The sequence below is a fragment of the Benincasa hispida genome, chromosome 6 (assembly GCF_027475165.1).
Source record: "Benincasa hispida cultivar pf3 chromosome 6, pf3_genome.v1.1, whole genome shotgun sequence".
Lineage (NCBI taxonomy): Eukaryota > Viridiplantae > Streptophyta > Magnoliopsida > Cucurbitales > Cucurbitaceae > Benincasa > Benincasa hispida.
In genome coordinates this window covers 5,889,502-5,961,590 of record NC_143483.1, presented here as the reverse complement: position 1 = coordinate 5,961,590, position 72,089 = coordinate 5,889,502, and the positions used below count along the sequence as shown (strand labels likewise).

The following is a 72,089-nucleotide window of genomic DNA, read 5'->3' as shown; positions in this document are numbered from 1 at the left end:
CATGGATAAGTCATGGATTGCAAAAGTATATACACGAAATAGTGCATAATCCTACTACTCCCATTACTAGTCTCGTACATAAATTATTTATTTTTTATATAGTACTAGCTTTAATTTAATACAAAAAAATGCATATATCCAAGGAGAGATTGACGTAATTCGAACCCAATGGGCAAGTTTTGTTGGCCGATTTGTGTAAGGATGTAATTCTTGTTTTTTGTCTCAATAGAATGTAAATGCTAGCTTAGAATGAATGCAAATTTATTATTTAAAGATTTAGTATAATATTTTTGTGTTCATGGGGTATTTGGTGTTAAGTATTTATGGAATTAGTACTAATTGATATTTGTGAATGAGAGAAATGATGGCTTGGTGTAAGTATTCTATGAAAGTCGCATTGTTATGCAAATGTTGGTGATTAGTGTGTTTATTTCATATTTTGATGAGTATATGTAATGAATTGGAAATATTGATTATTGTTATGCAAATGTTGGTGATTAGGTGGAAGACAAATATTGATGGCTTGCCATGCAAATTTTTTTATACTTTTTAATATAAAACAATGACATCCTGACCCAACATGAGACATATAATGTCGGTTTTAACTTCTTGACCAAAAAAATGGATTCGGCAACAGAATTTAAAATAAAAGGGACAATAATTGATAGAAACTGACAGATTTTGGGCTTCAATGTCAATTAAGAGGGTTTCATTTGAAAAAAGTTTTCAGTTGCAACCGACATTAAAGGGCTTTAACGTCGGTTGCAACCGACATTGAAGCTCTTTAATGTCGGTTGGAAATTTCATTGAAGACCTTTAATGTCAATTGCAACCGACATTGAAGATTGTGTTATTAAAGCCCTTTAATGTTGGTTTTAGGCAACCGACATTAAAGAGCTTTAATAACATTATCTTTAATGTCGGTTGTCAATCGACATTAAAGTCTAAAATTCTTCTAGTGATTGAAAGCTTTGACACTCAATTTGCTCTTTTCTTTTCAATGTGTACACATGTAAATTCATAATTTGGAAATAGACTTTATGTTTTGTGATATTTCTAGCTTACTCATTTCCTGGATTGGAATGTTAAGTTTCTTAAGTTTCAAGATTTTCTCCTTTATACTGGTCCATATTTGATGATGTTGTTTGGTTATTTTGATGATCTGCCAATTTATCCCCATAAATTCTATTATACAGTGCTCTACATGTCTTAAAATCAACACATATTATTCTTTTAAAGGATACAAGACACTCAGGAAAGTTACTTCAGCATTTCAACATTACAATTCCCTTATGAGTTTGTTCAACGAGTCTCAAAGACAGCAAACGATGTTTAAGAGATTAAAACGTAGTGAAATTAGTGACCCTGATACTAAGTTGGTGAGCCTAAACAAATTTTAAATTTTAATTTGTCCATATGGCACTATTAAGCATCTATCATTTTTATGATTTACATTTTAACCATTAGCATTCCATAAAAATTATAGACTTGATAACTTAATCCATTATTTAGAGAGGAAAAACTTGAGAGCAAAAAGGAGTACTATCAAAGAGTTCAGACTCATTAGAATACAAATCAACAAGTATTTTTAAGCCTTTTTGCTAAGAATTAGTGGGCAATGATTCACTTTAACTAATTTCATATTTAATAGAATATTTTCTTCGGCACATGATGCACTTACATATTAGAATCTCTTACTTATATTGTTCTTGATTGGACAAATTTTAGAACAATGTTCTGTTTAATTAGGATAATCTGACATTAGGGTGTTCAAAAAATTCAATGATCCGAAAAAATCGATCAACTCAACCCAACCTATGTGGTTTGGGTTGAGTTATCAACTCATTTAGATTAGTTGGGTTCAAGTAAATGAAAATTTTATGGGTTGGGTTGGTTTATGGCTATGAAGCATAGATACAAATACGACTACACAATACGGATATGACGATTCGTCAATTTCTAAAAAACTAAGATACGGATATGACACTTTTTTATTTTTTTTAATATATATTTCTAAAAAACGAGGATACTGATATGTTGAAAATACATTTTTTCTTTTAAAAAATCTAGGATATAGATAAATTTAGCACATAAGTTAATAATAATAGCACAAAATAAAATATAAACATTGAAATACAATACAAAAAAAGCAATATCTAAGATATTGAAGTATAATAGTTAATAAAATACAATAGAAAAGTGACTCATATTGCAAAGAAGAAGAAGAAGATTAGAGAGAAGTATGAAGATAAACGAAGAACTTATTGTTAAAGAAATCCAAATGGTTTATATTTTGGTGGACTTTGTGGAGACTCAAATGTGAAGATGGAAATTAGATGATTCTAGTCTATGGTTTGGTCTGTTATTTATTTATTTTTCTTTTAGTTTTGGACTCGAGTAGTGAGCTTTTTAAACAGGTTGCCTGATTTTAGATTAGGAAAGATTAGATGAGTTACTTGTCTTTTTTCTTAAAAAAAAATATGCATAGAAATCGATACGTATCTGGAAAGTATCTGAAAGTATAGATACATCAAATCACGTGTCAGATACGTATATGTGAAGTATCGGTATCCGTGTCTGATACTGATTCTTTGTCTCATATGAAGTATCTATGCTTCATAGGTTCATGGGTTCATTTAATATAACCCAAACCAACTTGAACCAACTCGAATTTATTATTAACTTTAAAATATATTTTTTTATTATATATAACACAATTATTTATACATATATTGATTATAATTTTATTTCATTCCAATATTTATTTATAATTTATTCTTCAACAACTCTTATAATTTTTTTGTACTTTAAAAAGAAAATTTTCACTATATAAATTGAAATTGAGTTGTTAATCTTAATTCAATATATGAAAATAATTAAATAAGATTTTTACATATTTACATTGTGCTTCTTTTTAGAACAAAATTTTAAACAAATGACTTGATTAACCCGAACCAACACAACCCAAATATTTCATGATTGGGTTGGATTGTGTTCATTTTTTAATAAGGATTATTTGGGTTGAAAAATTTACAATTTGAACAATTGGATTGGTCTAAAAAATCTTTCAATCCAATCCAACCTATGAACACCCCTACGGTACATCATCATTATCTTGACTTTTAGTTGACTTATCCAGACTATTGACTTTTGGTGACTCATATCAATCGATATTTGACAAGAGTTAAGGAGCGTTTTGGAATGTTAAGTGAGTATTATCCCTCTTAAACCTCTTTAAACCTCTTATTTCTTCTAAAATATTCGATTTGATAAAGTGTTAGAGTGCTATGATTATCTTACCGTTATGGTATTAAAGTGTGATTAGTTTTTTTTTTTTTTTTTTTTTTTGAAGTTAGTGAATATTTTTGGCTTCTCCCATTATCTAATTTGCAAATCTTGGGAATTTCTTAGACAGTTAACTTTCAAATTTCGAACATTATATGCAAAGTCCAATGAAACCTAACGATAATAAAGACCTTTTTTCCTTGTTTATTGTTGCGAGTCTTAGTTGCATTTTTGAAGCTGGTAGTTGAAACAACACATTGTGATATTATGGTTTTGCAGGCGAAAGAAATTGGCGCATGTCAGTTGATTATTGCAACAGGGCCCTTTTCATTTCTTGTACCAATTTCATTCATTTTTGTTTTGATTTTTCCTTTGTAATAATATACTATTTAAAATTCTAATTTGATAAGTTGGTTGTTTAGCACATTTTTATGCTATTAGGTTATTGACAAAAGTTGCATCCAAATTTAGCTGGTTTTGTAATTGTTGGTCGAGGAGAATTGATACATTTTGTTAGTGTTGCAGTGTTGGTTTGCAGGTGTACTAGCTAATTTTATTCAAGTGATTGAGATATTTGTTAGTTATGTAAAATATGGCTTGAGGAACTATTAGTTATGTTTGGTTGTGATAAAGCAAATTTTAGTTCTAAAACTTGTTTGGGATCGACTACATGTTGGAACTATTAGTTATGTTTGGTTGTTGGTTTGTAGTTGTGCTACGAACTTTATGTAAGTGATTTGATATTTGTGTTGTTTGAGTATTAAATAACATCTTGGTTGGTGTGAATGCAACTTTCATGTTAAAAGCTGGTTTACTGTCAATTATAGGTTCCAAAGGTCCCAATGATCTAGATTTTTTTTTTTTTCAAATTGGTAATTGACGGATAAAAAACGTCAACAAAAATGTATAGCTGACATTCAAAAACCATCAAAAAAATCATATGTTCACAAACAATAAAGTAGTTTTCTTAACATGCAAAAAAACATCAATAAAAAGGTTTTTCTTGACCTTTTTAAAAAATAGTTATAGACAAAAAAAAAAAGTGATTATTACCTAACTTTGACATTTAAATGGTATCAACAAAAGTATTTTTCTTGACCTTTTTTCACATAGTTGTTGGGCAAAAAAAATAATAATCATATGTTCACAAAAACAATAAAGTAGTTTTCTTAACATGCAAAAAAACATCGGTATTAAAAGGTTTTTCTTGACCTTTTTAAAATAACAGTTCATAGACAAAATAAAATAAAGTGATTATTACCATAACTTTGACATATTAAATGGTATCAACAAAAGTATTTTTTCTTGACCTTATTTTCACATAGTTGATACTGGGCAAAAACTGCAAGAAAACATACTAAACAACAGTATTTGATAAACATATATTTATAGATAAATATGTTGATATATAGAGAAGAGGAAGAACGACTAACCCTTGAAGACAATCTTCAATGTTAAGTTGACCCTTTATGAAGGCTCATAACCATGTCACAAACATCCTCGTTCCACGAATATCTCCCTCGAGCTCAATGTACATGAACACCACCACCGGGATTTCCTTGCTATTCTCGGGAAAAGGAACGGGATGGTGGGATTATTCCATTTGTGAAGAATCAAAGGAATGAGTAGAGTGATTGAGAGAGTATCTTTTTGGTAGAGAGAGAATTGTCCTGTAACTTTTTAGAATTCTCGTGAGATGTTTTCTTATCTAGAGAGGATGAATGGAAAAGGAGTTATAACTCCTCTCTCATTATGCGTAGGATAACTCCTAAGGGGGTTATTCGAAATATATATTATTTAATCAATATATTAAATCTAATTTTATATATGGTTAAAGAATATTAATTAATTAAAATTAAATATCACATATTTAATTTAATTTGAATCATATTCAAATAGCATCTCACATATCCTATTATTTTAATATGAATCTTATTCATATTAATTTTAACCTATAGTTTTAATATGAATCTTATTCATATTAATGTAATATATGGATCTTATTCAAATATATATCTCTCGTGTAACTTATATTTTTATTATTAATCTCATTCATATCATAACTTATAGAATCTATATGAATCACATTTATATAACTAATATTTGAATCTTATACAAATCTATATTTCTCAAATATAGCATATAGTATTAATTATAAATCATACTCATAATCAACTATATATTATAATATATACATTATGTTAAGTTGGATCTTATTCAAATATCTATCTCTCTCATATATAATATTAATTCATAAATTATATTTATAATTAACTATATAATGTAGCAATATACATTATATTTATATTAATCACATTAATATAAATCTCATCTCTATATCCTTTAAATAATTTGAACAATGCAAATTATTCCAAAAAAATATTTGTTCTTTGTTTTAATCCTTAGTGAGCTAGTAGGGGAACCTAATGAACCTATAGATTAAAAGCTCCAATGATACGAGATTAATTAATCAAAATCTTTAATTAAATTAATCAACATTCATTAACTACAGTTCACTCCACTGAAGACCTACAAATTACACTCTTCGCACTGTAGATATATTTTTGTGTTCATGGATATAACCAATCAACAATAAGTTGACCCTTTATGAAGGCCCATAACTACAGCTGGGTCAAATTACCGTTTAAAATTAAAATTCTCAACCTACTGTATAACTCAGGTTAAGCATGCTTTATCTTTTTGTGATTTAATCTTATAGAGAAGGAAATGTCATCATTTACTCTTGTTGATGACTAAGATGAAATCACCAATTCTCCTTAGGATGAAAAGCACGAACCCCTCTGTACTTTAAAGTGGCCCAAAAAAAAAAAAAAACACCACCACTTTGGAACCTTCCTATTCTCATTGAGACTATTGGTTTGTGGGAACCAATCTCAAATTTGAAATTCAAAACTACAAGAATTGTGTGATTTTTCTAAAAGAATTTTAGAGAGATTATTTCTCAAGAAATCTTTTTTGTGATCCCTATTTTTTCACCTCTGTAGGTATATCAGGCATGAGAGACTATTTGAGAGAGAGTGGTAAACGTGAGCCACTCCACGTCTTTGATAACTCCCACATACGAGAGTTATTTTTAATTATTATTATTATTTAATTTAACAAATTAAATCAAATAAATAATCATTAATTTAATTAATTAATTAATAATTAATTAATAATTTTATTTAAATCATATTTAAATGAATATCTCTCACATAACCAATAGTTTTAATTCAATCAAATTAGCTAAATCAAGTTTAAATAAATTTAATTAAATAAAATAATTAATATATTGATAAGAGATTGTTCAATAGAACTCCAAATATTAAAATCCATAGTCATAAATAAAATACATGTAGCACCTAAAAAGAAAAAAAAATCCCACAATAGATAATTTGAAAGCATGTTGGGGGAAAAAAAAAAGCAGAGTTAAGATCATCATTTGTCAATTTCACTATGGGCAATGTTCGAGTTTAATGAAAATAAACTAATCTTTTCAGCAAAAAAAAAAAAAAAAAAAAAAAAAAAAAAAAAAAAAAAATCCCAGAATTTTTCCTCTCTCTCTCTCGCCATTGTTTGGTCATTTTTCGAAGAGGTAACACCGAAAATTTTGTTGACATTTTTAAAGGAGTACTGTTGGCTATTCCTAAAAAGGATATTTCTCATTTTAGTTTCTTTGTATATTGATTAGATATGGGTTTAGAGGGAAAAAAACCCTCCAAAGATTTGAACCTATAATTCATAAATAAAAGACCCAACAAAAACAAGATCGTGAAAAACAAAGAGTTAGGATCTTCATTTATCAATTTCACGATGGGGGATGTTTCAAGTTTGATGAAATTAACCCTTATTTTTAGTTAAAAAAACACATAACCAAAATTCCTTTTTTTTTTTTTTTTTTTTCTTTTTAAAACTCTGGCCACTGTTTGGTCATTTTTTAAAGGTTCAATATTGGCCATTTTGTTGGTTTTAAAGAGGTATCATTGGTCATTTCTTTAAAAACTCCCTTTTGTTTTAGTTTTCGTGTATCTTGATCAAATATTGTTCTTAAGATAAAACCTCAAAAAGAAACAAGAAACCCCACCATGATTGATTGAAAGCATGGAAAAAAAAACAAAAAGTTAGGATTATCATTTATCAATTTCACTGTGAAGGATGTTCAAGTTTCATGAAATTGAACCCATGTTTTCAATAAAAAAAAATATTTCAAAGTTTCGTTTGTATTCCGGCCACTGTTTGGTCATTTTTTAGGAGTTGTTCGGTCCAAGGAGTGGACTTTAGAAACCTGAAGTTGTGAAGTTTGAGGAGTTGTGAAATCTGTGTTTAGAATGCAAAGTTGTGTAGTTTGAAGTTATGAAGTCTGTGTTTGGAGTGCAAAGCTGGGTAGTCTAGAGTTATGAAATCTGTGTTTGTGGTGCAGAGTTGTGAAGCTTAGAATTCTGAAGTCTATTTTAGGATTTTATCTATTTTTTGCCTTCTCTTATTCCTTTATGCAAATTTGAAAATATAATAAGCAAAAATTTATTCCATAAATTATAGCATTGTCATTTCTTGATTTATTTCTATTGTTTCAATTTTATAGATTTATTTAAGTATTCATTTTAATTGAAATTAATAACACAAGTTAGATTTATAATACTTCTCTAATATATAGTGGGCCAATAAGGGGCCATTATATTACTAGTTTTAACAAAATATGTTTTATTACTATTTAGTTTCACAAAACAATTGTCTAAAAAAGATCGTTATATCAACAAAAAAAAACTGCTAAAAGTATAAAAATGATGGGACATATAAGTGCTTGCAACCAAAAAGATTAATGAGATATTGATGGGTGATTGAAGATGCCAACAAAAACCAAGTAGAGCATGTGTGTCATTCACTCCTTCCCAATAACTCCATGTAGCGAATAACTTTGAAATCCATTGGGACGGCCAAGAAATTGTGAGTATTTTTCTGGCTTCTAAATATTATACCCACTTCACCCTGTCTCGTGTTGACAACTTGTAACTAAACAAGAATGTTTGCCACTTATTTTCATCGTCCAGACTCAAAAGCATAGTTTGTTTCAAGCCATGATGCAGTCCTTTTAAGTTGGGTTGTTTGCATGTCTATTTTCGTATGAAAGAAATCCAACATTTCAGTATGGTATGACATTTGTTTCCTCTTCCTGCCCATTGAGGATGTTGCTTTTAAGGCGTGTGCACTAGTCAATGTGTTGGGCATTTCATCATCATATGCATTGTTCATGCTATTGACTCTAGGGGAAGCGGGACATAATATTCTTGTAATTCTCCCTTCGTGTCCACATTATCTAGGCTCAAATTAAGAGTCTACATGCCTGCTCCAGTGGCTCTATCTTTTCCAAATACAAGTGTCAGGTAATCCAAATGAGGGAAGGGCTTACTCAACAGTCCCTTTATAGTAGGATGACTCTGCATGACCGAACATATTAAATTAGTATCTACTTCAATGTTAACTTTTATTTCATTTGAATTTGTAACCTCACCTTCACCCAATCATCAAATACTTCCTTCTCCATCTCAACATATTTGAATTCATCGTTCCATCTGATCCCGCTACAATCTGGTCCAAGCATTTCTGAGATTACGTTGTACCATTCTTCAGGTACAACGCTGTACGTGTATATATTCATTTAAATTTGATGTTATGCTACTAGTTTTTGTTATATAGCAACCCATTTATAAGATAGTTAGATCAACATCACATATATTCAATGATTAATATGAAGTTCATGCTAAAACGTTCGAAGTCAAACATAAGTTGATAAGAAATATAACATCACGAGTAAATGCATGTCTTTGCTACTTGAAATAAAAAGAACTAAAATCCTATGTGGATGATTGTTCCCACGCAGCAAACATGCATGCAACTATATGATCATCTCTCATTTGGCTCCATTCGTTAGAAGTTTGAATGAATGATATAGTATCTCCACTATCAGTAGTTGATCCACTGTCAACAATTGAAGTTAGTTCTTCTTCCTTGAATGCCTCCGACCCTATATCCATACTTTTACCCATTTCCTGAGTAATAAGGTTGTGAATTAGACGACATGTTGTTATGGTCTGACATGTGATTTGAATTGGGTACAATGATTTTCCTCTAAGAATGACCCATCTGTCTTTCAACACACTGAATGCCCTTTCGATTACGTTCCTCGCATCTGAATGTTTCATATTAAAAAATTCTCTTGGAGTAGTCAAGGAATTCCTTCTTCCATGCCACTTGGATAGATGATATCACTCTCCTCTATATGGTGCCAAGAGTCCCTCTGCATTTGGGTATTCAACGTCATATAAATAGTAATACCCTGTTCAATGTGATCTGTTTAATGAATGACCTTATGAATACTACATGCTGGAATGCCCGGGGATTGGGCAACCTGAGGGCATTCAGATCTATTTGTGACCTAGTCCGAGTTAAAAATCCATGGTTGCTGTTTCAGAAAAAAAATGTGGTATTGATGTATGCACAAGGTTGAAAAACATAGGTAAATATCCTGGTTGCTTGCTAGTTTGTAGTGTTAGAGCAAAAGGGGATCCTTGACTACTTTGGAAGGACGATATTGATGTAACAATTAAATCTCTCTTCTCATCATATTGATGCAATTATATCTTGGAAAGATTTAAGATGGAGACTTACAGATGTATATGACTATCCAAGATCTGGAAAGAAATCTCTCAAATGGGATTTATTATGTCACGTCCACAATAATTTTGATTTTCCTTGGATTTTTGGAGGTGGCCTTAATGAAACATTATGGAGCAATGAAAAAGAAGGTGGCCCGACTAGAGCAGTTGGTCCAATTGAACAGTTCAGAGAATTTTTGGATGACTGTGGCTTAATGGACTTGGGATATATTGGCTCCTCTTTTACATGGCATAGTGTGAGGAATGGTTCACAACTTAGGAACGACTTGATCGATTTATATGCAATAACTCTTTCTAGAGCATGTTCAATATGAAATCGATCAGACACTTAAATTGGTTATTCTCATATCATAGATCAATTGAATTGACTCTCTCTAATAGACCTCTAGCTCAGAAGAAAAAAAGATGGCAGTTCAAGTTTGAGGAGTTTTGGAGCTCGCACCCTGAATGTAAAGAGAGGATCTCTAAGTCTGATGGTTGGTATGCTCATGGCATTGAATGAGGTCTTGAAAAATATTTATCTCATTGTTCTAAGAACCTTGCAGATTGGGGGAAATCATTAAATTTGGGATTGAAGTCCAAAATCTCTTAATGTAAAAGAATTTTGCAAGCAATGTATGATGACCAACCTGATATTGATTCAATAAGATACACGAAGTTGAATTTGAATTGGAATGTCTCCTTGAACGAGAAAAGATATATTGGAAGCAGAGATCCTGTGAGGAATGGCTAAAATGGGGAGATCAGAACACTAGGTGGTTCCATAAAAAGGCAACTATGCTTAAAATGAAAAATGTGATTTATGGTATTATTGACACCAATGGTGTATGATCTGAAAATGAAAGCAAACTTGAAGCTTCTTTTGTTAGCTATTTTAAGATCTATTTTCCTCTTCTAAGCCAAGTATTTTACAGATGGAAGAAGTTTTAGAAACTGTAAGCCATGTATCTCAAACGAAATGAATGACGTGTTAATGGAAAATGTACTAATGGCCAATTTTACCAAAGAAGAGATTGAAGAGGCGATTAACAAAATGTTTCCTACCAAAGCATCAGGTCTGGATGGTTATTCTTCCATTTTCTACCAGAAGTATTGGGACATAGTGGGTAATAAAACCATTTCAAAATGTTTGGTAATCTTGAATGATTAGAGAAGCATTGCTAAATGGAAACAAACAAATATTATTTTAATTCCCAAAACTTTTAATCCTCAACCAATGGGTGATTACAAACCTATTAGCCTATGTAATGCTGCCAACAAAATAATCTCAAAGACAATTGCTAATAGGCTTAAAGTATTCTTAATGGTGTAATATCTGAATCACAATCTGCTTTCATCCCGGGAAGATTTATTACTGATAACATCATGATTGGGTACGAATGTCTCCATTACATTAAAAATAAGAAGATTGGTAAGAAGAGGATGGTTGCTCTCAAACTGGACTTGAGCAAAGCATACGACCATGCTGAATGATGCTTTCTCGAAGCCATTATGAAAAGATTGGGCTTCCATGAAAGATGGGTGTCTCTTATCCTAAATTTCATTACCTTAAGACAATTTTCCATTAATGTTAATGGGAACCAAAAGGATGCATTATTCCGGAAGGAGGCCTTCCACAAGGTGACCCTATATCCCCTTATCTCTTCCTGTTTGTTACTGACGGTTTGTCTTATATTTTCAAGCATGCTATTGGAAGTGTTGGGATGTATGCCCTAAAGCCTCGTAGTTAATATGTTACTTAAGATAATGGTTAATAATTTTATGCAATAATCCATTAAAGAAAGATTCGATGTTACTTATATAACTTAAACATGTATGTAATTGACATACAGGAAGATCATGTTTGAGTAATAACCTAAATGGTCTATAGTATATGGATAAGGTTGGGTGCTTTATCCTGGTGACACCACAGATACGACTCACTTTGTAATTGTTATAATAGTCGTAAAGTCTTATAAACGATTTGATCCTAATTGTTCATGTGGAGACATGCGAGTGGAGGTATCCTGTACAAAGAGTTGTATAAGATTGGACTACAAAATGATTAGTCTCTCTTTATAACACAGTTGATTGAAGAAATTAATAATTCATAGGATGACTCAACCTTAATCCTGTACAAAAATTGATCTGTATGGGTAAGAGTGGCCATATTCCCTACTCAATAAGCCAACCATTTTTGGATGTCTGAGTAGGGAGCTGGGAACATAGCTTCACAAGATAGAATTCACCTCTTCTTGTCTTTAGGGTAAGTAGATGAATTGCTCCTTTAAGGGTTGTTTCCAGGCCTTGAACAATGAGGCCTCACCCTCTCACTAGCTCGAGAGGGATTACTTTATAGTTGGACTATAAACTGTTTGTTCATTAGAGGGATTAACGGTACTTAATGTTGAGTTTTATGCTCTAAAACTCGTAGATAGTAAATGTAAATAGTTGACTGTCATCGATAAAGAATTATCAATGTTATTTCAATAAGAATTATTGATTGTGTTGTATTAGTTTTGTCTTAATAATCCTAAATTCAATAAACTAACATCCTAGACTTTGTTATGAGTCTTGAACAATATGTGGAGGCATACAGGGATCAATGCTCAAGATACAATCTAAAGGGTCTATAGTATAGGATTAAGATTTGGTACCTTATCCTGCTAACACCATGGATATGGTCCATTTTGTATTTGATACGAATGCAATGATCCAACGCGATTCATGTAGGTGACATGCGAGTGGGGGTATCTTATGCAATGAGTTTGCATAAAACCGGACCACAAAATAGTAATCACTAGATGTATCTTCGTTGACTAGTTAGGTTTCTATTTTAATAAGATGACTTGAACAACTTAGTCTTAATCTTGAGTACATTATAGACTCCTGTTCACGAGGGATTGTCCTTTGATTTGCATGGGTGAGAGTGGCCAATTCACTAACTCAATAAACTTACCTGGGGACAAGATCGAGTGGGGAGCTAGGAACATAATAACACAATATGAATTTCACTCATTCCCAACTTTAGGGTAAGTAGATGAGTGTTCCCTTAAATGATGTCTCCGGGACTTGAACAAAGGCCTCTACCCTCTCACTGGCCCGAGAGGGGTTTCTATTTAATGATTGGACAATAAACATGTTGTTCATTAGAGGAGCACTGTACTTAAGGATATAGAAGTAGCCCAAAGGTAAAACGATAATTTAACCCAGCTGGCGTTACGAACACTTGTGAAGGACTAACTTGCTATTATTGGTTTATTTTTGTGGACATAGAAATATTTCTACAGTGAGAAGAGTGCAGGTTAGGCCTTTAGTAGAGTGTATTCACAGCTAATGAATATTAATTAATGTGGTTAACAAGTTTAGCCAATTAACCTCATATTGTTGGAGCTTCTGATCTATGGGTTTATTAGGTCCCCTTCCTAGCTCGTAAAGGGTATCGAGGTAATTATGTCTTGAATGGAATTTGAAATGTTCAAATTCAATTAGGGAAATAGTATAAGGTTTGGTGATACATTATAATATAAAATTTATTTTTTAATTAAACTTTATAATATAAATTTAATTTTGGATATGATTCAACATTAATTTATGAGAGAAGTAAATATTTGAAGAAGTTCAAATATAAATTTAATATGAATTAGATTTATGTTAAAACTATAGATTAAAATTTAATGTGTAATGCTATAGGCTATGAGAGAAATGCAATTGAATATGATTCAAATGTAGGTTAAATTAAATATGTGATATTTAATTTGAGAATTAAGCTCTCTAGAAATGGTCAACCATACCTCTCTAAAACCGACGAAAAATGACCAATGATACCCAGTTCAAAATTGACCAAATAGTCAAAGTAGCAAAAAAAAAAAAAAAAAAACATCTGTTCACAAGAGATTGTCCTTTGATTTGTATGGGTGAGAGTGGCCAGTTTGTCGACTCAATAAGCCTACCATTTTGGGGACAAGACTGAGTGGGGAGCTAGAAACATAAGAATACAAGATCGAATTCACTTCTTCCCGACTTTAGAGTAAGTAGATGAGTGTTCCCTAAAGTGGTATCTCCAAGACTTGAATAAAGGGTCCCACACTCTCGTTGGCTCAATAGAAGTTTCTGTTTAATGGTTGAACCATAAACAAATTGTACATTAGAGAAGTACTAGTACTAAGGATATAAAGGTAACCCAAGGGTAAAGCGGTAATTTGACCTTGCTGGTGTTACGAACACTCATGAAGAACTAACTTGCTATTATTGATTTATATCCGTGGACATAGAAATATATCTACAGTGAGAAGAGAGCAGGTGTGGATCATTAATGAACAGTTAACAAATATTGATTAATTTGGTTAATGAGTTTAACCAATTAATCTCATATCGTTGAAGCTTCTAATCTTTAGGTCCACCAGGTCCCCTTGTTAGCTCACTAAAGGATATCAATGAGGAATGATTTGAATTGTTCAAATCAATTGAGAAAAATATATATTAATGTGATTAATATATAATTAATTATAGATGTGATCTATAATTCAAATTATGTTAGAGAGGAATATTTGAATGAGATTCAAATATTTAGTTCATGTGAATTAGATTCATGAAGAATTAATTATAATGTTAGAGAGGTAGAAGCATATAAACATCACATATTAATTAATTAATTAACTAAAACTAGATTTAATATATAGTTATTTAATTAATGTGTCAATTAATTAAATAAAGGGTTATTTAATTAATTAGCATCAAGGGTGAAAAGGGAAATACTTGGAGAAGGGATAAACCCTTCTTCATATAAATTCATCCTATTAGCCCATTTAGAGTGAGCATTCTTTTGTGCAAAATTATATTATAGCCTCCAAAATAATTCCTCTCTATAATGTCTCTACCTCTTCCTCTTCCATGTGTTGGAGACCACTCATCTAACTCTTAGAATCCCAGAGAATAACAAGGTTATTCTTGTGGTGGTGTTGATGATCGTTGAGAAGATATTCGTGTGAAGAATAAGAGGAAATTTAAGAAGTTTGGGAATCTATGAAAGTAAGAATCGTTCATCCCTTTTGTTTCTCATTTATAATGCATGCTTAGTATGATGTTTATCTTCTTTTATTCTATTTAAGAATGTTGTAATTTTTTTTCTTTTAAATGGAGAAACCGAATGCAAGGCGATCTCACACTTCGAATGATTCAATCCCTACAAATGCACCCAACTTTAACTATATACTGTAGACCTTTTAGGTCATTACTTGAACACGATCCACTGTCTACCACATATTGTTCAAGTTTCATAAAAACAACCTTGGATCTTAGTTTATTGGATGAAGTTAATGCTAGTTAAAATTCAAATAAAATACTTCTTATTTTATTAAATAAATAATTTTTATTTACAAAATTACAAATTATAACATTAACAGGATTTAGGACACTAAATCCAACAATCTCCCACTTGTCTTAAAGTGAGTTAGGAGTACAGTATTAGATACAATATATAGTACAATACAATAAACCAGGGCATCCTCTATACCCCAAAATCATCAACTTTCCCTAGAAAAGATGACACATATCCCATAGATCTAGACTCTCCAGGTGACTCTAAAAAACTTTAGCCATGAGAGCCTTTCTAAAAGGATCAGCAACATCGTGCTCCGAAGCGATCTTTGTGACAATCACATCTCCCCATTGCACAATCTCCCTAATGAGATGATACTTATGCTCGATGTGTTTTCCTCGTTTGTGGCTTCGAGGCTCCTTGGAGTTTGCCACAATACCAGTATTATCACAATATAGGGTGATGGCCATTGACATGTTTGAAACAACTTTCAAATTTGTCAAAAACTTCCTCAGCCATACAGTTTCTTTAGGCTTCACAAGCAGCTACACAATCTGTCTCCATGGTAGAATCAACAATATGGCCTTTCTTGATGCTACTCCATACTATAGCCCCTCCATTAAGAGTGAACATCGATCCTAATGTAAATTCCCGGAAGCCTTATCAGTCTAAAAATCAGAGTCAGTGTATCCTGTAAGAATCAAATCCTTAGTACCATACACAAGCATATAGTTTCTCGTTCTCTATAGATACTTGAAAATAGTTTTAGCCACCGTCCAATTATTAAATCATGGATTGGATTGATATCTACTGATTATTCCCACAGTATAGCAAATATCTGGCCTAGTACACAATATGGCATACATTAGGCTACCTACTGCAGATGCATGGGGAATCCATCTCATCTTCTCAATTTCTTGAGGTGTCTTAAGATATTGTTCCTTAGACGAAACAATTCCATGCCTGAAAGGTAATAAACCTTTCTTGAAATTCTGCACCGAATACCTGACAAACATTTTGTCAATGTATGATGCTTGAGATAAGGCTAGTGTTTCCTTCTTATGATCCCTAATAATTTGGATCCCTAAAACAAACTGTGCTTCACCTAAATCTTTCAATGTCAGTTAGAAAACCTACATCATTCCCAATGAATAGGATATCCTCCACATATAAAACCAAGAAAGCTACTCAATTGTTGATGATCTTATTATAAACACAAGGTTCATCAACATTATGATTAAAGCCATAAGATTTGAATGAAGTGTCAAATCTTATCTTCCAAGATTGAGATGTTTGTTTCAACCCATAAATAGATCGATTAAGCTTGCAAACTTTTTGCTCTTGACCCTGTTCAATGAATCCTTCTGGTTAATTCATGTAAATGGTCTCATCAAAACTACCATTCAAAAAGGCAGTCTTGACGTCCATTTTCCATATTTTATAGTCATAATATGTGGTGATGGACAAGAAAATTATGATATATTTGAGCATGGCAACATGTGAGAAAGTTTTTTCATAGTTAACTCCCTCAACCTGGGTATAACCCTTTGCCACTAATCCAGCCTTAAAGATTTGCAACTTACCATTTATACCTCTCTTTCTTTTGTAGATCCATTTGCGACCTATAGGTTTTACTCCTTTAAATCAGTCTATAAGTGACCAGACGAAATTGAAGTACATATAGACTCCATTTCCTTATTCATGATTTTAATCCATTCATCTTTGTTCGTATCAACCATGACCTACTTGTAGGTCAATGGATCCTCAAAGTCATCATCTAGTATGATGAATTGAATTTCTGTTAAATCCAAATAACGAGTAGGTTGGGTTGTAACCCTCCTACTACGTCGGGGCTCCCTCAACTGTTGAAGAGGATGCGTATGGTTAGATGAAGCAACATCAACAAATCACGTTGAAGTGCTTGGTTCTTCAGCAACCCTTGGTGAAGATTCAATAGATTCTTTGGAGAGCTCATTTAATACGATTTTACTTCTTAGTTTATGATCTCTAATGTGGTCTTCCTCCAAGAAAGTAGCATTTATCGCTACAAATACTTTATTCTCTTTTGGATCATAAAAGAGACCACCTTTTGTTTCTTTTGAGTAGCCTACAAAAAGGCACAACTTTGAATGTGGTTCCAGTTTCTTTGGGTTAGTCACTAGCACATGGGCTGGACACCCCAAATTCTGAGATGTTGTAAACTACTTTTACGACCTCTTCATAGCTTAAAAGGTGTTTCAGAAACATTTTTCGATGGAACTTGGTTTAAGAGATAGGTTGTAGTCTCCATTGCATAACCTCATAACGAGTTAGGTAGAGAGGCATAACCCATCATTGACCGAACCATATCTAACAAGGTTTTGTTTCTCTTTTTAGATACACCATTTTGTTAAGATGTACCTGGTGCTGAAAGTTGTAATGTGATTCCATGTTCCATCAAATAGTTTTGGAATCTCATATTTATATACTCTTCACCTCGATCAGGTCGAAGTGTTTTGACCTTTTTACCTAATAAATTCTCAACTTCAACCTTGTACTCCTTGAATTTATCAAGTGTATCAGACTTGTGTTACCTTATGTAAACATACCCATATTTGAATAATCATTTATAAATGTTATGAAGTATTCAAACCTCCCATTTCCTTAACATTCATCGGATCACAATAGTTTGAATGTACACGTTCCAAGGGTTCCTTGGCTCTGGGACCTTTTCCAATAAAAGACCGTTTTGTCATTTTATCTTCTAGACAAAATTCACATTCAGGCAAAAAAATTTCTCCTAACTCTTTTAGAAATCCATTCTTGATCAATCTCTCAATCCTATTGAGATTTATGTGACCTAGTCTTAAATGCCAAAGATGGGCATTTTTTTTTAGAAATTTTAATTCTTTTGTTTTGTGTGGTTACATCGTTGAAGATTCAACATTATGGAGCATTTTAGATGCTAATGGTCTTAACACATATAAGTTGTTTTTGTTTATTGCTGAACAAATGTTAATACCGTTCTTTGAGACAAATGCTTTATTGCAAATAAATGATATATTATAATTATTTTCCAATAAATAACATAAAGATATCAAATTCCTCTTGAAATGTGGAACAAAATAAACATTGTCTAACAACATGAATTTGGAATAAAAAAAAAAATTCAAACATCTAACTACAATCTCTAAGACTACCTACCCCATTCCAACTTGCAGAGTCATGTCTCCAGCCTTCACCTGTTGTCAGGAACTAGTTTCCTGTAATAAAGTAAGTGGCTTCTGAATCAAGTATATAGGTAGAATTTTCATGTTCCACTAAACAAGTTTCTAGAACAAATAAATCGTATTTACCTTCCTTTTCCTTCTTCTTTTTGGCCAAGTACTTTGGGAAGTTACGTTTCCAGTACCTATCCTGATTGCAATGAAAACAGGTTCCCTTTACAACCTTGACCATTTTGCATTTTTGGGCAGCAGCAGGTGGGGCAATTTATTCTTTCCCTTACCACCTTTATTCTTCTTTCACTTATTAGACACAAAAGAAGAAGGCACGAACTTAGTTCCAGAGGTAGAACCTCTGGGGAAATTTTTCAAGGAACTGGCAAAATTTGCCTCTCTGTGTTGTCCTTCGACTTTCATCGATGATTCGTAAGTCTACAACTCATTGAGAATGGTGGTAAGATTGTATTCTATTTTTTTTCATGACAACATTGTTGCAGAATTGAAGGTAACTCCATGACAACATTGTTACAGAACTGAAGGTAACTTTTCGAAAAAGTTTCTAGAATAAAGCTTATCTAGCTGAACTCATCCATGACAGCCCCATTCATTTTAGCCACATTGAAGTGGACCATCATATTAAGGACATGCTTCCAAACAGACGATCCCTCGTTCATTCGAGCGTTGAAGATATACTTAAAAGCATCATGCTTAAGATGTGAGGCTGGTTGCTTAAACATCCCATGCAATGACTCCTTGATCTCATGTGCAGTGATCATAGACTCATGCTTTTTGGCCAAGACTTTAGTTAAACTTGTCTAAATATAGAACCTGACCTTATTGTTGACCTTAGTCCATCTGTCATAGGCTTCACGAATGTTTCGTGAAGTAGCGGGTCCAGAAACTGGAGGACATTCCTCCGTTAGGACGAATTTAAGGTCGTTGATGACCAAGACGATATTAATCGTATTTTTTCAGGTTGCATAGTTTTCCTTGGTTAATAAATCGACACTAAGGAAAGAAATAACGAGCTAGTCATGATTTAGAAGATATTGATTCAAAAAAAAATTTCTATATTAAATATGTAAGCAAAAACTCATTTAATTCAATCAATTTAGCAAAATTCTAAATGAACCCTAAAACCATTTAATTTTGTAACGATACTTCAGTGATTCAGATTAAATTCCACCTCGAGGTGTACAATTATTCCTTCATTGAATTGGGACATTCTCAATTAAATATTACATCAATATATACATTATAACACTTATAATATATATTAAATGCATACCACATGCTTATCCTGTGGTGGGGTTTTATAAAAAACTATATGGCATACTTTATGCATACATAATGAAACAATATCAGACATCACATGCATAATACTTAAACAACACTAAAGTGGACCAGTTTTGGCATTAAAAGCTAACAAACAACTAATTTATTACATAAAACAGCAAGCAGATCCCTCGAATCGACTTCAAACTATTTAAACCAACCTGAACCGGCCAAAAACTACTTGAACTGGCTCAGAAACTCCAAATACCAGGAGATCGGTCCAGACCATCTGGATCGACTGGTCAACGTGCAAGGCGAAGGATCGACAATATTCTAGTTACATAAAAAAAAAAAAAAAAAGGAATAAGCATGCATAAAAGGTTAGAAATTACATCCTTTGTAGAATCCCCCACAATCTTCCTCTCCCGAGCTTGATCATACCATCAACGGTAAATTCTCTCTATTCTTCGGTTGAAGAACACGGTGGTGGGACTGTTTTGTTAGTGAAAAAGTGGAGAGTAAAGAGATTTTGGTGGAAGAGTCAAGTGAAAAGTCAAAGAAGCATTAGTTTTTTTACATTTGAAAAACTAAACTATTTAAAGACAAAATTCATACAAAATCCTATTTTTCATGTCTTCCACCTCAAAATCCACTAACATGTAATCTTTAGGTGTCAAGCATTTGGAAGTGCCACTTCAAAGTCCACTTAGTTAGTGGAAAAATCCAACAATTAGATTTTTCCACTAACTAATTTTAATATACATAAAATAATCTTTATGAAAAATATTTTCATAATTTATAAAATATTTAAAAATAAATTTAATATCACATATTAAATTATCTTTGACACCTAACTTTGATTAATCACATTAATAAAGTTTAAAAAACACTTTCATGATAACGTTCAAGAATACTCTAAAAAATAATAAATAAATAAATTATTTAATTGTAAATTATATCTCATATAAAATACATTTTTTCCTTAAGCCCGAATTTGAACATTTCAAATTCTCACTTCTCCTAGTTCTTCAATTTTTTCTGTAGTGAGCTAGCAAGGAGACTCGATGGACCTACAGATCATGGACTCCCACGATCCGAGACTAACCGGTCAAACTCTTTAACCTAGTTAATCAACATTCTTTAACTAACAGAATTGTCCACTATAGTCTGTAGTTCCATTCCCCTCACTGTAGATATTCATTTGATATAACCATGATAAGTAAGTCAAACCTTCACAGGTTGTTCGTAATAACGGTTGGGTCAAAAGTTGTTTTACCCCCGAGATTACACCTTGCTCCTAAAGTTCCATTGATCCTCTAATGAACAATTGGTTTGTGATCTAATCACTAAATTGCGTCCTTCCCGGACCAGTGAGAGAATGGGGTCCCTTGTTCAAGATCTAGAGTAAGCACTTAAGGGAACAACCTCTCTACTATCCCTAAAAGCCGGTAAGAGTGAATTCCGTCTTGCACCCTATGTCCCCAACTATCTATTCGGTCTTACCCCTGAAATGGGAGGCTTATTGAGCTAATGCTATTGAGCCAACCCTCACCTATGCAAATTTAAGAATAATCCTTAATAAACAGGAGTTCATAGTTAGCTCAGGATTAAGGTCGAGTTACCTTGGTCATCGCTTTAAAATAGTCAGTCTTAAACAGTAAACAACGTTATAAAGTAAGAGTGACTTAATTCTTGGTCCGATCTTATGCAAACTCATTTCATAGGATGCCCCCGCTCCTCATGTCAATATATAAACGAATTAGGATCACTTTCTTTGTAGCACTTTACAACAAATTGTAACAACCACAGAGTGGGCCACATTCGATAGTGTTACCAGAATAAGGTACCCAAACTTATTCGTATACTATAGACCATTTTGGCTATTTACTAAACTTGATCCACTCTTATGTCTCCACATAAAGTTCATGTATTCATATAATAGCCATAGATCTTTAGTTTATTGGATTTAAACTTTACAAGTACAATTCACATATTCAATAACAGTTTTATTGAATAAACATCAATAACATCTTTATTGATAATAGAATATGTTTAACATGACAAACTGTAAGTTTTAGGACATACAACCCAACACAATGGACACAGAAATATATTTCTAGTGCAAAGAGTGCAGTTGTAGGTCTTTAGTGGAGTGACCGACAGTTAGTGGATGTTGAGTAATTTAATTAAAGAATTTTAATTAATTATTCAAGTAACATTGGAGCTTTAATCTACAGGTTCATAAGGTTCCCTCTGTAACTCAACAGGGATTATTGAGAATTAATTTTTTATTAATTTGAATTGTTCAAATTATTTGAGGGATTAATTATATATGATTTAATTAATTTAAATGAATTATATGTGATATAATTACTATTGATGTATTTGATACATTATAATATAAAGTTTATTTTGAGAGAAATTATTTGAATATGATTCAAAATACTAATTATATGGATTTGATTCATATAATATAATTTAATATAAATTTGATTTATATTAAATACCATGATTAGAGAATTTAAACTATAGATTATATTGTATTTGATACAATATAAAAATTATAGGTTATGTGTTATATTTGATATAATAAGTTAGCTATTATATATATTTTATTTATTAAATTAATTTAACTTAATTTTAAAGTAAAGGGAACTTCCCTCCCTTTAATACTCTCAGTAAAAAATCGTGGTAGTAGGGGAGTTGTCTTTTTTGAATCTTCATCTTTTTCACAGAAGTTCTGTGAGATTTTCCTAGAAGTACTCTCCCAAGCAAAAACTCTCTCCCACTCTAAAATATTCTCCCGCTTCCAAAAAAATCAGAGAAGCCTACAAATCTCTCTGTAATTCTCATCCCTAAGGAGAATATAAGAGGCTCTCTTGTGGTGATGTCCAAAGTTGGATTTACTATTTTTTGTTCGTGTTTCTATACGAAGAGTTCGTGACTAATTGGGAGGAAATTTGTGAAGACTTTTTTTTGCTTCAAGGGTTAATAAACCTTTACCCTATTCCTTCTCTAATCTTTTACTTTATATGTCGTAAATTCTGTGTAATGCATAATGAGATCTTGGTAATTTACTTTTTCTATGAAATTGAAAATTGGGAATGCTCCCATTTCCACATTGAACCTCATGGTTCCTTTAGCAAGTACTTTTCTAAGGGAGGGTGTATCTAAGACACTACGAGACCGAGCATGGATCTCAAGGTGTGAATTTTTAGGGAGAACGTGGGTGGAAAAAATTGACATATCAAATATATCTCTTTTTCCTCCCACTAAGTGTTTTAGAACCTAGGATTTATTAACTTAGATAATTTTGGCTAATTAATTTAAGTAAGTCATAATTAATTTGCTCAATATAACGTTTATATTGAATAGCGGAACAATATATAATTAGATTTATTAAACGTTTTAAAATTGAACTATTTATTGCATACTTATAAAAATTTTGCTAATTCATGTTCCAAGTCAGTTCCTAGGTAGGGGTACTTCGTTTTCGTAAGCTTAAAAACCCCAGCCTAGATAGAAGTGTCCTTAGATAAAGGTCCCATATAGACAATTATTTATAAAATTAATCTTTTATTAGTCAAATTAATCTTTTTAAAAGAAAAAAAATAAAAGATTAACCTATTTCTAATCTTATTAGTGTTGGTTTTGACAATCAACAAGCGGAAGCAATTAGGATCCTAAGCACTCTAATTCCATTAATTTTAGAAATCAAACATGCATGTTCATAACAAAATAATAGGGTTTCTCAAATAACCTTTGTAGAATCCTCCTTCAAGCTTTGATCTGGCTGAAATCTTCACTCCAATGTTTGAAGACCACCACTTGATCTTCACTACTATTCTCTTGAAGAAGATTGGGTGGTGGAACCCAAAATGAGGTTGAATCTTGAAGGGAATTAGTAGAATTTTTCAGTCTTTCATCAATGACTAGAGAGAACTCCTTCTCTCCTCAATTCTCACGTGCATCCCCTGTCTCAACCAAAAAAGAATTTGATTTTGATCAATTCAGCATGCCGCTCCTTTGCATCAAGGCTTGACACTAAATCAACCATGTTTGAGTGGAATTGTGAGTGTTAAGATGAATGAAGAAAGTAAAAAAAAATTCACTCAACTTAACTTAAATTCATTTTTAATGGAATAATTCAATTTCTTGAATTTTCTAAATTTAAATTTCAAAATGAATTTATAATTTTAAATAATATTAATTCTAAAATTAATATTAAATAAAATTCATCAATCCTAAAATTAATTTTAGATAATTAATTAAAAATTTTAATTAATTGATTTAATATTAAATATTAAATAATACAAATTCCAAAACATGAATGTCTATTCATGTATAATATTTAAATCATATTTAAATATCTTTATATATTCCAATTTCATTTAATTCGATAATTAAATGTATAATTATATCTTATATAATTAATAATTTCCATAATTTTAATTTGAACGTTTAAAATACATTCATCACACTACTCTAAAGTTTAGTCCATTTGTGAGCTAGTAGGAGGACCTAATGGGCCTACAAATCATGAGCTTTAACGATCTGAGATTAATTGGCTAAATTCTTTTAACCAAACTAATCAACATTCGTTAACTACCGGGTCACTCCACTAAAGTCCAGTAGTTGCACTCTCTTCACTGTAAATATATTTTTGTTCCCTTGATTTAACCATGATCACTAAGTCGATCATTCGCAGGTTGTTGTTATTAGCTGGTTTAAAATTACCATTTTACCCCTATAATGCATCTTGTTCCTTAAGTCTCCTTGATCCACTAATGAACAATTGGTTTATGGTCCCACCAATAAACTGAGTTCCTCTCAATCATAGTGAGGGTGGGGCCTCTTTGTTCAAGACTAGGAGTTAATACTTAAGAGAACAACCTATCTACTAATTCTGAAATGGGTAGGAGTGGATTCCATCTTGCAGAACCATGTCCCCAGCTATCTACCCGGTCTTATCCCTAAAATGGGAGGTTTATTGAGCGACGCTATTGAGCCACTCTTACCTATGCAGATTAAAGGATAATTCTGAATAAACATGAGTTCATAGTTAGCTCAGGATTAAGATTGAGTTACCTTAGGTCATTAGATTGAAATAGTCAGTCTTAATAGTAAACGGTCGTTATAAAGAAAAATGATTATTTCGTGGTCCGATCTTATGCAAACATATTTTGCATAGGATGCTCCCACTCGCATGTCTTTACATGAACATTTTAGGATCACATCATTTGTATATAATACAAAGTAGGCTGTATCCATAATGTCCCCACGTTAAGGTACCCAACTCTATCCTTATACTTATAAACCGTTTTGACTATACAATCAAACCCGATCCTCCTTTATGTCTCCACATAAGGTTCAAGTATTCATACTATAGCCAGGGGTTCGTTAGTTTATTGGATCTAGGTTTTACAAGTGCAATTTTACATCTTCAATAACAACTTTATTGAATAAATCTCAATAACATCTTTATTATAAATAGAATATGTTTAATTTTACAAACTGCGAGTTTTAAGACATACAACTCAACAATCTCCCAATTGAACTAAAACTTCAATAGGTTTATATATACAAATATATACAATGTTGAGTATGAAAAAATACATATAATAAACAAGGGAATCATATACCCATTAATTCTCCCATTTGCCCTAGATTTATTTTTCTCGTAGTCTTAGTCCGACTAGGTGACCCTCGAACACTTTAGCCGTGAGGGCATTTGTAAATGGATCAGTTAAACTGTCTTCTGAGGCTATTTGTGTGACTATCACATCTCTTCGATGTACTATCTCCCTGATGATATGGTACATGCGCTTGATGTGCTTTTTGTACTTTATGGCATCTCGGTTCTTTGGAATTTGCAACTGCTCTACTATTATCACAATAGAGGGTGATTGGCAAATGCATATTTGGAACCACTTCCAAATCAGTCAGTTGCTTCACATACAGCTACATACTTCATTTCCATGGTGGAGTAAGCAATACAACTTTGCTTATACTCCTTCATACTATAGCTCCTCTATTTAGAGTGAATATTGATCCCGAAGTTGATTTCCTAAAATCTACATCGATCTGAAAATGAGAATTAGTGTATCTTGTAAGGATCAAATCCTTAGCATCATACACGAGCATATAGTACCCCATTCTTCGAGGTTACTTGAGGATGTTCTTAACGGTAATCCAATGTTCATATCCAGGATTGGATTGATATTTGCTGACTATTCCAACTGTGTAGCATATGTCTGGGAGTGTATACAATATGACATACATCAAACTTCCAACTATTGATGCATAAGGAATTTGTTTTATAACCTCAACATCTTAAGGTTCCTTAGGATAAGTGAATTTCATGTCTGAAAGATAACAAATCTCTCTTGAAATTTTTCATTTTATATCTATATAACATTCTGTCTATATAAGATGCCTGAGATAACACTAGTGTTCTATTCTTGCGATTTTGAACTATTTGGATTCCAAGAATATAGTGTGCATTTCCCAAATTCTTCATTTGGAATAGCAACACCAGTCATTTATTAATGCCAGTCAGGAATTTTACTTCGTTTTCAATGAGTAGAATATCATCAACATATAATATCAGAAAAGCTACAATCTTGTTGACAATCTTCTTGTAAACGCAAGGTTCGTCAATGTTCTATTCAAATGCATGAGATTTGATGCAGTATCAAATATTATATTCCAGGATCGAGATGCTTGTTTCAACCCATAAATAGATCTTTTAAGCTTACAAACCCTACTATTGACCCTACTCTATAAACTCCTCTAGTTGAAACATATAGATACTCTCTTCAAGATAGCCATTTAGAAAGTTTATCTTGACATCCATTTGTCATATTTTGTAATCATAAAAGGCAGAAAAGGTAAGAGTATTCTAATTGACTTAATTATGACAACTGGAGAAAAGGTTTCTTTATAGTCCACCCCCTCTCTTTGGGTAAACCCATTTGCCACGAGTCTAGCTTTATACGTTTGTACTTACCAGCTTGGTCTTGTTTTCTCTTATAGATCCATTTGCAACCAATAGGTTTTACTCTATCTGGTTGATCTACAAGTTCCCAAACTGAATTAAAGTACATAGACTCCATTTCGAGGTCCATGGTTTTTATCCATTGGTCTCAATTCACATCTTCCATTACCTGTTTAAAGGCCAATGGATCCTCTAAGCTATCATCAAGAATGATGACCTGAGTTTCTATCAAACTCATATAACGGTTAGGCTGTTGAACAACCCTCCCACTATATCAAGGCACTCTCAACTGTTGAGAAGGATATGAAAGATTAGTTTCATCAACAACTCTTGATGAAGGACCATCCTGATCAACAACCTTTGTTGATTTAACTGTAGTTTCTTTGGTCTTTCACTCAATACTAGCTTGCTACAAGGTTGATGATTCTTTATGTGGCCCTCCTCTAAGAATGTACCATTTGTCGATACAAATACTTTATCATCTTGAGGAACATAAAATAAAGCATCTTTTGTCTCTTTAGGGTATCTTACAAATAGGCATACTTTTGAACGATGTTCCAATTTCTTCGGGTTCTGTACCAGTACATGTGTTGGACATCCTCAAATTCTAAAGTGACATAAACTACCTTACGTCCTCTCTATAACTCGTAAGGTATTTATGAAACACTTCTTGAAGGAACAATGTTCAAAATATACACAGCAGTCTCTATTGCATATCCCCAAAATGAATTAAGCAACTAGGCATAACTCATCATCGAACAAACCATATCCAACAGGGTTCTATTTCTCTTTTCCACTACACTATTCTATTGATGTGTATTAAGTGCTATGAGTTAAGACCAAATTCCATGTTCTATCAAATAGTCCTAGAATTTAAATCCATACACTCGCCACCTCAATCTAATCGAAGTGTTTTAATCCTTTTACCTAATTGATTTTCAACTTCTGGCTTATATTCCTTGAACTTTTCAAGGGTTTCAGGCTTATAATGCATCAAGTAAATATAGCCATATCTAGAATAATCATCAATAAAACTGATGAAATATTCATACCCTGCTCTTATTTTAACATTCATCGGACTACAGAGATATAAATGTATGAGCTCCAAGGGATCTTTGGCTCTAAGACCTTTTCCCATAAAAGATCTTTTGGTCATTTTACCCTCAAGACAAGACTCACAGGGTGGTAAAGAGTTGTCTTCTAACTTGTTTAGGAGTCTCTTAACTAATCTCCCAATCCTATTGAGCTTAATGTGGCCAAGTCTTAAGTTAGGAGTCTCTTAACTAATCTCCCAATCCTATTGAGCTTAATGTGGCCAAGTCTTAAGTACCAAAGATAGGCATTAGAAAAAAAAAAAATCGTGTTTAATTTTGAATTTCAGCTGTTTTAATCATCTCTATATTCAAAACAAATTTTACCTCAATTGGTTTTAACACATACAAGTTATTTTCTAGTTTTGCAGAACATATTTTAACACATTGTGAAATAATGAACACTTCATTAACTTCAAAAGAGACTTTATATTTTTGTTCTAACAAACATGAGATAGATATTAAATTCCTCCTCATGGTAGGAATATAATAAACATTTTCAAATAAAATGAATTTATCTTCAATACATAACTTCATATCTCCCACTACTTTAGTTGAGACAACTTCTCCAGTTCTAACCTTAAAAATTGTCTTACCTTCTGCAAGCTGCATCTAGGAACTAGATTCCTGAGTGAAATCGCAAATATGATTAGTGGTACCTGAATCTAATATCTAGGTTAGTCTATCATTTTTCACTAAACATGTTTCAATGACAAGTAAATCATATTTACTTTGTTGTGCTTTCTTAGTTTCTTTATCTATGGCATTCGTGTTTATTACTTTTAACATATCTAGAACATGTTCATTAACAAAGGTTCTATCCTTTATGTCATAGTTATAAACTTTTTCGAGATTATCATTCCCGACAGATTGTCCAAACAACGTCTGTAATGATTCCATGATTTCTTTAGCGGAAACCATGTTCTCGAATTTCTTAGCTAATATATCGGATATATTTGCCAAGATGTGGATTCGGGCTTTTTCATTTGCCTTAATCCATCTGTCATATGCATTCAAAACCTTTTGATTGTCAGATGAGCTGGGAAATGGAGGACATTCCTTTATCAAAACAAGCATCAAACCACCAACTGTCAATATTTATATTTGGTTTCCATGTTAAAAAATTAAAACCGTTAAACTTATCAGAAATGAGTAATTTGAAAGAATTCAACATGCTGAAAATATAAACAAATTCTAATTAATAAATTTCTTTTTAAATCCAATCAAATTTTAGTAAAAGTAATAATGTACCCAAATTTCATTATTTATTTGTAACGATACTTTAGTGAGTCATAATAGATCCTACCGAGGGCAGTCAAATACTTCATTAAAGCAAGACATTCTTGACTAAATACTATCTCCAGAATAACTCTTTATTCCTATAGACATTTAGTTACTATTTTTGGTCAATAACTTACTAATATTTAGTAACTCTTGTAAGTGTAACTCCATTTTTAGATCTCAGAGGTCAGCCCCAACGATGCTTCCAAATTGAAGAGTCAAGGTTGGGAATGGACCTAAAAGATCCTATCCATTTCTAAAGTTTGAGTTGTTTTGAATCCCATGTTACAACCCTCCGATGAGATAGCCATCGTAAAGATGACTAGCTTAAGTCGTCTAAAAACGACAAGCAGACGCAACATAGGAATCTCATGGTCCAAACTAATGGAAGAGACCGCAGGAGAAGTTGACACATATCCTTCATCCACTTACTATGAATTACTTCCTCTATTCACCTTGTTATTAACTCATGCAAACACTCTCCGAATGAAGGTCACTCCCGGGTGAGTTTGTAACCATAATTTTATAAGATAGCAATCTATTTTAACTATTTAAAACAAGTTGTTATTTGTTAACCCTAGGTGAGCATGCATCTTATCTTCATTATAGATTCTAAATGTCTAATTCATTTTTATAACACTTCATAAAAAAAATAGACATGCTTCCAATCCACATTCATCAGGCCACACAATTTAATATAACACTTTATATTAAAAACATGAAACCCCAGCACATGCATACTATATATTATAACCATTTATAACATACTTTCAATACATGCTACATGCTTCCTATAGTAGAATTTTAAATCTATGTGTTATACTATATGCACATATAAGATTTATTTAATTATAACATACATTCAAAATGCATAAATAATTAAATGCACACTGATATGGACTAGTTTTGGCATCCTAGGCAAGCAAACAACCTAAAATATTCAATAATAATAATAAAAAAAAACTTCTTTTAACTGCCACTGGGTTGCTCGAATCGACTCCAAATCACCTAAACCGGACCTCCAAGGCTTGAAATTGGGCTGAACTGGTCCAAACCCTGCTGAACTAGACCTGAAGAAGTCAAATCGGCCCAATCAAACCGCTTGGACCGCCAGTTAGTGCGTGTACGTTCTGGATTGACTGATGAACAGTGTTACAACGCTTTAAAAATAATGTTACAATGCTATGAGGCTTTTCTTCTTTTTGCTGGGTTGTCTGAAGAATAGTGTTACAACGCTTTAAGAACAACGTTGCAACGTTGCGAGGCAGAAGCCTCTCCTGCTGCAACCAGCTGCTGAGTTTGCTTCAAAACATTTTCAATTGCAACCTAATTGTAACTCTATTGACTCTAATAAAATTACAAACAATTAAACACACATTAAGACCCATAAAAAAAGAGTCAATTACAATAATTACTACAAAATTGAAGAGGAATCTAATGCCAAAACTGAAAAATATCCATATCAGCATCATTTCATACAACTTATGAAAAACACCCACCAAGCTAAAATTAACATAAATTGAGTGCTTGAACCATACTTTGATACCAATTGTTGGTGTTGACAATTAACAAGCAGAAGCAATTAGGATCTTTAGCACCTTAATTCCATTAATTTTAGAAATCAAACATGCATGTTCATAACAAAATAATAGGGTTTTTGAAATTACCTTTGTAGAATCCTCCTTCAAGCTTTGAATCTGGCTGAAATCTTCAACCCAATGCTTGAAAACCACCACTTGATCTTTCTTACTCTTCTCTAGAACCTTAGATTGGATGGTGGAACCCAAAATGAGGTTGAATCTTGAAGGGAATTAGTAGAATTTTTCAATCTTTTGTCAATGACTAGAGAGAACTCCTTCTCTCCTCAATTCACACATGCATCCTTTGTCTCAACCAAAAAAGAATTTGATTTTGATCAAATTCAGCATGCCACTCCTTTGCATCAAGGCTTGACACTAAATCAACCATGTTTGAGTGGTGTTGTGAGTGTTAAGTTGAATGGAGAAAGTAAGAAAAATCCACTCAAATTCAATTTCTTGAATTTCCTAAATTTAAATTTCGAAATGAATTTCTAATTTTAAATAATATTAATTCTAAAATTAATATTAGATAAAATTCATCAATCTTAAAATTAATTTTAAATAATTAATTAATTTAATATCAAATCTTAAATAATACCAATTCCAAAACATGAATCTCTATTCATGTATAATATTTAAATCATATTTAAATATCTTTTTATATTCCAAATTTGTTTAATTCGATAATTAAACGTATAATTATATCTTATATAACTAATAATTCCCGTAATTCCAATTTGAACGTTTCAAATTCCCTCATCACACTATTCTAAGGTTTAGTCCATTTGTGAGCTAATGGGAGGGACCTAATGAACCTACAAATCACGAGCTTCAATGATCTGTGATTAATTGGCTAAACTCTTTTAATCAAATTAATCAACATTCGTTAAATACTGAGTCACTCCATTTAAGCCTAGTAACTGCATTCACCACACTGTAGATATATTTCTGTCCACTTGACTTAACATGATTAGTAAGTCGATCCTTCACAAGTTGTTTGTATTATCAGATGGGTCAAAATTATCATTTCACCCCTGTAATACACTTGCTCCTTAAGTCTCCACTAATCCACTAATGAACAACTGGTTTATGGTCCCACCAATAAAATAAGTCCCTCTCAGTCATAGAGAAGGCAAGGCCCCTTTGTTCAAGACTAGAAGTCAGTACTTGAGGGAATAACTTTATTTGCTAACCTTGAAATGAGTAGGAGTGAATTCCATCTTGTAGGACAATGTCCCCAACTATCTACCTGATCCTATATCTAAAATGGGAGGCTTATTGAGCGGCGTTGTTGAGTCACTCTCACTTATGCAGATTAAAGAATAATCCCGAATAAATGGGAGTTCATAGTTACCTCAGGATTAAGATTGAGTTACCTTAGGTCATTAGATTAAAATAGTCAATTTTAACAATAAATAATCGTTATAATGAAAAGTGACTATTTCATGGTCTGTTCTTAGCAAAACATCTTTTGCTTAGGATGCCCCACTCGCATGTCTCCACATGAATGATTTCGGGATCACATCATTTGTATCTAATACAAAGCAGACTGCATCCATAGTATCCCCATGATAAGGTACACAACCCTATCCTTATTCTTATAGACCGTTTTGGCTATATACTCAAACTTGATCCTCCTTTATGTCTCTACATAAGGTTCAAGTATTCATACTATAGCCAGAGGTTCGTTAGTCTATTGGATTTAATTTTTACAAGTGTAATTTTACATATTCAATAACAACTTTATTGAATAAATCTCAATAATATTTTTATTGTAAATAAAATATGTTTAACTTTATAAATTGTGAATTTCAGAACATACAACCCAACAATTAGAAAAATTCTAACATAGGTCTATGTGAAATTAATTTTAAACTATTTAAAATTAATTTAACCTATGTTTGCATGCAACTCTAGATTATAGATTTTAATATCTAATTCATTAACCATATAACTCTTATAAACTAATGAATTTTAAAGCCTATAACATGCATACTAATTACATTAAAAGAATATTACAATTATATTGTCTAAGTAATGTCATATTGCATGCATCTCCTTTTTCATTAATAATAATATAACACTTATATTAAACGATTAATGATCTATATAGTAAGCATGCTTTTAATCATACATTAAAAGAAATAATATAACATTTATATTACATAAACATGTATACTATATGATATACATCAAGCATGAGCATACTTTGCAATAACCTAAACTTTAAATATAACATTTATATTTAAATATGATGCATGATTATGCTTAACCTATGGTGGAATTTTAAATCTATATGGTATACAATATGCAACATATATATTATAGAATTTAAACATACATCACAGCACATTAAACTATATAAAAGACATTAATGGACTGATATTTGGTACCCTAATAAAATAATTAAATTAATATAATCGAATTATATTAATTTAATTATTAACAAATAAAATACAACAAAAGTAGATGAAAAGCAGAAGCTTGGACTCGAACGAGTGACCTTCAGCTCGCGCGTGCGTCAACCTCGAATGGACGTAGCATCGCGATGCTAGGGCACAAAGTTGCGATGCTACAAAAATTTTCTGTCTTTCGCCTTGCGCCATAGCGTCGCGACGCTAGAGCAGAACATTGCAACGCTATAAAAAAATAGCACGTTCTCCTTGCGTCACAGCGTCATGATTCTAGGGTTGTAGTGTCACGATGCTACAGTACAAAAAGCTCGATTCTGCATCAATTAATCCTCTGAAATCCAGTGTTCTTCATAGCAACAATAACCACGAATGATAAGGACTTGAATTACACACTCGATTGCTTAAAATTAAATTCTCAAAAAACATACGAGCCCTTACAATTGATCGAATCAACAAGCAAATGAATCTAAATGCCAAATATCGGAAACATCCATTAAGCCAAAACTCATACGAATTACAACATTCATCACATGAATTCAATACATAAAATACCCACAAAAAATCAAAATTGATATCTCGAAAGCAAAACAAAGACAAAGCCATTGTCTCTGATACTAATTGAAGGGATTGAATCCCAAAGTGAAAGTGATTGATCGTACTGTCTTTGAATTGAGATTGAGAAAAACAAAATTAATTTTTACAAAAACAAAAATAAGACAAGCATATCGATTTTTCAATCCAGAAGAATCAAAGATGAAAAATATTACCTTTGAAGAACCAGAAAATCTTCAAACAATTCCTTCAAAGGTCACGATCAATACTACTATAGAAACTAATAATTATTCCACCAATGTGAACACGACTAATCGGAGTCCTCTATTCTTAGGACACAAGGAAAAGAAGTGTGGGCTTTAAGAAAATGTTGGTAGAGAGAATTTTCTTTGAATTTTTGTGAGAGTGAGAGAGAGTACAAGTGCAGGGAGATTTTCTTTTCTATATTGTGTGTTGTGTTTTACGCAGAGGAGGAATAAGAGGGCGAGGAGAAGGGAGTTACGTTAACTCCCACTCTCCCCACATTTGCTAAAATAACTCCCCTATGGGGAGTTATTTATTTATTTATTTATATTATATGAATATAAAAAATAATATTAACATAATGTTTATAATATGGTTAACTAACCATTAATAACCATGTTACATGCATTTATAATCATATTATAATGCAACCTCCTCTTTTAAACTATAGGTTTGATATGAATCAAATTCATATTAAATATTAATCTATAGAATAAAATCTATTTAAAATATTTGAATCTTATTCAAATATTTCTTTCACATATTATATAGTTTTAATTATAAATCATATTTATAATTAATTATATTTTATAATGCATCAACATACATCATATATCATATTAATCATATCAATATAAGTAATTACTTAAATTCCCATAAATAATCTGAACAATTTAAATTATTCCAAAAACAATTATTCTTTGTTTCTATCCTTAGTGAGCGAACAATGAGACCTATTGAACCTACAAATTAGAAGCTCTAATGGTATGAGATTAACCAACTAAATTCTTTAATTGGACTAATCAACATTCATTAACTGTCAGTTGCCCCACTAAAGGCCGACAATTGCACTGTTCGCACTGTAGATATATTTTTGTGTCCATTGAATATAACCAATCAACAGTAAGTTGATCATTCACAAATTACTCGTAACTACAGCTTGGTCAAAATTATCGTTTTACCCATGTAATTACATCTAACTTCTTAAATGTCATTAATTCCTCTAATGAACAAACAAGTTATAGTCCAACTATAAACTAACCCCTCTCGGGCCAATGAGAGGGTAAGACCTCATTGTTTAAGACCTGAAATCAGCTATTAAGGGAGCAATTTATCTACTTTCCCTTTCTATGGGAAGAAGTGAATTTCATCTTGTATAGTTGTGTTCCTAGCTCCTTACTCAGACAAATTCCAAAATGGTAGGCATATTAAGTCGGTGAAACAGGTCATTCTCACCCATATAAATCAAAGGTTTGTTCTCATTGACAAAAGTTCACAACCCATTCAGGATTAAAGTCAAGTTACCTATGGTCATCCTTGTGAAAAGTTAGTTTTTTTTCAAGTAACGGTGTTATATTAAGAAACCAATCATTTCATGTTCTAATCTTACATAAACTCTTTATATTGGATACCTCCTCTCACATGTCTCCACATGAACAATATGGATCATATTGTTTGTAATACTTACAACTCATGTAACAATTACAAAGTGGGTTGTATCCGTAGTATCGCTAAGTTAAGACACCCAACTTTAACCATATACTGTAGACCTTTTAGGTCATTACTTGAATACGATCCACTCATTGTCTACCATATACTGTTTAAGTTTCATAAAATGACCTTGGATCTTAGTTTATTGGATTGAGTTAATGCTATATAAAAGTCAAATAAAATACTTCTTCTTTTATTAAATAAATAATTTGTATCAATTTATAAATTACAAAATAAATGAGATTTAGGACACTAAATCCAACAACTTATAGTTGCACTCTTATGCACTATAGGAAAAGTTACGTCTATGGATATAATCATTACAAGCAAATCGATAATTCACAAGTCGTTTGTAATTACAGTTAGATCAAATATCCGTTTTACCCTTGTAATTACCCATTTCTCCTTAAGTACCACTGATCCTCTAATTAAGAATTTGTTTATGGTTCGACCGTGAACTAAGTCTCTTTCGAGCCAATTGTGAAGCCCTTTATTCAAGTCCCGAAATCAACACTTAAGGGAACTACTCATTTACTTTCCGTATATGAGAAAAAGTGAATTTCATCTTGTGAAATTACGTTTTTAGCTCCCTATTTATTCAACTCTCCAAAATGGTAGACATATTGAATCGACTACTCGAACCACTCTCACTTATACAAATCAAAGGACGAGCCCTCACAGGCAGGAGTTCATAACTCACTTAGAATTAAGATTGAGTTGCATATGCTCATCTTGTGAACTATTAATCTCTTTAATTAACAAATTTATAAAGATAAATTAAATATTTAGCAGTCCAATCTAATACAAACTCTTTGTATATGATATCTCCACTCACATATCACCACTCACATATCACCACATGAACAATTTAGATCTAACCATTATAGTAAGAGAATTAGGAATCTTCCACAATTATTGTTACATTTACTAATTGACCCTAAACGGTAAAGGTAAAAGTAATGATAAGAAAACAATGCAAAATAAACAATCTCAATTATAATCAGATTACATTTGGAAAATGTATAAGTAAACATGATCAAAAGCAATTCAATTATGTATTAAATAGAAACCATTACGATTAATCCATCAATGGAATCTCGTTGTCATTCCACTAATTTTGATTAAGAATTGATAAATGTGACCTAATTCCAATTTATTTTATCAAACACAAAAATGATTGTGCTCTTCCTGAATATTCTTTTAAGAAAAATATTTAGATACATTTTGATTATTATTATTATTTTTATTTTTGGTGGAATGCATCAAAACCATTGCTCTTCCAAAATGAATCATAAATGAACCCTTGTTGCGTTGGGTCAAGAACCACAGAAAGCAAAAACCCTCTGGCAGGGGTGGTAGTGGCACATTTCGTATGACCGCAATTTTAAACCCTTTAGCCTCCTTCTCCTTCTACGGTTTCTCCATTTCCATCAAAAACCCACAAACGCCATTCCCCACCTCCCACTTTCCCGCCCTCTGTTTCTCTCTGTTTCTCTCTCTGTGAAAGGGTTTTTGCTCATTGAGATGCCCTCAAGAACTAGTGATGCAGAAGCTGTTGCGATTAAACCCTTCGTCTTCTTCCTCAGCCCCCATTCTCTGTACTGCGGTTAAACCCTTTTCCTTTCTGCCTTCCAAGACCACCCCCTTTACCCCTAACCCATCCCACCCTCTTCTAATGTCTTCTGCTAGAGCGTTTCACAGCGCCGGCGGTGGCTCCGCCTTCTCCTCGCCTTCTCGTTCGAGTAAGCCCTCTTCTACTGCCGTCCTTTCCCGCTTTGCTGCGGTTAATTCGTCGAGAAATTGCTACTTGTGCCGAGGCACAATTGATGCTCCTGCCGCATTGCGAGCCTGGGTTGTGTTCAAGGATAATCGAAATGGGTTGCGGCCGGCGTGGCTCCACACGGATTCTGATGGGTTGTTTTCGTCTTCTTCTGGTGAGGGGTCGAATAGCTCGAGAGTGAGTGTGGCTGGTGATAATGGCGGAGATGGAGATGGATTTGTCTGTGATAATGACGAAGAAGGAAAGAAGGTTTTAGAGGAAAAGGGGTCGAAGTCGAGTAGGAGGCAGAAGGGTTTGGCTGGTGGAGGCGTGTTAGTTGGTAATCCTGATTTGTTGACTATTCCAGGAGTTGGTCCAAGGAATTTGAAGAAGCTGGTACAGAAGGGGATTGCTGGAGTGGCTGAGCTCAAGCAGTTGTACAAAGATAAGGTGAAAAAGTTTGGCCACTTGGGCTTCTAAATACTACGTTATGAATATGGTCTTCGTGTTTTTCTGTGCCTGATGTTAATTTCTGACAGTTTCATGTAATGATAGAAGCATTGAAACAATGGCGGTTTATTGTGTTTCCTTTTGAAGATGAATTAGGTTGAGTTTGGTATGACTTTTGAAAGAGTGAAAGTGTTTTTAGTTGATTAAAGTACTACTCTTTAAAGTGTTTTGTGTAAGCGTGCTTATTTAGAGGCTAGTGATTGCTATTGTAACAGTTTCTTATATATCTATAATGAATTAACAGTTCCGTATATTACAAAAATTAAATTTCTCAAAAACCAGGATTGTTCGGCTGATTAACATGTACTTAGAGAACAATAGTTGTATAGCTCGAAGAACATGATTAAAGCTTTCATGAAAAGGACTCTCTGCCTTTTTGCAGTTCTTTGGTGATTCTAGCCCGAAGATGGTTGAGTTCTTACAGAGTTCTGTTGGAATTATCCACAGAAATCATGCTGAAAGTATAACCAGTTATATAAAAGACAGTGTAGATAAAGAGTTGACTGAGGACAGTTCAAACTCAGATGCAAAGTCATCTCAGAAGAAACGGATTACATTCTGTGTCGAGGGAAATATTAGTGTTGGAAAGACAACATTCCTTCAGAGAATAGCTAACGAAACTCTTGAGCTACGTGACCTGGTTGAAGTGGTTCCAGAACCTATTGACAAGTGGCAGGATATAGGACCTGACCACTTCAATATACTAGATGCTTTTTATGCCGAGCCTCAGAGATATGCATATACATTCCAGAATTATGTGTTTGTCACAAGGGTTATGCAGGAGAGAGAGTCATCTGGTGGAATCAAGCCGCTCAGGTTGATGGAAAGGAGTGTTTTCAGCGACAGAATGGTAAGAAATATAATCTTGCTTTTTCCTTCTTTTCTCATAATACAATCATTTATTGTACCGTGGTTTCATGATTTTTCATTAATACTGAGTTTTCAATTTGTTCTAGAGTAGTTTTTTTGTTACATTAATGATTGGCATTGATGAACAAATTACCCTGCATTTTCTTCCTTTTTCCTTACTTGACTGACCATTTGAGAGAACACAACCTCACTTTAATTTAAAGCATGACACTTTTGTTTCATTGACACTATTGAAGGTGTTTGTGAGAGCTGTTCATGAAGCAAATTGGATGAATGAGATGGAGATCAGCATCTATGACTCATGGTTTGATCCAGTTGTGTCAACCTTGCCCGGGCTTATTCCTGACGGTTTCATCTATCTTAGAGCAAGCCCTGATACTTGTCACCAAAGAATGAAGTTACGTAAGAGAGCTGAAGAAGGTGGAGTCAGTTTAGAGTATCTCCGTGACTTGCATGAGAAGCATGAAAGCTGGCTTTTCCCTTTCCAAAGTGGTAACCATGGGGTTCTATCTGTCAGTAAGCTACCATTACATCTAGACAGTTCTTTACACCCCGATATCAGGGACCGTGTCTTTTTCTTGGAGGGTGACCATATGCATAGAAGTATTCAGAAGGTAATCTGCTACAACAATGCACACTATTTTACTATTTCAAAACTTAGATCCAGGGGAAAGGAGCCTATGTTTTTCTCTTTGTTCCACTTTAACTTTTCATCCTATTTGTGGTGAGCAGGTGCCTGCCTTGGTTCTTGATTGTGAACCAAACATTGATTTCAGCAAAGACGTTGAAGCTAAGAGACAGTAAGTTGCGCTTTGTGTTGTTTATGATAATTAACCCCAAAAATTAAACTTATAAACAGTTTTCTGGTACTAATGTCGATGTTGAGCTGTATATGTTTGTTCCATTTGATTGTTATTTGCTTTATGTGTGGCTTGTTAAAGGTATGCTCGTCAAGTTGCCGAGTTCTTCGCATTTGTAAAGAAGAAGAATGAAGCTTCTTCATCAACTGCTGGCCAAGACAGTGCAAATGGTTCCCAATCACAAGTAATGCTGCCAAATAAAGGATTATGGGTACCCGGTGGGAATCATTTCCCAAAATCAGCTCTAAAATCATTGGATTTCAGGCGGGCAATGTCTTTCATGTCTGGTTAGAGATCAGAACTCTCGATGGTGTTTTTTCCCAGATTCATCTCAACAGCCTACTTGTTCTATCTGTTGATTGTGGATCAATGTGTAAAAAGGCTTGCTGCTTTTAGGGCTTAGGAATGTAGGGAAAGTTTCCTGGTGTTGTTAGTGTTGGATGCTTTTGTAGGTTGTAAAACCCTCTCACTGTTAAAATGTTTGTCTAGTCATCTTTGTATGAGTTGGTGGTATCTCCAAGCATCACCCATTTTGTTGCCTTTTTTGTAGCCTGTTGGAGTTGGCAAGGTGATGGGAGTAGGCCTTGAACTTTACTATCCTACTTGTAGTGCTCCTACATATTAAATTGTTTCTTGGGTTGGAGTTTTATAAGTATTCTGACTATAATAGTCTTTATGATCAGGCGCTCACTTTTGCAAGTTCTTTGGATATTAATTGAGCTACAAAGTCTAAACTCACCAAGAACGTGATTGTAACTCATGCTTGGATTGTACATCCCTTAAATTTGAGGTGTCCATTTTTGGTGCAATGAGGAGTTTAAGTGAAGAATAGAGGTACTAATCATGTCTGCGTTTGTGACCAGAGATTTAGGTTCAATCACTTGGGGTCCCATCTGTTCTAAAAGCAAGCAAGCTAATGCCAATTGGCAACAGGCTGGTGCAGCTATAAACTAAAAGGTGATTGCGGTCGGTTCAAACCGACGCTGAACCAAACCCATTAATCTACTTTTGTGTAAACCTTAATTAAAATTTATTATTTAGACAAAATATTTCTTAAAAATATGTCTTCAAATAATAATAAATTTTATTTTAAGAACAAAAAATAAAAATTGTCTCCTAGCATGGTTGGTTTGAGTCATTCCTGAGCTCGACAAAATAGTTTGCTTGATTCCGGTCGGACAAACTTTGTAAGGGAGTGAAGATCGTTGGGATAGAATTATGAAAGTAACAATTTATAGCTTATGAATTTTAGTAACAATATAATTCATATATTTTCAATTTTGTAACAATTTATGATTTTTAGTATCTAACAATATGTAATTACTGTCTTTGTAGTTTATAAACATTTTTAGTTCCTAATCGGTTTATTGATCTACATATATAAGAAATTTAATTAAATCTTTACAATGTCTTTTGTGATAGGGATTTGTTAACAATTTTTAAAATTAAAAAAAAATCTAATTGTTGTTTTGGCATATTCTTTTAATTGTTTTAAGGCCTCGAATGAAGTTTTTGAAGATGCTATTTCTCCTTTTCATAGACGAAGGAATTTCTGGGCAATTGGAGGGTTTGGCCCTTAATGCTATTTACGTTTGTCTTTAAAAAAATTAAATTATTACAAATTAAAATTTATGGACTAAACTGGAATCACATCCATACCTAGAAAGTAATGGCACTAAATTCTTTTATCCAAGTTCAATGACAAACTGTATTATAACCTTTAAAATATCATATCATTTATAGTTTTCATTATCTTTCTTTAATCACAATTATTCTTCATTCAAGCCAATGTCCCTTTACTTATTTATTTAATTTCAATAGTGATAGGTTTGGGAAGGCTCCAAATGGATGTTCAGAGCTGATGTTGACTGAGATTTTGGAAGTGATTACCAACCGCAATTTTTAAATTAGATGGCATTAGAAACATTAATAGCTATAGATATTTGTTGAACTTGTTTCAAAGTGAATTGTAACGAGTAGAAAAAATATATATTATAATATTTGTACATCTAGGAATAAATTTTAGATTTTTTTAGGCTAATCTTTTACATTTATAGATATAGTAAAATTGTAAATTTTGATTACTGTTTTTTTTTTTTTTTTTTAACTATACCAATTTCATCATCATTGTTGTATGAACAAAATATCTAATATATTTTATATTTTGTATACTAAACATATATCACTAATATATGATATATTTTATATGTTGTACATAAATCGTATATCAATAGTTACTATATAAAATATACTTACTATTATATATCCGATGACATATAAATATTAATTCAAAATTCATTTCAAATATAATATTGATCTATCAATAGTAGTCTATACTTGAAATTGTATTTTTGAATAAGTATTGATCTACTATTGAAAACCAACATTATACTTTGTATGGATTTTGAATAGCAGTCTATACTTGGAGTTATATTTTGATATATTTAATATAACTAATATATTTTATATTTTGTAGATCAAGTGCATATTAGTCAAACTAATATACAAAATATAAATTATATCAGATATATTACTAATATAAATATTCGCATAGACAGACATTTTATGAGTGAACCACATTAGACTTCAACTTTTGGTTATTATTTTTTTTACCCAAAAAACCTTTTGATTTATTACTACTTAAAATTCGACAATACACAATCAATATGAGCATAGCACAAATAGCATGAAATGTGTCTTCAGCCAATAAGTTGTAAGTTCAATTTCTACTTCACATATCGTTGATTTTTAAAAAAAGAAAAAATTAATTGTTAATGTTGATGCTGAAAATTTGATCAACTAATGGATTTATATTTTAGGAAAAAATGGTCGAAATGCTCTGCATGACAAAGAAAATTGAACATCGATGTTGGTCATTTAAATAGATTAATAATGCATAACTGACGCTTGGGCTCATAATTGTCCTCTTAAATTCTCAAAAAATTGTAGGAAATGGCCAAAAATACAGTAGAAAATAGGTCAATACTTTATGTCTTCATGTTGCACAGATCTATTGAAAATAATTATTAAAAGTGGTAAATGTAATTGTGCATAGTGGAAAACTGTGGAAATCTCCACATCTATCTTGAAGCAAGCAGGGACGAAAGAGTGTGGAAGATAACTTTGAAACCAAATAAACCACCAATATGGAAGATTGGAAAGGAATGCAATTATCAATTGCAAGAATATGAAAACTTGAAATATTTTTGTGAGTCAGTATGTAGCTATTAGCATTCGTTAGGAGCCATATTCATTGGTTTCTTCTACGGATTGACCAAGTTCATGGAATTCACTGTTATTGTCCAGTCCCACTTCAGATACGCGTTTTTGAATGTCTCTTCAAGATAGGGTGGACTCAGAACGAATGACCAAATCATCAAATTTAGATCCATTCATGCCCCACCAATTCACAAGGAATGTTTTTCTCTTCAGACTAATTCTTTTGCCAACTAAAATTGATGGGTTTGTTAAAATTGTTAGGGCAAATCGAAAAGGGCAAATAGATAATTGAAGGAAGATTCACGACTTTTGCAGGTAACGACACCACACCCACTTTTCTTCTATTTGATGTGTTCTATAGGAATAACTTGCAATTTTTAATCATTGTATGTTTTATATACATACTGTCTTTTTGAATATATAGGAGGCTACTTTTAACGTGTATAACGTATTTATAAATAATGTGTATTCTCTTTTGTTTTTAGTTTTTGCCTATCATTTTCAAGATGGCTCACATGGAGAAAATTATTTTCAATATACATAACATATTTGTGAAAAAAATATCGTGTATTTTTTTTTATTTTACTACCCATCTACCATATTTAAGGAATGTTAGTCATTGTGTGTTTTATATACACTCTATTTGCATAGAAATATCATGTACTTATGATGTTTATAATTGTCAAACAATATTTGAAACGTGTTTGTAATTTTTTAGATTTTATCAAAGATAAACTCGTTTTTTTTTAAAAAATATAATAATAATAAATATTGTATTCTATTCTTTATCAATAAAATTTTAGACAATTTTGTGTTTTTATTTGATAGTTGGTTTAAATTATTAGATTTTGTCTTAAACGGTCAGATTTATTTTAAATGATTAGATTTGTATTTTGAATACACCATAATCTTAGAGAGTATTTTTGTAAATTATTAAATTTGAAGTAACATGAGAATTAGTCATTCGACTATTTTCACAAAGAAAAACAGTTCGATATTTTTCAAAAATTCCCATTTTATTTTGATCATTTATCCATTTAACCCATAAATCTACCCATAACTTTAATAAACCTAAAATTAAACACGATTGTAAAAATTGACATGAGAAAAATCTCAAGTTTAAGCCCCATTTGTTTTGTGGTTTTGGGTTATTGAATTTGTGCTTGTTTTGTGGCCATTCTTTAACATGGTTAAAATTTGAAAAAACCGTGAGAGGAAGAAAAAATAAAAGGAAGAAGGAAAAAGGATATCAGTTTATACCTCCAAAATTTAGCTGTATCTATTAAAATTCTAAATTAATAATTATATCAATTAAACTCCGAACTTCTACAAATATATCATTTGTATCTTTTATTATTATGTTTGGATAAATATCATGTGAGACTTATAATTTTATCAGTTTTATTAAAAAAAAATTTGAACTCCTAATTAACATTGCTTTTAACAATTATATATGCATCAATTTTAGTCGTTTATTTTATTAATTGACATTGGAAGAAATCTACCCCTCTAATAAAAATTATTAAATTAATAATTTTCAAATTAATCTTAATTTAAAAGTCTAATTGAAATAGTTATAAATCTCATGGCATATTTTTCAAACAAAAACTTCGATCAAAATTAATACTGTTTAAATTAATATAATTATATGAAAAAAGATACAAATCTCGAAATTTAGAGTTTGTAGCACAATTGTTTCCACGGCAACCGCCAAAATCGAAGAAAATTGATTGAAAAAGCTGCATGCTTTAAAAAGTAGACAAGTATCATTTATTATCCTGAATCTGCTGTGTATTGATTTAACTATGTAAACAAAGCCAACCCAACTCTTCTTCCATTCCATTACCATCCATTTTAATTCTCCCTTCAAGTTTTCAACTGCAAAGTTGCTGTTTTCAGGGTCTTCCCCATTTCTCAAGCTCTTTTCGAAATTATCCTGATTCCCAAATCAAATCTTGCTATTTGTTACACGTCTGCCATTATTATTCCTTCTTCCACCGAGTAATAAGATCCTGAGGCGATTTGTAAACATGGGTTGTTGTTGTTGTTTTCATTTCACACGGATTCAGCTTTAAAAGTCTTTGCAAATTCGATTTTGAAACCTCAACTCGGCACGACCCTTTTCTTTTTCCCTTCTTTTTTGTTTCCTTTCTTATTCAACAACTCTCCCTTTTCTTCTTTTCATTCTTTTCACCCACTCCCCCTAACTAAACTCTTGACAAAAAATCTCATGGTGAAACAAATCCCCCGCAAGGGGGCGGACATAACCCCCAATTTCTCGCCTTAGACTTCGTTTTTCTTTGGATTCCTCCTGATTTCTTTTGGTCTTGAGTCCAAAAACTTTGTGGGTTTTGTTTGGAATTAGGTTCTGAATAATGGGTAATAGCCTAATTTGCAAGTCAAAGAAGGATGTCAAAGAGATTGGATCTAGAAGCAAGAGAATGGGTCGGTCTCAGAGGAAGTTGCAGAGTGAGGAAGAGTATTTGCAGAAGCAAGCTCTTTCCTTAGCTCTTCAACAGCTTCAATTATCTCAGAGGTTTGATGGATCCACTTCGAAAAGAATTGGGTCGACAAGCTCTCGAAGACGCAATCTATCCGATCCATTCTCTAATGGGAAGCAGGTGGGACTTCATTTTGTTTGTTTCTTTCTTTATACTTTGGATTACATGTTTTGTGGATGATTGAATCTTTCAAGAAAAGTGGCTTATCATGATTAAGCTCTGTTTAATTTCATGGTCGATTGCCTTTTAGGAATTTTTCATATTTTATAATCTTTGCGAGTCTACTTTTCAGTTTTAAATAGTTTATTTTCCCCTTGTGGTTGACCTTTTCAGGCTATCATTACTATGTTCTTTTTATCAGTATTGGAGAATGAATGATCTTTGCTGCTTAATTATAGATGTCAGAAAGCAACTTTTAGGAAATTAATCTACCATGTGATGCAAATTATGAGAAGTCTACTAAATCCATGAATAGGAAGTAAAAGATTGTTGCAATGTAATCACTAATCAGCAGGATCTTAATGAGTTTTAGACCTCGTGAGCTATGGTTTTCATGGCCATATAATGTAATAATGACATTGATGCTTGCTTTGAAGACTTGCCGTTTATCGGTCAAGCAAGTTTATCATCGTTTGAATGATTTTGTGACCAAGATCTATTACACAAAGTTTACGGAGATTTATGTTGTCTTCCTCTCAGGGTCAGGGCAAGAGAGATTCAAAGTTGTGTGGAGCAGATGTGACTTCTGGTGAAGTAAATCTGCAGGTGAGGCTTATTTCTTTTTCGTTCTTTGATTATTTTTTGTTGTGGTTTTGCTGAAGTTGAATGTTTTTACATAATATGTTTCATTTTTCTTTTTCAATTTTACTTCTTGCTACGTCAATCACCAAGGAAAAAGATACTCTTGTGTAAGAATGGGGAAGTTCTTGCTTCAAATCTTCTGTGATTTTCATTCTCTTAGAATTGCCCTAAGTTGTACATTAGTGTATTACTCAATTTCTGTTTAGCTAGATCTTGACTAGGGGTTAATATTTATTATTTTTGCACCTGCCAAAAAAATTATGGTGAATTTGGTACGCTTTTGGAACTGGTAAAAAATGCTTTTAGCTACAAACTTTTTATAATGTTTGGTTATAAAGTCAAAAAGTAATATTTTAATATTAAAAAACACTTAAAGGAGCTTAAATGTGCTTATAAAAGCATTTCATTGGTGTTTCTGAAAAAGTGCTTATAGAAAAGTAAGCACTATTCTCAAAAGTTATCCCGAACTTTTAAAGTTAATCTCATATGACATTTTAACTAGTGTTTTTTTTAAGTGAAGCACATTTTGATATGCACCTTGAAAAAACAGTCTAGATTTTTTTCTATGTACTTCCAATTAGGCAACTAAATGCAATACAACAATTATGTGCTCTTTAGTATCTGAAAACACTTTTTACCATCTTGAAACTCATGCCTAACCCGTGCCTAATGTCCAATTGGAGACATTTTGCAATGATGAATGCTGGTTAGTTGTAATAATTAACCTTCAAATTTGTTAGTGCCCGAACTCATTAACAAAAACTTTGGAGAAAAAAAAGGAAAAGTAAGAGAAACAAACAGTTGCTAGCCTACCTGTTATCAGATTCTGTACCCTTAACACTAATCATCTCACTGTTTCATGCAGAAAGAAACATGACGGTTTGTTTCTTCAGTAAGACTGTCTAATGAGGCATAGATGTCTATTAAATTTTGGAGATGTATAATGTTAAATTTAGCTATCTTTCATACCACGAGTGGGGTTTTCATTGATGGAGTTATCATATCATTTTGCAGGCACCAGATTTTCTGGAAAATCTGAAAGAGAAAAAATTTGTTTTAATTCATGGTGAAGGATTTGGAGCTTGGTGCTGGTACAAAACAATTTCTCTACTGGAGGAAGTCGGATTGTCTCCTATAGCCATTGATCTCAAAGGTTCTGGTATTGATCTAACAGATACAAACAGGGTGAATACCATAGCAGAGTATTCAAAGCCATTGACTGATTATCTACAAGATCTTCCTGATGATGAAAAGGTTGGATAATATATATGGAGTTGTTTGTTTGAGAGCTTAGTTTAAAGATTTTCCTTCCAAAAGTTGTTTTTCTTAACTTGTTCTTAAGGGTGGTCTGGTTTTAAAGACAATCAACTTCTTCTAGTTGAAAATTTTCAGTGCCATTTAAGGAAACTTCAATTGCTTTTTGGTTGTGTATATGTTAACAATAGTTGGTATTTTGAAGGTTGTTCTAGTTGGCCACAGTAGTGGAGGTGCTTGTCTTTCTTATGCATTGGAACATTTCTCAAATAAAATATCGAAAGCAATTTACGTCTGTGCGACGATGGTAGCTACTGGCCAGAGACCTTTTGATGTATTCATGGAAGAGGTATATAGTTAGCTATAGAAAATCGCTTATCTTGGCATCTTAAGAACTTTCTGTTCTTCATGTTGATGATGTAAACTAAGCGAGCAGTTTCTATGGCTTAATATCAGACTATGTGCATCTTGAACAATATATAACATTTTGTAATATGATATGAGATATTTACACACAAATGAGCTTCCATTTTATGCATACATGGAATTGGTTGTCTAAATTTGTTTTTCTATATTCCCCATGGATAATTGTTTTGCAGCTTGGATCTGGAGAGATTTTTATGAAAGATTCGAAATTTTTGATCTATGGGAATGGAAAAGATAAACCGCCTACAGGATTCATGTTTGAGAAAGAGCAAATCAAAGGGTTGTACTTCAATCAATCTCCTACCAAGGTATTTTCTGACCTTTCCTGAATAATTGCTTGCAATGGTCTTTTTTTTTTCTCTTCTTTTCTAAAATTATTTTCCTTTTAGAGTTTTCTAAACCATTTGAAAGAACTGTGACTAGGGGGCTTTGAAGGTTATTATCCCATTCATAACTTTGGGAAGATATTCTGTGTTCAATGTTGAAAATGAATGTGAAACACGACTGTATGGTTTTTCTTTCCGTGTGGTATATCGATATTGTAGATCAATATTTATGAATTCCGCTCAACTAGTGGTTTATTTTTAGTGAAGTATCTAAGTTCGGTAATGATCATGAACTCCAAGTTTGGTTTAGAATCCTTTCCTGTATATGTTCGTAGTTTATTTTTTTGAGTACTAGGAAGCAAGCTTTTGCATAGAAAGCTTGTTGAAGTTGTTCATTTTTGATTAGTTTCTGAGTGTGTTTATACATGAAGATGTGATGTGAGTGAGCTGAACGCTAAAATGGTTGGTGGCAATGCAGGATGTTGCTTTGGCAATGGTTTCAATGAGACCCTTCCCACTGGGTCCAGTCATGGAGAAACTCTCATTATCCCCAGAAAACTATGGAACCGGTCGCCGATTCTTCATTCAAACGCTCGATGATCATGCACTCTCACCCGATGTTCAAGAGAAGTTGGTCAGGGAAAACCCACCTGAAAGAGTTTTCAAGATAAAAGGCAGTGACCACTGTCCGTTTTTCTCTAAGCCACAATCACTCCACAAGATCCTCCTGGAAATTGCTCAAATACCATAAACTAGGCTCACTCTCAATCTGGCTCATAGAAAGAACAAAAAGATTTTTTTTTTTTTTAAATTTCATTTTTAAGTTATTTATAGCAGAACAAAAAAAAAAAAAAAAAAAAAAAAAAAAAAAAAATCTTGGATTCAGATAACCCATTTTCTGGTGTTAGAATTTTAAGCAATATAAAATGAAAACCAAAATCTTTCTTATAGAAATATAATGTTGAAATAAAATGAGAAGTAAAAATATGATCACAGGAAATAATAAAATCATGGATTTGTGATCCAACTATAGCAATGAATAATCTTTTAATGGCAATTCCAAAAAAGCACACTTTATATCAAAAAAATGGATTTGAAAAAATAATTGGATAAGTAAAGGGCGTCGGGCAGTGTGATTAGAATAATCTGAATTTGTTTATGATTTTTATAATATACGTATTGTACTTTATTTCATTAGAAAAATCGAGCATAATCAATTAGATTGAGTTGTAACTTTTGATATTAAATTTTATCTTGAGTAGAGCATAATCAATTAGACTCAGTATGATAATCAACCAGACTCAATACAATATAAGATGTCTAAAAGGCCAAAAAAAAGTTGATAATTTGACTCTTTCATATATATCTTTATTCTTAATAAGTTAACTTTCGATATTATATTTTATCTTGAGTAGAACATAATCAACTAGACTCAATACGATAATCAATCAGACTCAATACAATATAAAATGTTTAAAAGACCAAAAAAAGGTTATGCTGAGTTGATAATTCTACTCTTTCATATATATCTGTTTATTCTTATTAAGTTAATTTTCGATATTAGATTACATTTTATCTTGAGTACAATTAAAGGACGGGAGATTGAACCTCTGATCTACAAAGTACTACTATTAAGTCAAACTCAATCTGACCTCAAAACATGAGAATGGACAGTTAAATGCAACTGTGCAACTAAAGCAACAAAAAAGTCATTTGGTTCATGAATCTATGACGTATGAAGGAAAAGCCTTGGAATCAAATGAATAAAGTTCATCAGATCAAATGGTACAACCATAATCTGGAATTTTAACACACAGGAAAAATAATTAAGACTGATATATTAGACGATAGAAACACATCATAATCCATCACATTTTTCATATACGACATGAAATAGTATAACTTTGATGTTTCTGATTCACTGCCCCACGCATAGAATCAAGTACAATTGTGTACCAACCACGCCCAGTGAGATTATGGTAAGTAGAGCACTACTAGGTACTTCCTACATTCAACTTCTAAGGGAAAAAAAACTTGGCACATGACCAAAACATCAAGCAATGGGAAAATTGGAATCTCCCTCTTGGCTTTGATCTCCTGTCACTCGAGCCATGTATGTATGTACCGGCACGTTCCTCCAGGTGAAGCAGTCACACTTGGTATGTTTGGGCAAAAAATCAGATCATACCAAACCAAAATCCACAACCATATTTGGTCTTCAACCAAAGAAACTTCGATTTCGTAAAACCAAAAATCCATAGAACGCACATTCGGTCTTCAACCAGAGAACCTTGTGTTTTGTAACCACCTGTATACGACAAAACAATTGCAAATCTTGCAATCCAGTTCACGAAACCTATTACTGTTACCAACTGCTTCCAGGGCATATCTCCATTTTACATGATGCCTTCTGAGGATGTGCATTAGTCCTCAGAATGGAGATAATCCCCCTGGAAGTTTGAGGAACCATAGTCCTGTCTGGATGCCATTATCTGTTAGATAACATAGATATTGTCATGATCCAATGAAAACAAATATATGTCCTTATCAAAATAATAAACGAAAGACCTAAAGACATTAAAAAAAAACAATATTCAGGCAATATACGGTAGAATTATGACTCTAACAGCAGATATGTGCCGACTTCAAGGAGAATGCATGGCAACAGTGAGGAAGGAGATGTGAGGAATTTCATTGAAGCTGTCATTTATTATCCCCATTTCAGTTCACATTTTGGAACCCCTATGATGACAGTCTCAATGATAGCTTATGCGGCCTGGATATTATAGCAGTAGAGCAGTACATCTTTCAGCCAAATAATAATATTAGTAATGATAAGTAATAACCTTCATAGCCAGAAACAATAATAAGCTCACCCCTTCTGATAAATTTTTGAACCTTGTCTGTGTCCGTCCGTGTTATTTCTTAATGTAAATGCACACCGACATCATTTAACAAATTACAGTACATGTTATCTGTTGGTTAATTGGAAGACCTTTCTGCATTAACTTGGGGGTTCACTCTTTCTCATAAATATTTCATCACAAATTCACATCCATCAAATATTTTGCGTCCTATTTCCTATAAAATAGTAATAAAATGAAATAAAATAATGAACTTCATAGCAACTAAAACATACACGAAGACATTACCATAAACAACTAACAAGCTGATTAACATGCCAAATTATCGAGTGCTAAGAGGAACAAACTATCATGAGTTGCATGCCAAATTATATATCAACAAATGTTAGCATAATGGATTTAAACATGTGCTATATTTACTGCAAACCAGATTCTTTAGTTAATTTTGACCTTCATCAGTCAGTTGGACGTCTTTAGAGACAAAAACCTCTTAAGATAGTCTTGCTCTTTTATCTTAAAGGAGAAAACACATTGCTAATTTGTAAAAGGACTCACATGATTTAAATATGCTAAGAACCTGAAGATGACTTCTGAACCCATACTTGTTTCTGCGTAGGCATGAAAGAAAATAAGTTTTTGAAAAGAAGTGATCTTGTAACACAAGAAAGACAACCACTAGCTTGGATGCAGAGGCATACCTCATGACCACCAGCAACACCTCTTTTGGATGGCTTCCCTTCATTTGGGTTCAAAGACCCATCATCCTTCATAACATGGGCAGCCCCCCGACGTCCAACATGTCTAACTGAACCTAAAAAGAGCACATGTTTTAGATTAACTAAAACTAGAAAGTACTTATAAATTTTCCTAAAATGGGTGGACAACGTAAGAAAAGTTTGTGAGAAAGTACAACCATTCTCCACTGAACTGTTACGCCCACTCACAGTGGTTGTAACATCCCCTGTCCTGCTTCCATGAACATCTTCTTTCATTTCCCCACGGTACGCTGTAAGCACACAAGGATATATAGGGTTATAATTTCATATGTGAAACATAAAGTATCAATATAAATTACTCAGCTTATCAAGCAGAATGATTTGACACAATGATCAAGGTTCGATACTTCGATAATATGATTGTATTTGTATATATAACGAAGTAGTCTCTTTATCTCCAAAGGAATATAATAGTAGTACCTTCAACTGAGTCAGAAAGCAAGTGACTAGATTGTGAAACAGAGGATTCCTCAAGTTGTGAGACTGAGGCATCTGAACGACTGCGTGGCGCCCAGACCCCACGATCAGGTCTATCTTTGTTTCTTATTCGTTTTTCTTGCTTCTCATTACCACTACCCAGGCCATGAAGTTCCTTTTTACTAAACTTACCATCTGGAGCCCTTTTTCCATCCCCTTCTGAGCCAGATGGATTCGGTTCATTACTGGACATATCATTAGACCCAGATCGAGCATTAATGGGACGAGGTGGTCGCTTCCCATTGTCTGAGTTCAGGATCTGAATTTTTGGATGAGACTGAGCTACTGATGAATTCTGTCCGTGACGTGCTTCATTATTTAAAAGGATGCTTCTGATCATGCTTCCACTAGCCTCACGCCTCTGATTATGTTTTGATGCACTTGCAGGAGAAGTCTCAGAAGATGTAGCACTCTGCAACTGTAACATGCCATCAGAAACCTGGAAAGGTATCATTATCCATGAAATAGATAAGTGTAAAATACGAGGCAAAAGAATGGAATTTGTGCCCTCCCAGAATTAGCCTTGAGTGAGAGTGGAGATCATTCACGGAAGTTCATAATTCTAAATAAAGAGAGTAATGAAAGTTGTAATTGCATAAGTAGTCAGAGAACCAAAGAAACATACATGAGAGATATCTCGCTCTTTCCCCTTGAGAAGCAGAATTTTTTTCTTTCCAAAGTCAGCTGTAACATATGAAACAGAGCTTTCAGATTCTAGACTGCATGTTCATTATAAACATGTAGAACATATTGATAAATTAAAAGAAATAAGTGTGTAGCAAGTCCAGTGTAGCGAATGAACATAATTCAAAATTTCAGACAACATGCAATATCAACTGGACAACCTTGTTTATTTCTTCCTTTTCCTGAAAAACATAATTTGATAAAACAAAGCAAAGGTTCCCCTTCCCATCTCTCAAATATATCACTTTCAAGGGTTTAAGGTAATAATGCATATGTTAAAATACAGGTCCAAATATTACAGTCCTGCAATCTGCACATCACAATATGGCAAAATCCCAGAAAGAAACAATAAGATCATTATTAATAAAGAGAAAAATGAAAATTTCAAGAACATTACTACAGGGCTCAGGGTAATTTGAAATGGGAGAAATGTAAAGTAGATAAAAGAACTCTTCCAAAAAGAAAAAAGGAAAAATATAAAAAAAAGTCCAATCATAATAAGCATGCATTGGAAAAAATTATTTGAAAATTGCAAGTAGGCAGCGGAGTAGGGCATGAAGTGTTCAGATTTTAAATCAAATAGGCTAACGTTCCCCTGCTCCTCAATGACTATTAACACTGAATTGCCAATAGAGTTTAAATCAGACTCATTCTCAACCATCTAACAATAAAATATCGGATCAATAACTTTAGAACAAAACAAAAATGACAATTTTAAATGATGTCCTTGACCACAAAGGAATATCAATAGACATACCTGTAACAACATCCGAAATTCCAATTCCACTTGAAGTAGCTGACTGATCCTCTCGCCTGGGCACCAAAATGAAATTTGACTTGTCTCTGCGGTTTGTGTTCTTCACACTGTCCTTTAAAATATACTGCATGTATAACAGAAAATATAACTAAAATCTTCAGACAAAATATAGAGAGACAAATTGTTCAAAAAAAAGGATAGCAAGAAGTAAGTATGAAATCTAGGGGGCAAAAAACTAAATCATCAATTCCAACATTCATGGTACATGATCTTGAGGTGGTCCTGTATGATACAGTTTATACCACAGTCAGGAAAAACTTAGACAAACACATACTATCCAAGAAGTTAGAAACTTTAGGTTGGTTTGCGCAGAGCCAACACCATCCATATCATTACTTTCAACTTCCCCTCACTGTAAAGGATAGAACTTCCAGGAATGTCAAGTTTTTTGAGTGGCAGGACTCGGAGTAAGGACTTGCATTAGGGAGTTAACACTACAGATTATATACAGAGGCAATCTTCCTTTGCGTTTGGGCTGTACAAATGCATTCATAACAGGGAAGCATTTGAGGATTTAGATCACATCCTTTAAAGATGGCAGTTTGCTACCTTGATTTCCAACTTTTGTTGAGGCCTTTGGAGTTTTTTTAGGTTTGTAATAGAAATTGTGGTCTTCTGTTATCAAGATTTTAAAATATTTCACTAGATTCTTTTTGTTTTATGGAATATTTGATTAGAGAGTAATGGGAGAATCTTTAAGGATGTTGAGAGGTCTTGGGAGGAGGTTGGGTCCCTTGCTGGTTTAACGCCTCTCTTTAGGCATATGTAATTAAGGACTTGTCATTATCCTTAAGGAATTTTCCTTCATTTAGTTAGTTAGAAAGATTCTGCAACACCATCCCTAGATCTAAGACAAGCCAACAAAGCTTATTTTCCCGAAAACAATAGGGGGGAAATAGTGAAGACACTAGCGAGTAACAAACACACACTTCGGACTTTAGAACGCAAGAAAAAAATAAACATTGAGAGTAGCACATGCCTTCTTCTTCTCCATCCCTCGCTTCATGGAATTCAACTCAGGCTTTCTAGAGGATGCTGCCCCACCTCTTTTGACCTTCCGAGGTACTGAAGATCCCTATTGAACCAAAATACTTAGCATGAGATAAATGAGAAAATGAAATTTTAGAAATTGGAAGAGTAAAAATCTTCAAGACCACATAGATAACCATCCTAAGAGTCTTTGGATTCATATAATGCATGGAATTAACCCATATGACATGAAAACAAACTGAAATCATTACACAAGCAACAGATAAATTCAAACGACGAAATGTCACCTTAATCTTGAAGTGAATTTATTAATATTAATCTCTACATGGGCAGAACCAATACCTTGTGAAGTAGAAAAAATAAAGAAAAATTAACTGGTTCCAACCTTCATTTTAGTAAACAAGTAGTTCCACTTTCTCTGTATTTTTAAAATATAGCACACAGGCCCATGTATTAGAATACAGCAAGCTCACCTGTGTTCCACTTTCAACTGCTCGTTTCTGGCGAACAAACTCCATGAGAGGGGTAACAATTGGAGCTTCTTTTGCAGCACCTGTAAACAAAAGTAGAAACATAAAACTTCAAGAATTATCCGAATTAGGAGTGAATAGTATCTCTATGGCAGTTCATCGAAAAGATACAGAATGACTATTCCGCAACTTATTGGCACTCTATTTTGCATCATAAACATATTTGGCGCTCTTCCAATGACTTTATGAATGCAAGTAATGTCAATAAGCCAGACAGTGAACATAATAACAAACCAGATTGCTCTGCTTCTTTCCTTTCCAACTGTATTTCAGCACTTGGAAGATGCTCGGCAGGTTTAGCAATGAGTTTGAGGAACTCCAAATAATCTGGATCTGCTTTCATCGAGAAAAGAAAATTTACACAACACAATAAGCAATACAAAACAAGAACAAACACTTATTCCATCTTCTCACTACTTGATCATTACCTTTGTATATTGTCCCCTCACGACCATCCTTTTTGGTAGATGATCTGGGAACACGCTGTGAAGGTGCATATTCAACCACAGCCTTATACTGAGCACCTGTAATCATTTGACTAGAATAAGAGACTCTAAAGATGTGGAATGAAAATGATCCGAACATTAAACATTCTCTCAATCTCGAAGGTTATGTGTAGTCAATTGGAAAATGCACATCAGAAAACATGAAAGGGAGTAATCTGTATTAAGCATTGGTGTCACTCATAAAATCGTTATCTCCCACATCTCAGAATTCTCAGAAAGGGGTTGCGCTTCAGTGAACCACCCACCAAATCCATAAGAAACGAGAAGCTACAGAAAGGTTCAACACAGGAAAAAAAGAAAAAGCTTTCGGCTTTACCCTTCTCATTAACGAAAATATGGCCATCAAAGAACTCCGCAAACTCAAAAACATCTTCAGGTCTGGTAAAGTCTATGTAGGCTCGAGCGTATCTCTGGTCCTTCTGACTGCAAAATTATTTCAGAAGAAACCTCTGAATGAGTAAAAAACCTTCAGTATCGTGAGCTGTAGTCCATAGAAACCAAGAGAAAAGATAAAACAGGAAGCATACAACTGAGGAGGCGATTGTAAACAGATAAACACAAAGCCTAGAAGGATTGCTTGAATTAGTTTGGCCGAGATGACGATCATAGACAACAATTGGGCATGAAATTGGAGGGGTGTGGGTGTCCTACAGCATTCAATCTAATCTCTAATCACACCAAACCCCTCAATAAGGCGCGCAAGGGGGAAGAAAGAGCATAAAGCACAAAAACGCACAATACGAGAAATACCCAGTTCGCGAATTAGGCTTATTGAACATCCAGATTTCTGAAAATTGAAGACGAGAGACATAATAACAACATAAAAGTGAAAAACCCAGTTCGGAAAAGTAATTTGTGGTGAATAGAGAAAAGTGAAGAGAGAACTTAAAAAGAGAAAAAGGGTGGAAGGGAAGAAACCTGGTCTTTCCGGGACGATAGTAAGACCAATTGAAGCGACCACCGAATCGATCATGAATATGGTGGAAGAGATCTGAGTGAGGAAGAGAAGGGGGCAAGTGCCTAATCACTACTTTGGTCCTCTCCAACGGGTCCTTCATCTGAAAAACCCCTGCACTGCGAACACAAATTCAGAATTCCCTTCCGGCTTTTGGTTTCTAAATTCTCAACAAGTCAAGGGAGAAGATGTTTTTGGGAAGTTTGGGAATTGGGGTTACTAACGCTAACGACGAGAGTTCGGAGAAGGTGAAACCAACGAAAGCTTCCCAACTCTTTTGGGCTCCTTCCACTCTTACCAGGCCCACTAAAAACTCCCCCTTCGCCCCAACTAAAGGCCCAAACTTTTTCTTTCCCCGTTCTTCTTCTAACTTTTGGAAATCTAAAATGGCGGCTCTTTATCTGTTTCGTGGGCAGAGATGTTCAAAGGACGGGCTGAGGCTAGGAATGGCGGCTCTTTATCTGTTTCCTGTTTATACTATCTAAAAGGTGGAGAAATTATTTATTTCCATTTTTATCCCTTCTAGCTGATGATTATAGGAATATACTAGGTAATTTGCATAATAAATATTAAATATATTATTTATTTAGTTTATTTATTTTAAAATAATATCAAATTTTTAATTATTATTATTTTTTTTTGTAATTACCCTTGATTTAAAAGCACAAATCTTGATTTTTATTCACCTTTATTTCAAAATGATAGCATTGTCATGATAAACAAAATAAAATTTTGTTTCAATTTTAATTTTTCTTACAAGATTGTCTAAGATCAAATCAAATTAAAATTCGAATCTAGTCACTGAATATCTAGCAGCTCTTCAACCCATTTGGGCTAAGCTTACTCAAGCTAAAATTAGTAAAGATCATCTTTGTCTTTTTAAGGTTTTACCGGCTTTGCACAGAATATGAACCATGTCAAGGGTATGCGATTGTCTGCAACGTGTCAAGGGTTCATTGAATCTTCATCAAAGTTTTCCTATCAGCCACCAATGCAACTTGTGATGTGACACCCACCACCCATGTCATGTCATGCCTCAACACTTGTAGCTTATGCGATCATCAGACTACTAAAGGATATTCTGCACAGAAGTAGTAAAATTAGACTGAAATGTAAATATGTTATGTTTAAAAGTATGCGATCGCATGATTCACTTTTTGTATAGATTTATTGGTAAAAATTATCTAAATTTCATGCCTTTGCCTTATTATTTTAAATGAACGAGATAAAATAATTTGTATTTCTACAAGTTATCACACCCCAAATTTAAAATAATGCTTGTCCTTAAGCATATACTTAAGACTTCTTATGATTTTGATTGCCTCACGAATTACCTAGACCTCTCAGATTGCCTCACCCAGTTTGCTAGACTAGATTTTTTTTAGTTTTGTTTCTTTTTCCTATAAATTTACTTATAGCCTTGAGAATCTGCAAGCTTATTCTTAAAAAATCCTTTACTCATTTCTAAGACTATCTCATATTTCTAAAAATGAAGATTTGGAACAAGATAAAAAGATTTTCTCCTTGCTACTTCTTGTTGTGATTTTGCTCTGATCCAAGCATTTAATCTTTATTTTGGCTTGCTCCCATGGGTGTCATGCGGACATCCAACTATGAGCTAATCGCTTTTTTTAGACTAAACTCGTGTCGTCTTTTTTAGGCAGTGGAGTTGCGATTACTTATTCTTTGCGTTGATCACGATTCTTGTCTTCATTTTGGCTTTGCCCCCACGGGTGTCATGCAGACATCCAACTACGGCCAAGTTCCAATCTCAACAACTCTTTTTTTTTTTTTTTTTTTAATAAAAAAGTACTTAAGGAGATTAAATATTTTTGAAAAGCTTTAAGTTTTCAAACCTTGTCCTCCCCCAAATTTAGAAGGTATCAAGGTTCTTAGAAAGAAATATGCGATGGTGTTAGAAAGTTATTGAAAAAGACGTTTGTTGAAAAGATTGCATGCTTGCTAAATCTTAGAAGTAACTTTAAAGGAAAAATAATCTTAAAACTTAATACTAATCTAGTCTAGACATTAGTGTTAAGGCATAATTTCATCATTGGGGTCATTAGTGGCAAATGAGGCAATAGAAAAAAAAAGCGATAAAAAGTATGCATAAGATATAAACAAAAAGGAAAGACACAAAAGATAGATAAACTTTTCAATAAATTTATATAATGCGACGAACTGATACAAAAAGAGAGAGACAACATAAAAAACAAAAGGGAGATAAGGAAAGACACCGCCCTAAATTCAAGTTTCTCCCGCATCACTGTTGTGATCTCGCGGTGGATTCTCGGGAAAATGCAATGGATCTTGAAGATGCGAGGGAATTGGTAGCACCAGAACTAGGCGAGCAATGACGTTATGAAATAATTCAACCATATAGTGGAACTGATCGTGCTGACTTTGCGTCATTCGTCATATGAAGTCATACATTGTGTTTCGCTGGTTCTGAACAAATTCTCTCAATTTGTTTTGCTGACGCATCAACTCATTCATCTACGTTTGGAGCGACTGTTGGTGTCGCGTCAATTCGTTAAGACCTTTTAAAATAGATTCACAGAGGTCATCGTGGAAGAATTTGAACCATTTAGCCTTAGGATCAATGCGTTTGGAGTCATTTACTTACTCTTGCTGCGCGTCTTCAGGCTGACGCTCACTTTTCTCACCAGTGCCAGATTCAACGCCTGTTTCAATCCTAGGCACTGGAAGGCTTGGGTCATCAGAAGTGAAGTGTGGAGGGCTTTTGGAGGGCAATGGAAGGCTTGGTGGTCTAGATGCGAGGGGAAGGATAGGAAGTGGCTTATTCTCAGGAGTTGGTGGCACTGGTTTTTCAAGCGTTGGAGGGCAAAGGTTGAGGTCAACGTTAACCTCGACAGATTTAGGGTTTTGCTGAGGTGGAGAATTTCTTAATTGGGGAGAGGGAATCATTTGTTCTTCAACTTCTGGGGCGATTTTTACTTTTCGTTTCTTGCATCAGGATGTCTCTGGGGTAGTATAAGTTTTCGGCTGTCACTTTGCTTGTTGCTTAGGTTGGATGTCTCGAGCAGGCAAACTCATTAGGCAGTGAATAGAGTATTTGTCAATGTGCTCTTTACCGCCACATCTTCCTCTTCTTCAAACCATCCTTGAGCCACGCATAGCTCAGTAATAAGCGAAGGGAAGAAGAGTTGCTCCCTTGGTCTAGAGAATGAAGCCCAAATCTGATATGTGATCAGGTGACCAACGTTGATGGGGATTAGCTGCATGATGCAGAAGATTGCCATAACCCATTCTCTAGAGATTGAGTGGTCATGCGTTGTGGGGAGCAGCTTCCTCTTGATGAAGTATAACCACACGTTAGCTTCTGGTGTCAAGTTGTACAGTGATAGTGTTTTTACCCCTTTAGATGAGACGATCCACTTCGTCTCAGGTAGCGCCACTACCTTCAGCGCCTCTTTCTGCTCTTTGGATGTTGGGTTGTCAATTATTTTGTTTCCCTCGACGTTAGGGATGTCTTCCAAGTTGTACAGATGATTAATTTTTCTAACGCTAAATCCAATCGTTGCTTTCCCAACATTAGCATTATATTGCCCAGAATGCGGTTTCCCCTCGTAAAAAGCGGTCACTACAGATAGCTTGACCATTTTGGCTCTAATGCAAAAATCCTTCCACCCCAACGCATTGATTTTTTCAGTGATGAATGATAGTAGAGGTGAGCTTTCTGGAATGAATCCCATCTCGATCAGAATTGGTGGCTGCTTCTTCGGGGCTCTTTCCTCCTCTACCATGGGCACTTTGCCCTTTTCCTCCTTTTTTGCCACTGCTTGCTTTTGTTCTTATTTTTTACTTGGGGCGCCACTTACTGCTCCTTTCTTTTTTTCTTCCTTCTTTTGTTTTTCCGTATCCTTTTTCTTCACATCCACCTTCCCTGCCTTTGCTCTATGTGAATCGCATTTAGCGTGATGAACTTTCTCCTTTCTAATTCTCTTATCTTCTTCGCTTTCTTCCTGAAATTCCTTTTCAAATTCTATCGCAGTGCGTTCTGTGCTACCCATTGATTTTTCAGGTTGTGATGGAACATTAATGCGATCAAACTCCTCATCGCGAATCTCGCAACAGAGTTCTGTCGCTACGATTAGACCTTCTGCCTTCTTCCTAATTTCACTAAGGCCTTCCCTTACTCTTTCGGCCTTTCTCTAGAACTCCTTCGCCAACGCCTCCGCAGTAGAGGTAGAAACACCTACTTCATTGCTTCTTTTCCATTTCTTCTCTCAAAGGGCTCTTCCATTTCAACTACTTCGATGCCGCCTTGTGTCTTCTTAGCCACCACATTGACTGACTCGAGCGGCGACGGCTCAACCTCGACTTGCTGACCGCCTGGTTGATTGACCATGCCTTCGTCCAAGTATTCAAAAGGGTTTAGATTTTTTAGAATTTCTCCATAGACTTCTCTCTTATCTTATGCCTTGCCTCACTTATGGTGGAGGCAGATGGTTGACGGTGATTATAGGGCGATGAGGATTGGGATGTTGCTGTGGCTAATGGGATGAGTATGGGGTTGAATGGTGAAGGTGATGCCACCGTGGGTGGTGGAATGTAAGTCGGTGTGGCAACGACCAAGAACGAGATTGGGTTGAAGGAAACAGAAGGGGACACCATTTCGTAGGAGAAAGTGGGGGTAGTTGATCGGGTTGAAGAAGGGTATTTTGGCCTGCCATTTGGATCGTGGATGGAGTAGGAATGATCAGATAAAGGGTCGGAGGGATCTTTAAGTTCACGGGGAGGCTTTTGGAATATAGAGGGCTTAGGGTTTTAGGTTCGTGTAAAAAAGAAGGGTGTTCAAAGAGGGAGGGGGGGTTTAAATAGGCGAAGGGTGAAGAGGAAACGTATGGCTGCCTCGTGATTCAAGGCAATGATAGCACCATACACATTAATGGTGGATTGATAGAATGTCTGGTAGCACGTCTTTTCACCGTCCTATGGTGAGATGACGTATCGTTCTTGGAGATGCGTTAGGATATAATTTCACTGCATCTCCAAGACTCATCACATCACTCATCGCATTAAGAAACCTCATTTTCCCCTTTTTCTAAGGTTCTTTTCTCTCTCTCTCTCTCTCTTTGTTTTTTTAGCAACCAATGATAACCAAAAATAGATAAATAAAGAAAGCAGCAATAATTAAGCAATAAGAATAAAGGATAAAAAAAGAAATGAAAATAAAGGATACCAAAAAGGATACGATATATCCCTTGAAGGATATTTCTTTATTGCGTAGAGACTTTCTTCTATCGAATCATTTGGGCTTTCCTAGGTCTATGGAGGTCTTTTCGCGATTGAGATCCCCTCCATAGTAAGGTTTAATGCATTTTCCATTAACTTTGAAAGCGTTGGCTCTGTCCTCACTGACCAATTCCACCGCTCCATGCGGACAAACTTCCTTGATGATGAATGGTTCTGACCAATGTGATTTCAGCTTGCCTGGAAAAAGACGTAATCTAGAATTAAACAAGAGAAATTTTTGGCCAATTTCAAATTTTTCTTACAAATGCGTTGATCATGCCAACGCTTTGTTCGCTCCTTGTAGATTTTGGCGTTTTCTTATGCTTGTAGTCTCCACTCATCCAATTCCAATAATTGCAGCTTCCTCGCTTCTCATACAGCTTTCAAGTCAAAATTGAGCTTTTTTTGTAGCCCAAAATGCTCTATGTTCAAGCTCTAATGGTAAGTGGCATGCCTTGCCAAAGACGAGAATGTATGGGGACATCCCTATGGGAGTTTTATATGCGGTGCGATACGCCCATGAGCCCAATCTTTTTTTGTCAGATTAACCATTTTCTCCAATACTATCTTGATTTCCCTATTTGATACCTCTGTTTGACCATTGGTTTGGGGGTGGTATGCTATTTCTATTTTATGGTGCACGTTATATTTGACTAGAATCTTGCTAACGATGCAATTGATAAAATGTGTACCTTCATCGCTTATAATGGCACGTGGGGTGCCAAAGCGAGAGAAGATATTTTTCTGCAAACATTTCGATACTGTGATCGCATTGTTTGAGGCACAAAAAATCGCCTCTACCCATTTTGATACATAGTCAACAACTAGTAGGATGTAGTTATGGCCATTAGACAGTGGAAACGACCCCATGAAATTGATTCCCCAGACGTCAAATAGTTCCACCTCTAAGATGACATTCATTGCCATTTTGTTTTTTTTTTTTTTTCAGAAATGTTCTCGGTGCGTTGGTACTTGTCGCATTTTATGACATAGTCGCGCACATCCTTGAATAAGGTAGGCCAATAGTATCCACTTGCAAGACCTTCGCAGCTGACACTTCTAAAGTGTCCACTATAAGGCGATTCATGGCATTGATAGAGGATGCGATGAAATGTTGTCTTAGGAATACATTGTCTCAGGATATGGTCAGGTCCCCTTTTATATAGGTTGGGCTCATCCCAATAATAGAATTTACAATCATGCATGAGCCTTTTCTTTTGTTGAGAGGTATAGTCTTTTGGGAATTAATTGCATACAAGAAATTTTCAACAATTGATTGCATACCAAGGCAAGTATTCATCAATTTTCAACAACAGTTCATTAGGGAATGAAGCGTTCACAAAAGGTTTTACTCGGTCATTTTCATGATGTTCAAGCCTTGACAAATGATCAGCGACCCTGTTCTTTGTCCCTTTTTGAAGGAAATCGAACATGAGGATTTCCATGAGAAGTAGAATGATCTTTTCAAATTTCAATCGTATATGGACATTACAATTACAATCACAAACGGAAATATACGGTTATGCATTAAACATAAATTACAACATGCTTTTCTAAAAGATCCAGGGAAGGAATGAACAAACCTTTGAATACTCATCTTCAAGTTCCTTGATCATAAACGCTTGATCACAGCAATACAGCAACACATGAACGTTCATCTAATACGAACGCTACACTGCACAATCACAACACACTCGAAGTAAGCGATTGCCAAGGTCATGAACACCTCGATCACCGCAAACAGCCTCCACAGAACCTCGACTGTATCGAGTTGAGTATGACACCACCAACAAGGTTACCTCAATATTCTCGATGTGAGAATCCAGAATGTGGGCTCTGTGTGGACTTGGTTTGAGGCAGAAAAATGGAGAAAGAACAATCGTGTAAACGATTGAGCAAATGGGAGATGAAATAACTTATCGAATAAGTCGATGCCCAATTGTTTAATAAAAGCTATGCGATCGTCTAGCAAAAGCTATGCAATCGTTTAGCTCACTGTTTAGCTGAGTGCTAATCATGTAAGAACACTCCACGATCATTTAGCTAACTCCAAGCTATCGTTTAGTAAATCTGATTTACTTGACAACTCTCCGTGAGTGATTTTCAAAATTCACAATTTTGCAAATCTTTAATCTTACTAAAATTAGGAAAACATTTTTCCTTTTATCTCATGGTTACCATGAAACCACCTATAACTTCCTACTCAATTGGTTATTAGAGAAAAAGAGATAATTGTCCAAATTAATATTATTTTAAATATAAATGATAACCAACTTATCATACTATATTTATAACCTATAGTTTTAACATTTCATCTCATGAAACATACAAACCATAACTCTTTTTCTATTCCATGACACTTAATGTAAATCTCATTTACATTAACCCTCCACTTGATGCATCTCATACACCACACTGATCATATCATATATAATCGAATTACTTCTTGTCAATTTGAACATTTCAAATCAACACCAAGAACTGATCCTCAACTTGAATCCATTGAGCTACCAAGGGGATCTTATGGACCTGTAGCTCAAAGCTCCAACGGTACGTGAATAACTGACTAAATTCTTTAGCCACGGGATCCACCATCTGTTAACTGCCAGACACTCTACTAAAGACCGATAGCTGAACTCTTCTTATTACAGATATAATATGTGTCCATCTTAACCAATCAACAGTGCGACAACCTTTCACAGATCACTTGTAAGTATAGCTCGCCCAATAACCATTATGCCCCTATAGTTACATCTAACTCCTTAAGTACCACTGATCCCTCTAATGAACATAAGTCATAGGCCTACTATGATTGAGTCCTCTCTTTCAAAGAGAAGTTGTGGCCACTATGTTCAAGCCCCGGAATCAGCCCTTAAGGGAGCGATCTATCTACTTACCCCTGCTTCGGGGAAGAAATGAATTCCATCTTATGTAATTGAGTTCCCAACTCCCAAATCAAACAAGTCCCCAAAAAGGTAGGCATGTTGAGTTGGCAATTTGGCCATTCTCACGCATACTAATCAAAGAACCGCCCTCAAAGGTAGGAGTTCCCAAAAAACTCAGGATTGAGGTCATGTTACCTATGGTCGTTTAGGTGAGATGTAAGTCTCCAGTATCAATGATATTATATACAGAGTCTAGTCATCTCGTGGTCCGGTCTTATACAAACTCTTTGTATAGGATACCCACGCTCGCATATCTCCACATGAATGGTTAGGATCTACCATTTGTAGTAGTTTACAACCCTTGCAAACTTCTATAAAGCGGGTCGCATCCGTTGTGTCACAAGGATCAGGTATCCCACCTTAATCCTTATACTACAGACCTATTTAGGTGATCACTTAAGGCATGATCCACTTGTATATCACATATACACACTTAAGTTTACATAAGATAACCATAGAGCTTTGTTTATTGGATATGAGTAAATGCCGGAATGAAATAATAATTATTTTATTCATAAACAATATATATAATTACAAACAACGAGACTCCGAGAGAATTAGGACACCAATCCCAACACTTTTCTATCCATAATCTTTGTGTCAAACTCATGTAGTAATAGGACCCACCTGATCAACCTTGGTTTTGCATCTTTCTTAGTCATCAAATATTTGATAGCAGAATGATCAGTGTGAATGATGACTTGGTTTTACTTGCATATGCGATAGGATAAAGAATCCTTTCTATTCGTTAAGCTAATGTTGCTTCTATCGCATATCCGCTGGTGTCACACATGAGTTTAAATGGTTTTGTCCAATCTAAAGAAATTAGTACAGGAGCTGAGACTAGTGCTTTCTTCAACTTTTCAAACACATTCAAACAATTGTTGTCAAAATCAAAAGGTCGATCCACCTCCAGCAGTATATTTAGTGGTCTGGCAATTTTTGAGAAATCCTTGACAAATCTGCGATAGAAACCGGCATGTCCTAAAAGGCTCTTCACATTCATTGGGGACGACAACTTCTCAATGGCATCGATCTTAGCTCGATCAACTTCTAGGCCAGTCTTAGAAACCTTATGGCCAAGAAAAATTCCTTCCACTATGAAATGGGATTTTTCCTAATTCAAAACCAAATTTGTGTCTTCACACTTTTTAAGATTTTCTCTAGATTCTCTAAGCACACTTCATATGTTTTTCTGTAAACTGAAAAATTGTCCATAAATATCTCTACAGAATCTTTGAGATAATCTGAGAAGATGACCATTATGCACATTTGAAATGTGCTAGGTGCATTGCATAATCCAAATGACGTGCGACGAAAAGCGAACGTCCCATATGAGCATGTAAACGTTGTCTTTTCCTAATCTTCTAGTGCGATCATAATTCGGCTGTACCCCGCATAGACGTCTAAAAAGCAAAAATAGTCATTCCCCATTAGTCTATCCAACATTTGATCAATGAAAGGCAAGGGGAAGTAATCTTTTTTTGTCGTGGCGTTGAGTTTTTGGTAATCTATGCAGATTCTCAAATGCTAATTGTATGCATTGGTATTAGTTCGTTGTTTTCATTGGGAACGACTGTCATTCCCCCTTTCTTTGGCACACACTGCACTGGGCTGACCCACGTGCTATCTGACATGGGGTAGATAATTCCAGAATCCAACATTTGATGATTTCCTTTTTGACCTCTTCTTTCATTGTCGAGTTCAACCTGTGTTGAGTTTCAACAAAGCCCTTTCGTCCCTCTTCCAATCTAATTTTGTGCATGTAATAGGATGGGCTTATTTCCTTAATATTAGAAAGGGTCCACCCCTATGACTTTGCTATACTTTTTTAACACCTCAAAAAGGGCTGCTTCTCTTTCATTGGCAAGCGTGAATGATATGATGACTGACAAGGTTTCATTTTGTCCCAAGAAAGCATACTTTAGATGGGTTGGTAATATCTTTAGTTCTAGGACTAGAGGTTGTTCTAGAGAAGTTTTATTCAATCCTTTTTCTTCCTCTATATTCAACAGTTCACAAGTTTTCTGTATTACGGTCATCGCATTACATGATTCGACTGCAGTGTGGGCCTCTTCCTCTGATTCTTCATCTGTTTCCCAATCAAAGCTGCAAATCCATTCCTCATCTATATCGCACGAGTGTGCTTCATCCGGGTAGCTCATCGCCTTAATGATGCTAAACTTCAACTTTTGATCATTGATATTCATTGCAATCTCTCCTTTGTGTACATTGATCTGAGCTCTCTAGTGGAGAGAAATGGTCGTCCTAAGATAATAGGACATCTTTATCTACCTCATAGTCGAATATGATGAATTCTGCAAGAAGGATGAATTTATCCACCTTAACCAACACATCTTCCAACTTTCCTTCCGGATGAACGAGCGATCGATTTGCTAATTGAAGGGTCACTGATGTGGGCATGAGTTCCCCAATCTCCAATTGTTTAAAAATTCAAAGAGGAATTAGGTTTATGCTTTCCCCTAGATCACATAGTGCATGCCCAATAAAATTCCTCCGATCGAGCAGGGTATTGTAAAACTTCCAGGATCTCTCATTTTTGGAGAAATGATTATGTTGTTGACTTGCGTTAGAGCCGTCATCTCGTACTTTCCTATGCTTCTTTTCTTGGATATAATATCTTTCAAGACCTTAGCATAAGTGGGCATTTGCTCTATTACCTCGACGAAAGAGATGTTGATATGCAGTTGTTTCAATATTCCCAAGAAGCATTGGTATTGATTTTCATCGCTTTTCTTCTTTTTCAGCCTTTGTGGAAATGGAGGTGGTTGCATTTGTGTTGTTGATGATGTAAGAGTTGCTATGGTTATTTCTTCTGGTTCTTGTTCTTCCTTATGAACACTTTCATTAGACGCATAATCTTTGCCTTATTGGATTTTAGATTCTTCATATGATTTCCTTTTTACTACCTCTGTTGTCATGCGTCCACTTTATAATGTCACCGCCTGACATTGTTCCTTGCTTTTGTCTCTCATATGGTGAGGAATTTCTGTGGTGCCGGGAAGTGCTCTTTGTTGCCTGTTCTTCAACTTTCCTGCAATCTGGCCCATTTGTACTTCAAGATTACGAATGGATGTTACTTGATTTTGAAGAATTGTTTCATTCATTTGAATCTATTCCTTCAGTAAATTAGAAGAGGATGAGGATGAGTAAGATGAATCGGTTGACTGCTGAAATCCGTTTGGTCTTTGTTGAAACCCTGATAGTCCATCTCTATGGGCATTTTGAGTATTAACTTCTACTTGTTACTGATTACCACCCCAAGAGAAATTTAGATAGTTTTTCCGGCCAGGATTAAATGTGTTGGAGAAAGGATTGTTTTTTATGAAGTAGACAGATTGAGGATTGTGCAGGCATTCCTCAAAGGAGTGAGGTTTTTTGCGAAGGACACAACTTCCATTGTTCATTTTGGGCAATCGCATTCACTTGTTCGCCTTTTGCGCCGGTCTTTGTCATGCTCATCACATGCATCAAGTTTGTCATCGCATTAACTTGTACCTACAGAGATGCGATAGCGTCATTGTTCTGGGTTCTGTTAGTTCTTGACCCATATTCATTTTTCTGCTAGTCTTCGTAATTCTTTGAGATCTGATCCAATATATTCTTGGCCTCGATGTAAGTTTTGTTTAGAAGTCCATGTGCCACTGCATCATTCACAGCGGTCTATGATCCTGAGTTCAAGCCATAGTAAAAGATTTCCATCTGGAGACAATCAGGGACTCCATTATGTAGACAATCCCTAACTAATCTTTTGAATCTTGCCTACGCATCGCTGAGCGTTTCTAATTCTCCCTGCTGAAAGTTTGTAATCAACCTTCTCCTCTTTGCATTTTCCTTTGTTGGGAAGTACTTTTTCATAACTTTTGTACTACTTGTTCCCATGAAGTTATCTCCACTGGTTCAAGCGAGTACGCCAATTTTCTAGCTTCGTCGTAGTGAAAATAGGAATAGTGTAAGTCGTATTTCCTCTGCTGTGATGTTTGGGAATACAAATGTGTTGCATATTTCGATAAAACTCCTTAGGTGAGCGTGGGGATTTTTACCACGTCTTCCCCAAAATTGACCGACCTCTTGAGTCATTTGAAGCATTATGGGCTTCATTTCAAATCTTGTTCCATCCAAGGTTGGTCACATGATTCCTGGAGAGAAATCATGCAAGTTGGGTGATGCATAGTCCTTAATGGTCTATTGTGATCATTTGCCAATAAAATTGGGTTGGCAATTGCTTCATTGTGGTTATTTTCCTCTCGTGGTTCCTCCAGATGGTTCTGTTGTTCGGCCATCCTACGAGCTCTGTTTTGTCTTCTTCTTCGACTGGCTCTCTGTCTTCTGTGAAAAATTCTCTCTATTTCTGGGTCGTATATAAGCTCGGAAGTATTTCCTTCACTCATACAATGTTTGCGCCTTTCTGGCAGTCAAGGTACAATACTCCAGAAAGTTGAGGTCTAAAAAGATCAATAAAATTAGCTTTAGCACACTTGGTTACCACAATCCTCGGCAGCGGTGCCAAAAACTTGATGCGTTCTATACATGTGATGAAATAATATGCTTATGAGATTTAATGCTCAGTTTTCTTCAGTCAAACCCAAGTGCAAATTTGACCAAAGTTCCTGGTGAGTCCAAGGTCGAACGTAGGGATTGCTTGTAAGTGCATGATGAAACTAACAAAATATGATCTTAGCGCAAGTTAAAATGTTCAAAGATGTGATTTAATAAGCTAACTTAAACCTAAATATGCGATGGGAATTATATTTAAAATGAAGCAGTGTGAGTTGGATGACAGTTATACGATATGAGGTTTGAGATGGATTTTTACTAACTCTTTCTAAACAACTAGATGGAATATGCGATCAAGCTATACACTGAATGTTACGACCAACACTTCTCAGTGTTTTCTGCCGCATTATCTTATCTCTAAGATGCATGTGATAGGTGTAATATGCAGAGAATGTACTTATTTCTAAGGAACATTTTCTCTTATTTTATAAGGTCCTAATTTAAATTCTTTTAAACTTAGATTAACTTTACTTAGAACAATTTCTCAATTGATTCAAGCAACAAATATAAACGTGCATAAAACAAGTTGATCGCATGACTCTTTCTGTTATTTAGCCGTGTTAGCTACAATCTTCTCAACCTAAGGGGTGATTTAGCTACGCATGATGTTGGTGAAAAAGATAGACAATATATATAACAAACATGTATTCATACTACAAATCTGAATTTGTCAATATAAGAAATACAATACAAATACACAAAACAAAGAGAAAGGGTTAGAGAGTCAAGCCATGGTTCGCAATGTCTTGCTTCCTCCAGCTCGTTTTATAGCTGTTTCACTTAGATGATTGAATAGTATTATCGTTTTCTCTCCTTAGAATCCTAAGCTTTCACTAAGGAGTTTCTATGGAAAATTGTTAAGGGTTTCTAGCAGAATCCCTTCTCAGGATATTCTTCTCGTCTCCCACCATGTATCCCACGATATATGTTCACGATGTATATTATCGTCCCTTTCTACATGGCATTTGCATGGGTATTTATACGTGTTCGCGAGCACTTCTTTTCTTAAACTCACGATTATGTTGATGGGGCGCATAATTCCATATCCTGTCGCACCGTTTGCAATGTGTCAGGGGTTCATTGAATCTTCAACAAAGTTTTCCTGTCGGCCACCAATGCAACTTGTGATGTGACATCCACCGCCCGTGTCATGTCATGCCTCAATGCTTGCAGCTTATGTGTTTGTCTTTCCTTTTCTTCTTTGGCAACTCTTGCTTTGATCACATCAGTAGGTATGCGATCACGCGATCATCAGACTGCTAAAGGATATTCTATACAAAAGTAGCGAAATTAGATTGAAATTTAAATATTTTATGCGTTAGAAGTATGTGATCGCATGCTTCGCTTTTTGTATAGATTTATTGGTAAAAATTATCTAAATTTCATGCCTTTGCCTTATTATTTTAAATGAAAGAGATACAATAACTTATATTTCTACAAGTTATCAAGCGTGCCAAAGAAAAGAAATAGGAATTTCATCTTCTTCTTCCTTTTTAGCCGTGCGACACCCTCTAATTTTTCTTCAGTCGCCGTTCGCTTGCTCAAATCGTCGACATCGCCGCTCACCCACTTAGACCGCACACAATTGCCAGATTTGACAACGCCACTCAAGCCAGCGCCCACACCTTCCTAGCCGTCGGTTTCGTTCATCCACCACGACTCACCACTGCACCTCGCCGTTATCAGCCTTTATGCGATTTTGTTTTGCCGAAACTTGGAATTTTAGGTAAGATTTAAGGTTTTGATTGGATTTTTCTTGAATGGGTTTGAATGCCCATTGGTATTGGTCTAATTTAAGTCACAAACATGATGTTTTGAAGCTTAGATTAAGATTTTGAGGCGATAAGGACATTTTTTGTGGGTTTAATGTTACTAAATATCAAATAAAACATCTCATATTTTATTAAATAAATAAAATGTATAAAACCCTATAAGATTTAAGGTATTGAACCTAATAATCTCCCACTTGTCCTAAAGCTAGTGGGGTGTACAATATACAAGTACAAAAATCAATAAACTAGGGCATAAGAAACGCCTAATACAAAATCTCCCACTTGCCCCTAGACTAAATATGGCCTATCCTGTAGACCCACACTTTGCAGGTGACCCTTAAACACCTTAGTTGTAAGGGCCTTTGTACACGGATCAGCAACATTATGCTCTAAATCTATCTGCGTGACAATCACGTCCCCTTAATGCACAGTCTCTCGGATAAGATGATACTTTCGCTTTATATGCTTCCCGCGTTTGTGACTCTTAGGCTCTCGGAAATTTTTCACAACACGACTATTATCACAATAAAGAGTGATGGGCTTTGATATGTCTGGAACCACTTCTAGATCAGTTAGGAATTTGTTGAGCCATACAGCTTCCTGAAGCTGCTACATACTCAGCTTCCATGGTGGAGTCAGTAATGCACCCTTGCTTGGTGCTCCTCTAGACTACCGCCTCTCCGTTAAGAGTGAACACTAAATTCTGATGTGGACTTCCTAAAATTCTTATCAGTTTGGAAATCAGAGTCTGTGTATCCAATAAGGATCAAATCCTTAGAACCATACACAAGCATGTAGTCCCTCATTCTCTTTAGATACTTGAGGATATTCTTAATGGCGGTCTAGTGATCATATCCTAGATTAGATTGAAATTTATTGACTATCCCCACCGTATAGTAACAACACATTCAAAAACTAAAGTGCACACTCGAAAGTGTTTCGAAAGGTGTCAGCAGGTGCGTGGAGTCGGAGCCCGCAAGATGTTAGATCTAGTACATAACATCACATATATTAGGCTGCCAACA

The 72,089-nt window shown here is 34.2% G+C and overlaps 3 protein-coding genes across 7 annotated transcripts; 2 read left to right on the top strand and 1 right to left on the bottom strand.

Moving 5' to 3' along the window:
* The first annotated feature begins 36,678 nt into the window (after positions 1 to 36,678).
* DNK (P-loop containing nucleoside triphosphate hydrolases superfamily protein) lies at positions 36,679 to 40,066 on the top strand. Its single transcript, XM_039034868.2, has 5 exons — positions 36,679 to 37,594; positions 38,037 to 38,504; positions 38,761 to 39,138; positions 39,257 to 39,324; positions 39,466 to 40,066. Exons 1-5 carry the CDS (start codon positions 36,929 to 36,931, stop codon positions 39,674 to 39,676), a joined length of 1,791 nt encoding a protein of 596 aa, XP_038890796.1. The 5' UTR covers positions 36,679 to 36,928; the 3' UTR covers positions 39,677 to 40,066.
* Positions 40,067 to 44,255: 4,189 nt separating this feature from the next.
* On the top strand, positions 44,256 to 48,865 carry MES14 (methyl esterase 14). Its single transcript, XM_039035219.2, has 6 exons — positions 44,256 to 45,224; positions 45,804 to 45,869; positions 46,920 to 47,159; positions 47,365 to 47,508; positions 47,759 to 47,893; positions 48,390 to 48,865. The coding sequence occupies exons 1-6, from the start codon at positions 44,979 to 44,981 to the stop codon at positions 48,660 to 48,662; spliced, it is 1,104 nt and encodes a 367-aa protein (XP_038891147.1). The 5' UTR covers positions 44,256 to 44,978; the 3' UTR covers positions 48,663 to 48,865.
* Positions 48,866 to 49,734: 869 nt separating this feature from the next.
* UPF3 (Smg-4/UPF3 family protein) lies at positions 49,735 to 56,906 on the bottom strand. 5 transcript variants are annotated; one of them, XM_039034250.2, is made up of 13 exons: positions 56,474 to 56,906; positions 55,872 to 55,978; positions 55,478 to 55,573; positions 55,284 to 55,382; positions 54,993 to 55,072; positions 54,509 to 54,604; positions 53,470 to 53,593; positions 52,654 to 52,712; positions 51,972 to 52,446; positions 51,689 to 51,781; positions 51,474 to 51,586; positions 51,331 to 51,383; positions 49,735 to 50,403 (listed from the first exon to the last, which is right to left on the bottom strand). In XM_039034250.2, exons 1-12 carry the CDS (start codon positions 56,611 to 56,613, stop codon positions 51,345 to 51,347), a joined length of 1,521 nt encoding a protein of 506 aa, XP_038890178.1. In that variant the 5' UTR covers positions 56,614 to 56,906; the 3' UTR covers positions 49,735 to 50,403; positions 51,331 to 51,344. The 5 variants fall into 5 exon arrangements, with proteins under 5 accessions (XP_038890178.1, XP_038890175.1, XP_038890177.1 ...); XM_039034247.2 differs by having other exon boundaries at positions 51,972 to 52,467; positions 56,474 to 56,838; XM_039034249.2 differs by having other exon boundaries at positions 51,474 to 51,580; positions 51,972 to 52,467; positions 56,474 to 56,789.
* Between the last annotated feature and the right edge of the window lie 15,183 nt (positions 56,907 to 72,089).

Bases quoted from the DNA above. Each gene is read 5' to 3' on its own strand.
- DNK (XM_039034868.2), top strand. From the start codon at position 36,929: ATGCAGAAGCTGTTGCGATTAAACCCTTCGTCTTCTTCCTCAGCCCCC. The intron at 38,505-38,760 runs GTAAGAAATATA...ACACTATTGAAG, and splicing joins GTGTTTTCAGCGACAGAATG to GTGTTTGTGAGAGCTGTTCA. The intron at 39,325-39,465 runs GTAAGTTGCGCT...GGCTTGTTAAAG, and splicing joins GACGTTGAAGCTAAGAGACA to GTATGCTCGTCAAGTTGCCG.
- MES14 (XM_039035219.2), top strand. From the start codon at position 44,979: ATGGGTAATAGCCTAATTTGCAAGTCAAAGAAGGATGTCAAAGAGATT. The intron at 47,160-47,364 runs GTTGGATAATAT...GGTATTTTGAAG, and splicing joins ATCTTCCTGATGATGAAAAG to GTTGTTCTAGTTGGCCACAG. The intron at 47,894-48,389 runs GTATTTTCTGAC...GTGGCAATGCAG, and splicing joins TCAATCAATCTCCTACCAAG to GATGTTGCTTTGGCAATGGT.
- UPF3 (XM_039034247.2), bottom strand. From the start codon at position 56,613: ATGAAGGACCCGTTGGAGAGGACCAAAGTAGTGATTAGGCACTTGCCC. The intron at 54,605-54,992 runs GTGAGCTTGCTG...TTGGTTCAATAG, and splicing joins CAGTTGAAAGTGGAACACAG to GGATCTTCAGTACCTCGGAA. The intron at 51,782-51,971 runs GTACTACTATTA...GTGTGCTTACAG, and splicing joins GCTTTCTGACTCAGTTGAAG to CGTACCGTGGGGAAATGAAA.